This window comes from Ixodes scapularis, unplaced genomic scaffold, assembly GCF_016920785.2.
Source record: "Ixodes scapularis isolate PalLabHiFi unplaced genomic scaffold, ASM1692078v2 PGA_scaffold1__304_contigs__length_218370807, whole genome shotgun sequence".
In the NCBI taxonomy this organism is placed as follows: Eukaryota; Metazoa; Arthropoda; class Arachnida; order Ixodida; family Ixodidae; genus Ixodes; species Ixodes scapularis.
In genome coordinates, this window is record NW_024609846.1 from 20017930 (window position 1) to 20090018 (window position 72089).

At 45.4% G+C, this 72089-nt stretch overlaps 1 long non-coding RNA gene across 1 annotated transcript; it reads left to right on the forward strand.

Moving 5' to 3' along the window:
• The first annotated feature begins 10985 nt into the window (after positions 1-10985).
• Positions 10986-12611, forward strand: LOC121836027. Its single transcript, XR_006077756.1, has 3 exons — positions 10986-11072; positions 11150-11345; positions 12443-12611. It is a non-coding gene; the product is annotated as an uncharacterized LOC121836027 (long non-coding RNA).
• The last annotated feature ends 59478 nt before the right edge of the window (positions 12612-72089 follow it).

The window sequence follows — 72089 nt, forward strand, 5'->3', positions numbered from 1 at the left end:
ACGATTGCTCTCGGACACCGAAAAGCGCTACGCGCAGATTGAGAGAGGCTCTTGCCTTAGTCTGGGCATGCGGGAAGTTCGACGATTACCTGGTTGGAAAAACGTTCAAGCTGGAGACAGACAACAAGCCGCTCGTCCCCATCCTCTTGTCGAAAACTAACGACTTGACACTCAGACTCCAGCGGCTGAAGATGAGGATGATGCGCTACCAGTACAGCGTAGAATATGTACCAGGGAAGGACCTACTACCTGCTGACACACTTTCCCGAGCACCTCTACAACAGACAGGGGACACAGATCTTGAAATAGACGTCGAAGCTTCTGTCTGTTCCTTGAACAAAGCTATCCCAGTCAAGGACCATTGCCTACAATGGCTAAAAGAAAGCCAAAAATAGGACACAGTCTGTACCCACCTACGAAAACTAAGCTCAAAGGAGTGGCCATCCAGAAGAGACTTGCCACAAGACCTGAAACCTTTCTTTGAGCACCGACACCAGCTCACCGTAGAAGACGACTTGCTCCTCTATGCAGCCCGTGTCGTCGTTGCTGTCTCGTGCAGAAAAGAGATCATGCACCTCCTTCACGAAGGCCACTTCGGCATCACGAAAACACAAGCAAGAGCAAGGGACTGTGTCTGGTGGCCAACAATAGCAGCAGAGATAACTGCCACAGTAAAGCAATGCAACGAATGCATCAAAACCACGTGCAATCGCAAGATGCCGCTTCTAAACACGGAAGTTCCTGACCGACCATGGCAGCGCGTTGCAATGGATCTTTTCTACTTCAACAGCCACTGGTGGTTGATCATGACAGATTATTTCTCAAGGTACCCCGAGATAGCACGACTTGAGAAACTCCCATCGCTTACCGTCATTAACCACTGCAAATCAATCTTCGCTCGCCACGGCATTCCAGAGGTGGTAGTGTCCGACAATGGGCCTCACTTCTCGTCATAAGATTTCGCTACATTTGCTCGAGAATACGGGTTCAAGCATACCACCTCAAGCCCATATTTCCCCCAAAGTAATGGGCTTGCGGAAGCAGCCGTGAAACGCATCAAGAAATCAATGGAAAAAACGAAAGACCCATACTTGACCCTTCTCTCTTACAGGTCGACTCCGCTGAAGAACGGCTACAGCCCCGCTGAACTACTTATGGGTCGACGTTTACGAACCAAGCTCCCTATTGTTCCCGAGATGCTCATGCCTCACATGCCAGACATGAGAAAACTTCGCGACTTTGAAGAACTATACCGAGAAAACCAGAAGAAAGACTTCAATCGACGGCATGGCGTACGCACACTGCCTGAAGTCCTAAATGGAGATGAAGTTTGGATCACTGACATCAAGCTGAAAGGTACAGTGCAGAGACCAGCAGAGGAACCCAGGTCTTACTTCGTAGACACTGACAACGGTGTTGAGCGACGTAACCGAACTCATCTTGTTCCTTTTCCTGCAAATGTCCGGAAGGCGGAAGTCGTTGACAGCGAAGATGCTCAAGAGCCACGTACAGAATGTGAAGGCAATCTTCATTCACACACGAAAAGTGGCCGATGCGTCAAGGCTCCCCAAAGACTTTGACTCTACTGTATGGGGGAAATGTTGGATAGCGCTACACTGAGCAGCCGAGCAGATAGAGCTCCGCGGCCCGTGCGCATGAACTCGTGCCTTGCGCCCGTGGCTAGAACGTACCCGGCTCTGAGCCGATCGCCATATAAAACCTCTTGTTCTGCCTTTCTATCGTGTCAACGTTCCCTGGCGCAACTTGCAACACGACTTGCAACAGACGCCATGGCTCGCGCGTGGGGAGACCGAGCCGGCAGCCAGTCATCACATTACGAACCTCGTGAGTATGGTGAAATGCTTAGGACATTCAGGCTAGAGAGGCGGCCTACTACCGGTACCCCACCCCAACCTCACAAGGAAGGAGGCGTTGGTGTTTCGACATTTACAAACAAGATGCATGTTAACCCCAGTAATAGGGAAGCATATTCTCCCAGACCTATTCCAGGACGACGTGTGTAAGTTATGTAAAAGCGACAGGGCAACGCTCGCGCATATCGCGTGGGACTGCACCAAAAGATGACGGGAAGCAAGCCAAGAGGCGGACCTTCCATCGGAACTCAAAGACGCCACCGAAAGCGACAACTACGAGGTACAACTATAGGCCGTCCAGCAGACCGCGGCACTCCTAAAGAGGCAAAGTCCTCGGAGGGTGCTAGCGACGACGTGAGGCCGCGTCCGGTAGTCTAGGGCTACTGCTGCAGGTTCAATAAAAGTTTTACAAACACACACACAACCTGTAAACAGTACGGACGATAGTTCAGGCGATGCGCTTGATCGGGCTGCCGCCGCTGCCAATGTGGTCACGAACACAGCGGGTCTCCTTTTGTAGGCGTACGTGGATGGTAGGTGTCGTTGCAATCGCTGGGGGCGTTTCGAAGCGAAGACACGTGGTGGTGATGGGGCGTTTTGCAGCCAAAGCACAGGGTCGTGACGCCACGCTGTTACGGCTTGGTGATCCTTGCTTGTATGAGGCCGCAAGTTCTGTAAGTAGTACGGACGATAGTTTAGGCGCTGTGCTTGATCGGGCTGCCGCCGCTGCCAATCGAAATAAAAAAAAGAGTATTAACTGACCGACGCCGAGTTCAGTCCCACGACACTGAAGCCTGCGGGATGACGGCGTCCAGATGATGCTCGAATCTGTTCTTCACTCTGTTGCGCACAGCCACGACGGCTGTGCGGAACAGTGGCTGTGCGGAACAAAGTGAATAATAGATTCGAGCAGCGATGGCGCGAGAAGGTAACCGAGACGTAACATGCCTCGAGCTTCATATCGGAAGAGGAGCTTTCGAGGTAGTTACTGCAGTTACTCAAACTTCCTTTTTCCCCCTCCCGTTTCCAGAAGAACACGCCAGACGGTCTAACTTTTCATCTCGGGACCAGACCACTCTTCACAGACGGTTATAGTTGACAAGGAGGCTCACTTCGACCCAACTAGTCTCCGAGCTTTGCCGTTTACAAAAGAGAAAAACCTTCGGTACTATCGGGTCCCCGCAGAGAGAAATAGAGCACGACCCTTTTTGGGATAGGGCGCTCGAAGCTTCGGCAAACACGCGGTATCGTTTCACGCGTGCACGGTTGGCTGGTTTTGAAATTCGTTCACATCCCTAACGGAACCGGCCCATCTTCGCGTCTGCGTCTGCGGGATTGTTGTCATGTGCCGCCGGTTTTAGCGCGCACGCGGCGTTATTTTGGCCGGCACAGCTGCTCTTGACCGCCGATATTGTAAGGCCGTAGTGTCCTCGTCCTCCCAAGCAACACTTCCTTTGCTTCCCCTTCTGCAGTTCTCTGATTGACTGACCCCTTCTGGGTGGCCTTCATTGTTCCCCGCGTCAACGACACATTCGTACCATTTCACTCCTCGTGCCACAGGGTTCGCCGCTCGTTGAACTGTCACGGGCCGTCCTATCTGCACAACGAGCGCGAAAGGTCGTGGTCATCTGCTGGTTCGGAAAGGGCGGGACATTTATATGGGCCAATCAGGGCCCCGAATCAATACGACGTTTGCCGATTTCTACACGTTAAAAATTTACGACGCCTGTGGTCTGTTAAGAAGTGTTGCTTTCTTGTTTGAACCCCTCCAATGAAGCTTGCCGCCTATTATAAAATTTAAATGAGCAGTAAATATAACAGGATGGGGCTACTTTATTTTATGTAGGAACGTTGAAAAAACGCGAGAATATTTCAAAGTTGTGAAGACGCGAAATTCGCAAGCCACATTTTGAGCCGTAAAAACAAGTTTTTTACGATATTATTGCTTAAATATCGAATATACAAACAAAATACACACTTTTTCTACTTGATTTTCACAAAGACAACTATCGTATCTACATTGTAACAAAAAATAAAAAAAATAAAAAATTGGGTTTTCCGAGAAAATCCACCTCAATGTCGGTACTTTTTGGTTTTGGCATGACATTAACGTAAACGTACCGCAAAGAAAATTTTATACAACTGGATTTTTTTATAATATCTATAAAGAGCGTGTTTTGGGCTCTCCACAGACATAAGAAATATCAACGATTTTCTCAAAAACCCAAAATTGGGTTTTTGAGAAAATCGACCTCAAACTTTCATCTGTTATTTCTTACAACGTTTACGTGAAGGTAACGGAGCGGCTAGTCGACAGATCATAATCATATTATTATATCTATAATAGGCTTGCTTTGGGCTTTCTGTAGAGCCAAAGAAAGAACATTTACCTTAAGTACAGACAAAGTGATGACCTGTCAAATTTGACCGAAAAGCGACCGGAGTGACGAGTTTGACATGTTTTTTTAGAAAACAATCAGATTCTTAAAAAAATATTTGAATACAACAAGGTATCTTTATAATACCTATTAAATGAAGGGAAAATGTTAAAAGGGTGTAGAGAAAACAATAGCGCCGGCAGAGGGTGTCAAACACGCGACCTTCGACGGCAGGCAAAAACACTAGTTTCTGCCACTGCGGCTTCTACGGCTCGTAACTCGAGAACAAAAAATCTGGAGAACATACGGTTTGCGCCTTCCTTCATTTGAAAAATACCCCCAAAACATATATTTTTTTCCTGAAAATTATAAATTAGACCCTTTTAGCCTGCCCGATTTTAGATGAAAACACCCATATATATATAGGCCATCCGGTGGCTCTCACGTCACGCCGCTGCGGTGGCGCTGCTGTCCACAGAGCGCATGCGCGGACAATTTCACCCCGCAAGGCGGACGAGCGCCATGGCAGTACTCTTTTTTATCTGCTTCATCTCATCGTAGTGATGACCGCAGTCGGCATTCATATGAAACTGGTCTAGTGTTTTCGAGAACCAAAGTCCGAATACCCTTACACCCTACCAGCATCATGGTGTGTACACTTAGTACTTAAACCCCTTCATGCACCTTCCTAAAACCCTTCTTACACTCCTTCATGTTGGTGGAAAAAGGGTGTTTTAGTCGTGTCGGACACCGTTCGAACATCACTCATATTGAAAATGAGGGTGTCAGAAGGGTGTCTCGAATGCCATTGCACACTTAAGGCTTTAAAATGTTTTCTGTGCACCTTCTTTTAAGGGGGTTGCCGGAATGGCACCGGCCTTACCGTGGAGGTTTTAGCTACGATCTCTAATAATTGTCGCCTCTACTATTGCCTCTTACTTTCAGATACATTCATTGAACTTAGATAAACTATGTATTGCGTGAAATATTTACGAGAATAAATCAACATGCGTGTAATCTTTGCAATGGCACTGGACGTGCGGCTGTGAATGAGCGTCTTTGAATTGTTGAATTAAGGAAGTCACCAGGTCCAGGATTCCTCTCCCGTGCGTAATTCACTCCCTCTTTATTTCCCGATTCTGTGTATGTTTGTATTGTATATGGTGCTTATTTTCTTATAATCTTGCTTGTCGTAAAGATATATCCCTAGAAGTCTGATAAAATCGTCCGCAACCTATACTTAAGGAATTCACCAGCATCATGGGGTGTTGGTCTTACACCCGTTCAAGCTGACTTACACCCTCAACGGGGCACTGACACCGCAAATATCGTATTTGCTTTTGTTGTCAAAAACGATGCAATTTGTTGAGGGTATTTTTGCAAAAGTCGGGAGTCTCTATAGGTTCTGCGTTGCACCGGTCCTAAGTGATATTTCTCTTGCGGGGGTCGACCGCGCCATTAAGACGGCCATAGCGTCTATGCCAGTTCTTCACGTGTTTAGGTATGTAGATGATTTTCTGCTAGTGTACCGAAAGACATTGGACAATAATGTAATTTTGTCCTGAACAATAATGTTCAGGACTTATTTTTACCTGTGAAACTCCTAAGGAAGGTGTGTCGCAATTTCTAGACCTTTCCCTATCTTTGCAAACAAACCACCTGTGCTGGTCATTTTCACCCCGTTCTAAAAAAGGTTTACTGCACTATATGTCCTCGCACTCTAAACTCGTAAAGAGAGGCATAGCTCTTTCCTGCCTTACTTTAGCCCTAAAGAAGTCATGCCTCCACACCATCAAAAGCAGCTTTAATGCTCAAATTGAGAGGCTTACAGCGTCTGGGTTTCCAGCGCAGGTGCTAACTGAAGTGGTAGGAACTCTGATAAAAAAAAGTAAAAGGATGCGAAAAAGATGCACGTGATATCGACAAAAAAAGAGTGGTGGTGGTTCCGTATATACACAGAATATCTCACAATCTTAAACAGGTAGCAATAGGTACGGAGTCCCCTTAGTGATGTCAGCACCCCGAAAAAATGGGTCAAATTTGTTCTAAAGTTCGAGCAGAAATAGAAAATATTACAAAACACAGGTGCCGCACAAAACACGTCCGCCCTTACATGCCCTGTTCAACCAGAGTGGTTTATAGCATTCCCCTTTCCTGTGGCAGATCCTACGTAGGACAGACAGGACGGTGTATTAATGACCGGTTAAGGGAGCACAATCTTTCTCTAAATTGAACAGTGGGGGGTCACCTACCTCTGCATTGTCAAGCGTGTAAGTGTACACTTTCTTTACAAAAGACCTCGATAATTGGCAGATTCACCAAAAAAACACACTCGCGAAATTTTTGAAGCTTTGAGTATACTCCGCTTAGGCGAGTGTTGTGTCAGCCATCCTTCTGTGGCTTTAACCGACAAGGAAATAGCCTTTCTACAGTCGTTTGAATGTGGTTGCAGGTGTGTGTCCTCCGCGTGCTCGGGTGCCCCCGTGCGAGTGTGGCCTCGGCTCGAGCTGATACCGAGGGCTGTTCTTTTTAGAGCGCAGCTCTTAGGGGCCCGTTTCCAACCTGAGCGGCGTCGGCGTCGCAGTCGGCGTCGGCGTAACCGGGGGGGGGGGTCACGTGACCACCCCCGAGGTCACGTGACCCCCCGTCGTCACGTGCCCCCCCTTCCGAGGTCACGTGACCCCCCCACCCCCCGAGATCACGTGACCCCCCCCCCCGAAATCAGGTGACCCCCCCCCCCCCGAAATGACGTGACCCCCCCCCCCCCCCCCCCCCGAGGTCACGTGACTACCCGCAGGTGACGTGGCCCCCCTCAGTACCCTTCCCTACTCCTCCTCAAGAGCTGCGCTCCAATTCGGCGTTACAGGGATTTGTAAACGGCTTTCATTTTTCTTCCTTCAATACATCGAGTTGCGAGTTGCGCTTGTCTCTTCTCTCTTCCCTATTCTCTGTTCCTTTCTATTTGTGCGCAATTTTAACCATGTTCAATCATTACCAACTCGCCCAACTAACCACTTTACTATTGCTAGTCCTAGTTGAACAAATGGTTTAGGCTTGCGTTCTATAACTTAAGACTTGATCATGCCTTGCGGTATTCAAAGTAAAAATATGCATTCCACAATGTGTACATCTAGTCTAAACCGTGTAAAAAGGTAGAAGGAACACACAAGATATGTTATCTTGTGTAGCCCGGCTTAACTGTTTATCGCCGTACACAGCGCGAACGTGAAACCGACGCCTTTTTTTTAATGTGTCTCAAAAACAGTAAGAAAAGTCAGTCATTTTGTTTTACCTTACTTCCCATTTAACGAAACGCGTAGTTTGTCAGCATTAAGTTGTCCGTTAGAGGTTCCACCAGAAATATGGAAAATACAGAAAGCAGCGATCGACTGCAAAACAGAGAATTTAGAAAATAAAATATGTCATTAACAAGGGTATCTAACTTGTACAGGAATATTTACCGTCTTAGCTTATATCTTTCTGTGAAAAATATAGCACCAGCTCCACTAAACGCTCGCTCAAACCCTGGACGACACTGGTGGCGCTACCTCTGGATAAAGTTAAGAAACATGGTGGTAGATTGATCTCTTCCGGAAACTCGTCGCGCCGCCCTAGAAAATATCCTTTATTTTTAGAGCGCAGCTGTTAAGCGCCCGTTTCAGGGTTGGGCGGCGGCGCCGTCAGCGTCGGCGTCGGCGTAACCGCACTGAAAATCCGAGGGATCAAAAAATTCTGCGCGGTCTGTCCCAGTCTGCCCTTCCCATGTCGTCAAAGATGGCGATGATGAAAGCTAGGAACGTCACTAGATTACCTTAGTTGTGTAACTCACGCAGTTGGGGGGGGGGGGGGGGGGGGCGGGGGGGGGGGTACGCCCCCCTCCCTTTCCAGTCACTTCAGTCCGACTCCCGTCGTTTAAAGCGACATCTAGACTTTCGCTTCATAAGTGTGTGTTCCATAGAGCAGAGCTGAAACGACACCTAGACGCTGTGCTTCGAAACTTTTGTATTCCATAGAATACACTGCAGTTACCATAGCAGTCGTCCGGGGCGCCGTACGACGGGAGGCTAATCGTGGTGACTGAGGGGAGGGGGGGATTGCCACCCTTGCAAGCAGTGCCGATGAGCAGTTCCGTAACTGAGCTACTCTAATAATGCTGACAGCTAGAGAAGCGCGCCCCCTGTATTTCCCACACGCCGCCAATAGCAGACGACCTTTTTGAGTCAGAAACGATGCATTCTTATTCTGCGCCAATCGTAAATGCCTGATTTTTTTATCCTACCAATAAAGCGTAAATGAATGATGACTAAATGAGGAAATATCAAACAGATGCTGTAAAATAGATAGGTGGGCTAGTTGGTACATGTTTAACTTGTGCTTGCGCCAAGAAACACGCCGCGCCGTACATTGAATGGGCAAAGTCAGTTGTTTACGAAGTACTCATGACTCGCGGAAAAGCGTATATAGAGCAAACGGGGAGGTGCACGCGAGCACGCCCTATCTGTCAGAAGTTTCACCGTCGGGTTATCTAGCAATTCACTGTGATACGTGTCCATGTGCGCCTAATCTTGACAAAACAAAAATAGTTGGAAAACTAAAAAACAAAAATGAGGGAGAATAGCTTGAGGCCTACTGCATGAGAGTAAAGGGCAAGGATAGCTGCGTGAGTGCACCGTCAGTGCACTTAACTGAGAAATGGTTTTCCTTTTTGTGTCGGGAGCCTGAATTTGTGTACAAATGGTAAATGTTCTTCAATAAACGTTCAGTTGTAAGTTAGCGCTTGGTCCTGTCTCATCTTCCTCGGTTCCCCGAGACCTCGTTTTTTAGGCGCGTCGCAAGTTAAAAATATGGTTTGTCTCGTTTCTTGAACATAAACATTTTGGTGGACATCCATCTGGTTAGGAATAAAACACCTGCAGAGACAACGGCCGCTTTAAAGAAGCCAACAACACCGGGCAATTTGCAAGACGACGACAAGGACAAAAACAGTCACCCGGAACAAAGGGTTGAACTGGCCTTGAAACATCGGGCTCCGTATTATTTTTTGGTTGGAGTTTTCCTTTCTTTTATTCAGTCTACACTCTAAAAAAATCCGTTCTTGAAAGGTTCTTCGCCGCCCCAAGAACTCTTTTTCCTCGTGAAGAACTGTTTTCGCTCAAACAGTGTCGCCTCCTGGCGCAGCAGAAAGGCGACCGGGCGATGAAGAACGTTTGCCTGGAAAAAGGTTCTTCATAACGTTTTTTGTTTTTTTTTTCTTTCTTTTTTGTTTTCGAAGAAGCGGTTGCGCGCGAAGGAGTGCCGGTGGTGCCGCTGCGCCGGGCCGCTTGCCTGCGTGAGATTCTGTAAAGGCGAAAGTAACAGCGGCCAACAATTCGGGGTTCGCTGTTTACTGTTTCGACCTGGTTCTGTCAGCGGCATTCAATGGATGGGTTCACGGTGCGAGAACATACAGATGTGTGTAGATGGAAGCTCCAGGACGTGTCAGATTGGTTGACAAAGCAAAACCTTGCAGACTTCGCCCAGAGATTCGAAGGTAAGCAGAATGCTCCGTCCTCTTTGTTTGTGTTGGTTGGCGGCGTCGGTTTCGTCTCGCGTTTTCAGTTTCCAAGTTGAGGGTAACGCCGGTAACGGTGGCTGATCGGGGTCTCGATGGTGCTATCCTTCCATATTTCCATGTGCACGCGAATACTTTTTTTTATGAAACTTGTAGTGCAGTGTGGATATTTGGACATATTTTGTGAGCGACGAACTGCTTCCGGGTCTTTCGGCGATTGGTGAGATTTGTCGTCGTTTGTGCGATTTCAGCATGAGCGGATACGAGTGTTTAAAGTTTTCGCAGTGCTACCACATAGGGAGTCATCTGACAAATCATGTCCAGATAGCTCATGGTAACCCGGACTTTAATTCTGTTTGCAAGTTGGGTGAGTACTCTCCGTCTGGACGATATTTTATTGCATTTGAGAGCTTCAGGAAGCACATGAGACGTAAACATGTCGAGGGAGGATCTGGGGAACCAGAAAATGGAAGCAGTGGGGGGGTGATGCATTACACTGCTTTATGGTTGTCCCCCTCTCCCCCCCCCCCCCCCTCTTCACTCTCTTTATACTATATTTGTGTACACCATCGGAATAAAAGGGTAGAAAAATGTGGTATAACTTCTGTCATTAACATATATAACATATATGTATGATATAAACTGTATGTGCAATATTTTATCTCCTTTTATGCAGAAGAGGTTGATGGGAAGACGTTACTAAACTTGTCAGTGTGGATGATTGAGCAGTTGCTCCCTGCTATGAAACTGCGAGTCAAACTGCTAAAACTGATTGAACAGCTAAAAGGAGACATAAAAGAAAGGTGGGGCACATTACTCAATTCGAAATTTGCGTTCCATTTGTGAAATTCGAGATGCACTAATTACATTGTTATTTTTCAGCTTGCCTGGACCCTCCAATGTGCCTCGTGCTAGTAACACAGCAGCCTCAGTTTGGTCTACAGAGGTTGTAAGGATGTATGGCCTCAGATATATACTCTCCCATAACTTCCCTCGCTACTGTTACAGAGGCTGTGTGAAAAGAGTGAACTATTCCTTCAACCACAGCGAAATGAAGCACGAACAAAGTTGGTCGCTGCGTTGGCAGACGACATTCTGAGCAAAATTCCGAAAGCAGCAGCATTTGAAGTCCTCACTTATATATCTTAAAAGAGAGGCTAACATTTGTTGTCTTTTCTTTCCAGAACGCCAAGTCGGTCTTAGCTAGATGATGTCATGCGTGCCCTCCAAGCGGCATACCCCTTCCTGGCCGACTCCACTGGACGCTGCGTAAGATTTACAAGAACTTGTTTTCATTCTGACAATTGAAATGCTTGTATCGAAGTTCATTATCTGCATTGTAACAGGCTTGCTACTCGTCAGTCTCACTGTAGGATTCACTGCGGCACAGCCTTATTAACAAAATGAAAAAAGAAAGGTTGCTTCTTATGCATCTGCCAGAAGTTCAGCAAAACAAGGAAAACTATGGCAAAGGTGGTGGACGAAAGCGAAAGGAAAAACGCCAACGCAGTGACTGTATTCAAAAATAAAAAAAGGACCATGGTAAGTTTGTTATAATCTGGTTCAGACACAGTTAAAAGAAATAAAACTAACCTGGAAGCGGGAACTGTTGTTAAATAGTTATTCAGCTAAATGTAGTTATGTAACTGCTGCACCATATGCTTCAAAGTGCTTAGCCTGTTACATTTTGCCAAAATGAGAGGAATCTTTATACAGTTTTCATTTGCCCGTCCTGAAGAATGGTTAGAAGCTTGGGAATGACCTTACCAAATTCGGCTTGATTGTTTTTAAAAGGCATATTTATTGTTCGCATGCAGATTCTTGTTATGAAGTCTTAAATATACGACATTGATATTCACAATCAAATGATGAAATTTTTGTTTTATTATAATCTTTAGAACTGTAACAAAACATCACTTTGAGTACTCAAAATGTTTCTATTTTTACATTATTTTATTTTAGTGGTACGTACTGTTTGCTTTACTTTTGATTCCGTACCTAAAACCACTATTCACAGAAGTTTATACTATCCATCATCACTCAGACTGTTGTTGCCATGTCTGGTGCTTCTATGTGCAACTAGCAGATAGTGCTTTGTTCGAGAGAATCAAGCTTGTCAAGCAATTGATGTTAACAAAAAGGTTGCACAGGAGTGGGAGGGCAAAGTAGATAGTGTTTTAGTTGAGCATGCCAACACATTAACCGTATGATAATATTGACAGTGGTAAGAATAAAGACGAAGTTTTTGCTTACATTCCAATACATCTTTTAGCAGCTCCTAAACGTACTTTTGGCTACTCCTAAATGGACTTCTGACTACTGCAACAGGTGCTCCAAAGTGACTTGAACGAATCACATTGCTGTAAATGAAATCTGTAAAAGTCACAGTTGCATGGCTTGTCAGATATATCAAATACTCTCTGGTTGTCTCTCGGTTAAATATTTTTTGTTGCATTGAACTGCCTTATTATAGCTGAAATATAGAGTGCATATAACTTGATCTATTTGGACCCGTGCACCCACTGTTTAAATTACAATTTTTTACATAACATAAAATAAGGCTTGCTGGAGTTCGTCTGGTACACAACTTTGTTCTTCAAATCCCATATTCTGTGCATGGCACTGACTTTTTTTTTCAGGTTCCACATCATGACGTAGAAGGTACCGACAACTGTGCAGACCACATAGATATTATGGCTGCTGAATGCTCCAAGGCTGCAACAGATGTGAAGCTCTTACTTCAAATAATGGCACAGACGTAACAGGCAAGGAGGGTAGACATCGCTGGCAAGACCACCACTGATGTTATTTAGCTTTACCCGGCCCTCTGCATTCCCGAAGTGGTAATTTTAACACCTTTTCCACTAAACTTTCAAAGCAATAGACAGCCTGAATGGTGGATCAGTTTTGTCTGGTTTTGAGTTACTTCAAACCTAAAAAGGGTATACTAAGAGAGTTAGGCACTGTCTAAATTCAGCTAACAGCCTGGTTTGCAGCTGCCTACTTGTAGTGCCGTTGTGCTCTTTGTCTGGGTTTAAAACCTGTTTGTGCCATGCGCCCTCGCAGTGTGTGGTTGGAGAGGGGCATCATGAGAAGGAAGGAGCCAGAAGTCTTGTTTTGCCGCAATTTCCTTTTCCCTGCTTCCACACCTGAGTGGTCTCGTCCATCTCGTCTCCAAGATAGCATTTTTATCCATAAAGTATACCTCAACAAGAAAGGGTTTTGAAGTTTTTCCAAGTCAGTTTTTGTTTTCTTTTGTTAGTGGTCAAATAATAGATCTGAGCTCGCTAACGTGCCATATATGAAATCAGACATCTAGAACGTTGTCTCCATTTTCTCAAGGCCAAAATTTCAGTGTCTCATTTCAGTGTTCCACTAGGCCGTGTTATATTTGATCTATATTTTAGGCAGAGAAGCATTCTACTCATGTGCTAAGTTTCAATCTAGTCATGTTCAATAAACGTCAGTATGTTTTTTTTTTGTGAACCGCGGTATCTTGTCTTCATTTCACCATTGACAAGTTGGACATTGCAGAGCATCTCTTTTGTTCTCCTACCTTTATTCCCTATACCTCATACTTGGTCTTGACAAGAGTATCAACGATGAATGTGTACTTGAATACCCATCCAAGCCAGTGGTTCTGCAGTAGATGTAGTGCCCCAGAAAAGGAGCCTTGTCGTTCAAAGCCTGTTTTGCACGTCTGTTGACGTTTGCAAAACGTCTAGGTGATGTATATTGCCTCTTTGAACAGTTCGAGAGTGTCAATAGAGAGCGGTTTACAAAAAAAAGCTACTGTACACCTAAAATTGCTGCCCAAGTCGCTTTTTGCGAATAAGTTATTCAAGTTAACTCGAAAGTGGTCTTTGCAACAAAACTTTCATTGAAAAGGTTCATAATAGAAAGCTCTCTCGGTGAAAAGTAACTTAAAAGTTAGGGGTGAGCAAGTAGTGGTTAAAATAAAATCCTTGGTAGTTTTTTATAGTTCTCTCTCGGATGTAACGGTTTTTTATCAAATACCTTTGCAAGCTTCTTATAAGCTCTTTCAATTGACCAGTAAATCATGAAAAACCTTTATTGAGTTTTTTTAGGGTCTAAGGAAATAACAGTTCTAAATAAACTCTCAAGGGAACTTTACTGTTGGGGTGTGCGAATACCCCTCGGTTCAAATAGCGCAGCGATATTTCTAGATTCAAGAAGTCCACGATACACAATGACTTTCATTGCAGTGTTGAACCTAAAAATATCGCTCTTCTTTTCGAACCGAGGGGGTATTCGCACACCCAACATAAAAGTTCCCTTGAAAGGTAATTTAGAACTTATTTCCTTAGACCCTAAAATAACTCAATAAAGAATCTTCATAACTGGTTAATTAAAAAAGAGCTTATAAGAACCTTCCCAAGGCACTTGATGAAAAATTGCTTTATCCGAGAGAGAACTAAAAAGAACTGTTTCAGCGACAGAACAACTGGAAAGAACTTTTTAAACGTTCTGCACGAAGAACTGTTCGATTGAAAAGAGAACTTAAAAGAACTGTTAAACGGTTCTTCACCAAGAACTGTTTTAACGAGAGAAGGGCTGAAAAGAACTTTTTACAAGTTCCTCACGAAGAACTGTTTCATTGAAAAGGGAACTTAAAAGAACTCCTTAAAGGTTCTTCATGAAGAAATTTTTTATAAGGTGCTCAAAAGAACCTTTTAGGGTGCAAAATATGGACAAGCCGAAGAACTCCAAAAAGTTCTTTTTCGAACGGATTTTTTTTAGTGTGTAATTCCTTTTACCATTATTTTCGGCTGCATGTCGTCGTCTCTTTGGACTCTCAGGTCATAACCGCGTCTCTTTTCTTGTCTGCAACTTTGATCCATGCTGTTTTGAGGGTGCAAGTAATCGTCATATTGCGGTTAGCTCCCAACAAACGAGTGGAGATTGCTCTCTGGTACGAGGAGTGCCAGAGGACGAAAGTGGTTGCCGACATTTTCGGGTGGAGTTTCGGCGGCGACATCCAGTTTCCCCTACAATTCTACGCTGGGTAAGTAGCCCCAACGAGGGACCGACAACAGGAGTGTCATCACCGAAGCTGACGCTAAAAAATTCAGTAGTCGGTGCTTTCACGTCAGACCCCCCCCCCCCCCCCCCCCTTGTCGACGCGGAGAGCACATCCGACATTTATCGGTAGTTGCGCCAATCAGACGTCTTTGGTAAGCAGACGGCCGCCGTAGGTAGGAAGTTATTTTTTTTTATTTCTACCATTTTACTTATTCAAGTTTTTTCAGTGACATTGCATACCGTTTATGCACGTTTTTCAGCCACATATATATACAGAAGTATAGCTCAGTACGTTCAGAAACCAACTTATGTCGTCCTTTCAAACACCCACTTATCCCTTTGACTCACCCTGTATTCTAAGTGATTAGTTAAAGACATAATGACGCCTAACATGTATGAAAGCGAGATATATTTGAAAGGATGTAGGGAAGCTGTCTTAAAAATGAGTTCTGTAATTAAAGATATCCCATTCAAATCGAAAGAATGCGCTTTTTTGCCTTTCTAAATTCTCTGTTTGTTTAACCTCCTTCAAGGGCATCAGGAGAACCCACAGGAGCACGAAGGCTGTACGCCCTAACCTACCTGATTCCCAGTGGAATCAAACAAATATATATATTGTCTAATAACAAATAAATCTGTTATGTGGTATAGTGTATTTCAAAACGGAATGGCGGATGCGGTTTCAAAGTGATCGGTATAGTGAGGACGACTTCAACTTTAGAATCGCTCATGGCTCGCTTTTTTGTCGACAAATTGGTACAGAGGACGGAATGTTGAGCTTAATAAGAATATACGTTCGTGAAGAAAACTAAAAATAGCGTTCTCACTTAGCAAAGCATCGTCGCTAATGAACGGGCTGTTTATAATCAAGAGTCGCGAATGGACTTTCCTAGAGAGGGGAAATTCGGTCGATTATAGCGTTTTAAATTAAGAATGTAGCAAATAACGTAGTTAAAAGAGCAATTTGCCGCCAGATGACACCTACGTAGATGAAACTTTTGTGTGGGGACGCATTCTCTGCCCCATAAGTCACAAGGTATTTCCTGGCCATAACTGTGCTTGATAATTAAGGAGAACGCGAAGGCTTCGCTTATCAATCGTGGGTCCACTACTTTAGTGAATTCGGCGTGCTGTACAATTTATCTTGGACAAGACCAGTTGCAAGACAGCGCTTGGTCTTTCCAGTTCCTTTAACTCGTCCATTGTTTTTCTTTTTTTTAGCGCTGTTCTTACTTGAGATACATCCCCAAATAACCCAAGTGTGTACTATGTACAACTCAATTTATTTGCACAATTCACGTGCTATTTTGCCCCTTGATAAATTAAAAAATGTGGAAAAAATCATGGTAAGCTTTTACCTTTATTTTTCTTGAATTACTTGACCGAGAATACTGAAGGACAAGTTCACTGTAGTGTCGACGCATTTTGTATAAAACAATTTCTACGTTAAAATGTCAAATAAAAATCTTAGCTGTACAAGCGCGAGCAATAAACTCTAGGAATAATTATGCAATACTGTAGTCTTTCTAATAGAATTCCATTTTTTTGTGGTAGTGCTTGTTCACACAGAGATGTGATCAGATACAATTCGTGCCATTTCGCAACACGTATTGACACTCCTTTTTATAAGAGTGCATATGACACTCCCAGGAGCCCGTCCAATAATTTTGCACCGCAAAGCGATCAACACACTACTCTTATTTTTTATCAATGGGTTCGACCCCATAGAAAGAAGGGCATCGGTATCACGCGGTCTCGATGAAAGACGTACTAGATATATTTATGTCTCAGATACAGCGCTACCACTGGGTTTCCTTGCCGCTCACATTTATCATTAGCTAGTCTGATTTAGAAAAAAGACAATTACTGATATTCATACTAAATCGCCGAGCAGTAGTTTTGCAGGAGCTTTTAAGAGCGCAATACGGTCTCGTTTACACCGCTGCGTCGCCTGCGTTACGATGCATCCGTTGCTTCGTGCAGCACAGCGCCTCTCCATCGGCACGTATTAAGGGTCGCCATAGCAGCAGCTCGACGCAAACACTCTTAAGGCAATCAAATGCAGTGAAATGCAGGTGTCTGCACCGACCTCAAGGTCTGCGGGGCTACCCAAAGATATGCCCACTAAATAGGAGAGAACTAGCATAATTAAATGTCGGTTGTGAAGGTCTTGGTTCAAAAATCGTCACAAGCCTAAAGTCAATCTAATGTTGTTGTTTTCTTATCTTGAATAGTGTATGTCTTCTAATAAATCGCGTTTGGATATTCGTTTATTTGAAGCGACCTGTATATGATAAGAACTTTGACGTTTCTGGATTTTGTCCTTTCTTTCTGACAGGATTGTGCCCTCCCTTATGTTACCACTGTCCAAGTGGCCAAGCACGCAACTGCATACGGTTTGAAGATTACCGGTCGAAGAAGGTCTACGTTGAGGACAAAGCTTTACGAAAATAATCTAGTGGTGAGAAACTGCTCTTGCGTTTTTAACGTATTCAACAAGACTCCTGAGTCTCTGCGTTTATTACGGTTGACTTTAGGCTATCTCTTTTAATAAACGGGAAACAATTTGGTTTCCTCTAAAAATATAATTTTGGAGTTCGTCTTGTATTAATTTTTACGCCATTTAGAAGCATATCACCTGATTAGAGTGGACATATTATCCAAACCAAGCTGATCATAATGACGCCTTTTTTTCTCTCTTGGTCTGATAGGGAGTTCACAATGCTATAAAACTAGCCAAAAAGAAAAAAAAATAGGACGATGCTCGCTCATAAAAAGTTTAAATTTTGCCGTACGTGCACTGAAGTGGTAAGTTTTACCTGCTGAAAGTTCAAAACGGAACTAAGTTTCTGTACAGCGAGCAACAAACGTGCCAGGCTCAACGCCAGACTTGTTCGCAGACATTTTATTTCGCGATGGCTATAACTTGTGACTCCATGTCCCTATAGAAAAAGCGAGCAGACGGTAGAGTATGTCACCTGCTCACTCTGCCTGTGAGGTGCGTCGGCTTCCCCCCTCGCAGAGCCTCAGAAATCTTCGCAACTTATCACATGCCCTAAAGTGCATTCTGTTGGATTCTTAGTATTCGGCGATCCGGAATTCATTTTTCCCGTGGGAAGGGTATTTCTTTTTTCTTGGCCGTGTATCAACGGCACACAGATGAAATATTTGTACCTTAAGTAGCAATGCCAGAGAGAGGCCAAGTTGGACGCAAGCAACAGGTCAGCGTTTGGGTGGCGCTGCTGCTCTCGCTTTTTAGGTGTCAGCTGAAATAAGCACTCGCAGCCATGTCCCGCGCTCACCTTTTGTAGCTAACGTGGAAAATTAAGCACTATTGTCTTGCTGCCTATTGGCTTTTACCTGTATATATTTGATGCTTGGGGAAGAAAGTTACTGTGAATGCCCAAAACAGATTCTTCAGCCAGTACACAGAAAGGACCGCGACTATAACAAATGTATGATAATGTTTCCTTTTTTGTAATTTTGTCTTATATTTACAAAGCGACGCATGCAATATCCGCGCCACGGAAGTTCAAAGCATCCAATTAGTTTGTTGTTTTGATCAAACATTTGTATATATATTATTTATGTTAGATACTATAAACCCTCGGGGGCATTATACGGGTGGCAGGCGAACAAGTAAATGACACCAGATCGCATCGGAGAAATCATGCGCTGCATGCAGCGGACACGAAACCTGAAGAACATTGAACAGCACGTGCTTACGCGCTAAATAAAAATACACGAAATATAATATTCAAGGTGTTTGATTTTTAATTTGAACAGATGTATTTTTAATATCCCGTAAAATATAAACTAATGCGGGTTGTGCGGGTGAGCCTTACGGCCAGGGGGACATTAAATGGGCTGGTAACCTTCCATATAAGTCTGATAATTAAACGATATTTCTAAATTATTTTTCACATATTAAAATTAAACACTAGCTTTTAATGAGAAGCTTGCGGATAACCATCGAAAACAACTAAATCGGGCAATTTTAGAACGACTTGAAGCACGTGGAAACGCGGTGGTATACCAAAGTCGCCATTCGTGCAGCGGGCACAAGGCTAGCGGTAAGGAAACGCGAACGATAATCAAATTATCCAAGCTTCCACACCGCTAGCTTTTAAAGCATTCAAACTTTAACACCACCAGTAGAAACTTAATACAAACCTGGCGCGTCTGTTTTTAATATTTTCTATGCTGTTGATCAAGGGATGCTGGTAGGTATCCAAGATTTCAAAAGAATATTCAAGAATGGGTCTGATATTGCTGAGGTCTAGTGTATTTTTTCCCTCCCGAGGGAAATCTCCAAGTTTGCGCTTGACCAAGCCTAATTACCGTGTCAGACGACGTCCTAACGATCGTTTACTCTGGCTGTCCTATTCACAGAATGCCTGAATACTTGAAAGGATAAAACATCGAGGACGGGGACGGGAACAAAATTTCTTTCACTGAGCAACAACATAAAATGGAAACAATATAAAACCTTCCCCCCCCCCCCCCCCCCCCAGGGTTCCAACGTTCTCGAAGACGGAAAGGAGAATTTTTTTATAAAAGAAAGAACATTTACTATAAATAAAAAGTTTAAAAACGCTGGCGTCACAACGAGGTATCAGTAATCTAGTTATCTCTAGTGCTAGGAATTCGACCCCTTTCATTATCAGTGATCATGAAGTTGCAAAAATATTGTTGCTGACACTTCAAAAGGGAAATGTACTATAAATTTAGGAGTTTTAAAAGCACTACCGACACGACGAGATGTCAGTAATCGTGGCGCCAGTGCTTTTTATACTATTATTTTATAGTAGATTTCCCTTTGGGACAGTCAATAACAATATTTCTGCACCTTTATTATCACTGACAATGACAGACGTCTAATTCCCAGCACCAGAGATAACTAGATTACTGCTACCTCGTCGTGACGCCAGCACTTTTTAAACTATTGTATTTATAGTAAATTCCCTTTCCTTATTAACAATTTTCACCTTTCCTCCATCGAGAACGTTGGAACCATTGGGAGGCAATTTCATGTTTCGTGCCATTCTATGTGTTTGCACTATGAAAGGAGTCCTGTTTCCGTCCCTGTCCTTGGTGTCTTATCCTTTCAAGTATTTGAATTTGAATTTGAATTTATTCATCTCTCAACAGTACATTGTGAGATGGGACGCAAGGGAAAAAGCTGCGTGGTGCAGCTTGAGGGCCCCCTGCGCCCCTACACACGACAGCAGTGGGCAGGAACAGAAGAACATTTCCAATAAAAGTACACTGACACATTCAACGTAATAGGGCACTATGCATATTTCAGTGAAAGGAACAGTTACACAATTCTTGCACAAAATGTGGGTCTAACAGATGAAGGACATCGATCAATTTATTCTTGGGGGTTGTTTCTATAGAAATATTATTATGCAAAAGAATGTTGAGATAAAGGGGTAAGTTTTAACTTAATGATTGGGCGCGATAAGATGTGCGCATAATGGCAATGACCAATGCAATGTTGTGACGTATGTTATATGCGGGTGTGTGGCGATTGAGTTTAAACATACTTAACAGGACATCATTGTTAGTCGCGACAGCACTCTTATACAAACACAACAATTTGAAAGCATAAAGAGAGGCTGACTTAATAATACTGAACTTGAAAAAATATTGTTCTGTATGCGTACACGATGAGACATTCGCAATCAGCCTTACTGCCCTTTTTTGCGCAAGAAGCACTTTGAGTTTGTTTTGTTTTGTGGTTGTTCCCCAGATGATATGACAGTAAGTAATAATAGGTAGTAAAAAGGCATTATAAATGAGGATTTTAACACTTGTCGGAAGCGAGTATCTATGGCGACACAGTACACCAATTATTTTGTTCATTTTCATGCGTGTATGTTGGATCTGTGCATCCCAGTTAAGCGTCTCGGAAACCACAATGCCTAAGCATTTCATCGTTGGTACGATATGGATCCTGCTTTGTCCTAGTAGAATTTGGATATCTTCAGATATTACTTTATTGTTCGTTCGAAATATTATAGCTTTAGTTTTGTTAGTATTAACCTTCAAGTGATTTTTTCGGACCATTGGTGCAAGTATGAAAGGAATTCAGTGCCACATCCAGACAAGTCGCCAACCGTTTTTCCTGTTACAAGCATTGTAAGATCATCAGCATAGGCAATAATATTTACTGAAAGGGGAGCATAAAAAATATCATTAACATATATCAAAAATAACAGAGGGCCTAAAATACTACCTCGCAGTACACCAGATGACACTTTCTTTAGCTCTGATGAGAAGTAATTATGTGATAGCATCTGATTACGGTGCATTAGGTAGGAGTGAAGAAGTGATAAACTTACGCCCCTGATCACATAATGATTAAGCTTATATATTAGCACGTTATGATTGAGTAAGTCAAATGCTTTAGAGAAATCTACATATATTCCAAGCACTAAATGTTTTTCTTCAAACACGTTGATTATTATTTCTTTTTGCTGACCGAGTGCCATTTCCGCGGATCGATTTCGTCGGAAACCAAACTGGTTGTCTGACAAGACAGCATGTTTGGTTAAAAAAGAGTTAATTCTATGATATATGATTTTTTCTAATCCTTTTGACAACACTGGAAGAATCGAAATTGGCCTGTAATTTAACAAATCAGAAGTAGAAGTAGAAGGACCGCCTTTATGTATAACGACGACTTTTGCGACTTGCATTTGTTTTGGGAATACGCCACTGGAAAATAAAAGGTTGTATATATGAGTTAACACTGGGGCCAATAGACCGATGACATATATGAATGGCTTGATTTGAAACCCCTCTTTATCTTTTGCTTCATTTTACCTGAGACTTGTAAATGTGGCAATTACTTCGTTTTCTGACGTTGGGAATAGATATAGGGACTCTCGGACACCTGATGCCTGGCATGTGTAGTCACCAGGCGTGTCAGGTGGGCTACACAGTTTCTTTGTGACGTCAATAAAAAACTGGTTGAACTCATTACATAGCTCTTTTCCGGTAATTTCATAACCATCCTTTACTATTGACGTAACCGGTACCCTGAAGCTTAAATTCAAGACTTGGTTTAATTGGCTCCACTGATCACGTGCACTTTTACCTGAGGTAAAAGAAAAGAGATTGCAAAAGTATTCACGTTTTGCACTCTTCAGCTCTCGATTCAGCCGATTGCGGTATTTTTTGTATGTACATAATTTCGCAGAATCTCGAGATTTGATAAATTTCGCATATAGTTTATCCTTTCCTTTTATTTTTCTTGCGAGCTCAGGCATGATCCACGGTTTTTTTTATTTTTGCGTTTACGATAGCATATAATGGAAAAGCATTTTGCGTAAGCTGATTTAACTTTTAGCATTAGAGCATCATATGCACGGTCAGCGTCTTGTAGTGATGGCACGTCATCCCAACTGATGGCACGTGTCGCGGTTCGAAAGTGCTCGAGGGTATTAATATTAACGCGCTGATAAAACGTGGGACCTAATTCAGAACTATGATAAAATGGCGATACGGTGATGAAGGAAAACACGGGGAGGTGATCACTTCCGTCGGATAGAACCGTGCCTGCGTTTCAACCATATTTCGTCGCGTTAGTTATGACAAGATCTAGGCTTGTCGCTGTTGAAGGCGTGATACGAGTTGGTACTTCGATAAGATTAATAAACCCATAAGAATCCAGCAAAGTCATGAATTCTATTTGCGCTGCACTCACGCATTGCGTGTCGATGTTCATGCCTCCGGACAAGTAAAGGATTTGTTGATTGATTGACACATGATCCAAGAGAGCCTCAAGGGCGCCAAAAAATGTCTAAGTTTCCATCTGGAGGCCTGTACAATACGGTGAACAAATCGTTGTTACCCTCTACAGTCAACATTTTATAATCTGAAGAGATACAAGTAAGCCGTGACCGTGACAGTGCGTGAATTAAGGATTTGAATTGAAAAACCTCCCCTTCTTCGGTTGGTTCTGTTAATGTAAAAATGTGAGTAGTCATTGAAAACCAAATAGTTCGATTCATCATTATACCAGGTTTCACTGAACATGATAACATCAAAGCGAGTTTTGAAAGAATGATAGATTAATTGTATTTCGTCCACCTTGTTGTTTACCGAACGACAGTTTATGTGCAAAATGCTAAGAGCATTTTTATTAGCGAAGTCGCTAACGGCCGTTGGGGATAAATGTTCGTGACAGTTCATAATAATAAAAAAAAATGTTATGTCTTCAGGTCATTTTAGATAGGTCAGCGGCACTTGAGATCTTCAATATTGCATTGTTTTCAAACTTTTTAGCGTAAATTTGTCCACCGCGAACCCACACAAATCTCCAGTTAACCTCGCGTTTTTTGCTGATGGTCTCTGCGAGAAGACGTTTCCTTTCTGGGCAGAGGTGTCCATTGACATAAATAGGCGCCGATGTCGTGAAACCGAGTTGATCAGACGACAATATGTTTTTCCTAGATTTTGCAAGCACGGCGTCTCGTTTATGGCGATGAACAAACTGCACAATGGTGTTTTTGATCGTTGGACTACCTGGGACAGGTGCTCTGTGGCACACGCCAATATCAGAGGCTGAAATAGGTTCACCAACACTATCCCCAAGCTTTTCCATGATCTCCAGCAAGTTCTCCCCAGCGTTCACAGGAATCCCTTTGATCTCCAGGTTGGCATACCATGACTACTGTTCACAATCTACAAGTCGTGACTCATGCGCTTTCACCTGAGTGGACAAGGTATTGCACATTCCAATCAAGTTCGCATTTTCTGTTCGAAGATGCTTAATTTCGTCTTGCACAGCCTTCAGATCAACCTTCATTTTGTCATATATCTTGTCAATGAAGGTGAGAATAGACTTAATCTCTCTAAGTTCGCTTCGAATGTCACGCTCAAACGACTCTCTGAAACCTTTTAGTTCAGATTTAATTTCGTTTTTTAGCTCAAGAGCAACGGCGAACTCTTTGCCTATTTTCGCCATTGAAGAGTGAAGCACTGAACAAACAAAGCCCACCTATGACAACATGTATGGCAGCAGTGGCGAGGCAGACTTTCAAACGATTGCAAATAAGTGACCAAAAAAAACAATCGAGCACCAACCTGCACCAAAGAAGTGAACTGGTCAGTTGACGATCCAAAAGTGCAGCTTACACCACTGCCGCCGTATGAACAGAGTCGGCCGCAGCCTTGCTGTATTTGTAGCCAAGGCAGTAGTGACGTCAATGACGCTCAGTGAACCACCGGGCAGTAGATGGCGTGGGACCACGATGAGAACAGCGCAGTCGCACCCTGTCGGCGGTCTTGTCCGCACGTGACTGATTGTAGCAGGATGACGGTGCGAAGATCTGACGCGAAGCCTGCACCAAAGAAGTGAACTAGTCAGTTGACGATCCAAAAGTGCTGCTCACGCCATTGCCGCCGTATCGATTCACCAACACGCTCGTTTTAAGTTATTACCACTAAAGGTCCTTCCTCTAAAGGAGACTCTGCCACAAAAGTGGCAAAATAGCATTTACCAGTGATTTCCACTACTTTGTGGCTGAATCGCTCACGCTTTCCATAATTCCACGTGACTGGAAAATAGCTAACGTAATACCTGTTCACAAAACTGGTGATCGCCAACTAATAAGTAATTACCGTCCCATCTCTCTCACCAGTGTTCCATCTAAGCTCATGGAGCATATACTTTACTCAAATATAATAAACTTTCTTGACTCTCATAACCTTCTTTTTAAACATCAGCACGGATTTCGTAAATCTTACTCTTGTGAAACCCAGCTAACCGCCTTCCTTACTGATATTTACTCAAGCTTTGATTCGAATATTCAGACCGACGCCATTTTCATTGACTTCTCCAAAGCATTTGATAAAGTACCCCACCAACGTCTTTTAACAAAGCTTAACGATATTAATATTCATCCCTCTGTTGTTAAGTGGATTTCTGAATTCCTAATTAACCGTAAGCAATATTCCTCCGTTAACAACGTAAAATCTCCCACCTCTACCGTAACGTCAGGTGTCCCCCAGGGAACCGTACTGGGCCCCCTTCTGTTCCTAATCTATATTAATGATCTCCACCTTAATATCGCTTCTTCTGTGCGGCTGTTCGCCGACGATTGTGTCATTTACCGACCCATTCTTTCAAACCATGGTCATCATGCTCTCCAGGAAGACCTAGAGTCTGTAATCCATTGGTGTGAAAAATGGCAGATGACATTAAACTTCAATAAATGTAGATCCCTATCGATTTCCCGCAGTTCGCGTGCCACACCATTTTCGTATTACCTCGCTAGCACTCAAGTAATAGCATGCTCATCTTATAAGTACCTGGGTGTTCATCTCACCTCTGACCTATCATGGACTACTCACATAACTTCTGTTATTTCTGATACTAACCGTTCTCTCGGATACTTGCGCCGTAACCTTAAACTTGCTACACCCTCCGTAAAACGACTAGCGTATACTACTCTTATAAGATTGAAATTAGAATACGCCTCATCTATATGGTCCCCATGGCAGTCCTACCTTGCAAATAATCTAGAATCCGTCCAAAACAGAGCCCTTCGTTTTATTTATAACAACTACTCACCATATACCAGCATATCAGGATTACGCCAATCAGCTAACCTTCATTCACTTTCCCTTCGCCGCCGAGTATCACGCCTTTCTCTCCTCCATCGAATTTTCTATCACAATAGCCACCTTAAAGAATCACTGCTATCACCTCCCCATCGTATTTTCCCGCGTCTAGATCACCTATGTAAATTACGTCCAATTCGATCATCAACTGTTTCTCACCAGACTTCCACACTACCATTGGCCATCGAGGATTGGAATTCGCTACCTCATAACATCGTTTGTATTAATGATACTACTAAATTTGTTGAAGCCATTACCCTCTTTTTATCTAACCTACCTAGCTAGCTTACAGTGTTATAATTGTGTTTACTGTTCTATTTGTTTTTGTTCTATTGCCACCCCCTTGTATAATGCCCCACGGGCCCTCAAGGAAAATAAATGATGATGATGAATACAACAGATGAAGCCGAAAATGACAATATTATGAGAATATTTTTTTCCTTTTTCGTAAGCATTCGGTACTTTAAATTGTTATAACAAGTTTCTAAATAAATAAATTGTAAATACGAGCTTTCTATAAGAGGTTGTATTTTTATAACCAAAGTTACGATTGTATTTGGCAGAATGTTTACAGGAGCTTGCAACCACGCTGCCTCTCGTTCCTACCCTATTTTGTCTAGAATGCGTCTCCGACTGGTGTGTTTACTGGGTCCAAAAAATTGGTCCCTCGAGTTTCACTTGATGACATCATAGAAATGTCATACTTTCACCAGTGTACGTGGCAGACGCCTGTTCTGTTGCAGGTCGCTCTCCAGTGTGAAAGCCCACGTCGCGACGACAGCGACACTCGCGTTCGCTCGGGCTTTGCGCCAGCATTTCTACGACATACCGCCAGGACCGCGACATCCGACAGCGTGACGCTCCGGCCTTTGTGACGTCATTTGTTGCCACTTTGGGACCACTTTCTATGCATGAGCGGAATAGAACGCTAAACACACCGGCGGTAGAAGCGCTCCAGGCAGCATAGCTCTACTTCGGTACTGTGCTAGTGTTTCCTCGTTGCTCTAATTCGTTCCTTCTCCTAGATAGTTTCTTCCTGCGCTAGTGCCTAGGCTTCATTGATTTGTATGGAGTGAACAATCTTCGATGAACGTTTATTGTCTAGATACAATATGCCTCATGCAGGTGCGTTTGGGGCAATTTCTCGTAATGGAGATGGCGCTAGATTTTATGAGGAGGGAAAGCGACAGTCTGCAGGGGGCGCTCCTCTCCAATTCCTTCACGACAGAGCCGTATATACAGAGAGTTTGGCCATTCATTGGGAAGTATAGCAGTCAAATGAAGAGACGCCATCGGCAGAAAGCGTGCTGCGCGTTTTCCAGGAAGTCATCACAAATTCGAATGTTGCCAACTAGAAGCCGGAAGTAATACGCTGGCGGTGGTCGGGAGAAACGATAATAATAAGTACGTCGCAGTAACTCTAGGTAACTGAAAATATGTTGCACGTGATGTTTCAATCGCGCTCACCCAAAATCATGGAGGAAGAGCGCGACTAGCGGAAGATCGACATGATCCGTACGCCAGGCACCGAGGGCCGAGAATCTACCGTCCGAGCGGTCACACTCTTTTCGAGCAAACCAGAGTTCGGGCGGAACGTTTGTTTCTCATAACTTTTTGCAGCCTCATTATCAAAACATCTCGTGTACCCTATTTTCAACAATGAGGGTTACTCCATTTAAGTCTTACGCGCTTATTCAAACCACATATCTATGATTAAAATTGACTCTCGCCACCACTGATAGGGGATTCTTTTCGGCTTCTGGTCAGCTAACAGAGGCTGTCAAGCCCACTTTCTGCGTCTGGTCCACGCTCTGGTTCTACCCGCTACTCCCATTGACCAAACCCTTTCAATACACTGCTCTGCTTCACGGTGGCAACTCTTGCCGTAGAAGGCGTAGAGGAAATTGAGCGCGAGCTTTGGAGCCACGAGGGGGGCGAGAGGTGGTTCCAGACCGCCTCACAGAAACTTTAAGGCGAGCTTCCGCATGGGCAAGATTAGCAGACACACTGTAGTCCGGAGACCCGCCTGTGGAAGTAAACTCAAAGAAACAAAGCATTACTTTGGTCACCGTGAACACCATTGGAGATGTAAAAGTCACAGTGTCTCCTCACCGCTCCCTAAACACCATTCGTGGAGTCCTCTCTGAGGACGACCTCCTGAACAGCAGCGAAGAAGAGGTCCTTGAGGGCCTCCACTCTTCTGCAATAGTTGCCGTAAAAAGGATCATTTTCCAGAAAGATGGATCAGAAACTCCCACTAAATATCTCGTAGTAACCTTCGAGCGTCACTGTCTCCCTGCTTCTGTAAAGGCTGGCTACATAAACTGTCACGTCCGGCCGTACATTCCAAACCCCTAAAGGTGCTCTAGGTGCCAGCGGTTTGGGCACGGCTCGCGCAGCTGCCGTGGAAGAGATACATGCGCAAAATGAGGGAGCACGGAGCGTGCAGCTGATGTGCACGAAAGCTCACTGTGCTGTACAAACTGTAAAGGACCCCATCCAGCATACTCACGTGCATGCCCTCTGTGGAAGCAGGAGAAAGAGATCCTGACTATCAAAACAAAAGAAAACGTCAGCTACCAGAGGCCAAGAAACGCTACTCAGTTCAATCATTGCGATCCTATGCTGATGCCGTGCGCCGGGGACCTGCACGGCCAACAGCTACAACGGGAACACGGACGTCCTTGGACGGTTTGTGTGACCCTTTTTAGACGCGGAGCATCTCTTGCTCGGGCTATGTCCCGCGGCGTCGTAGTCCGCACTTACACTACGCATGCGCAACTCTCCTCGCTGCGCGTGCGTTCTCGTTCTCTCCAACAGCTGCGCGAAGTGCACGGAGCTACCAGCTGCGTCCCTCTCTCCAACAGCTGCGCGTGCGTTCTCTCTCTCTTCAACAGCTGCGCGAAGTGCACGCAGCTACCAGCTGCATGCACTTCGCGTGCGTTCGCTTCTACTCACACCGCGCGCGCAGGCGCAACTCTCCTCCTCTAGTTTCTTCTCCTTCAAGTTTAATATAAGCAGCGGTAGCGCGCTGCGCGCGTTCAAGGGGAGGAAGTGGCCGAGTGGGCTAACGCGTCTCAGCTCGGAGCGTGGAGCGAAAGCTTGCGCTGGGAACCTCCTGGGTTCGAGTCCCCGCCACCCCCGCCCGTTTCGATCTGGATGAGTTTCGTACCGGCACGCGTTCGTGTGATGACTACTGCGTGATGCACGTTAAGAATCCCAGGTTAGCGGTTGTACTGCACTGGCGAAATGTCTCATCTATAGCTAAGAGACCGATTACCCGTTGAGGCGCATCTCCATCAAGGCTGTATAAACATAAAGAGCAAACCAATTACTGCGCGCGTTCAGCTCACCGCTGTTGACTCCACTTCACTTCGTTCTTCCGATGAAGTGTGATGGAACGATGCTCCGCATCACCCCATGGTTCCCCTCGGGAAGATGGTGTAATTTTTTGTCCCCCTCAACCTCAGCAGGAGCGGTGCTAGCAGCTCCGCCCTCGAACCGAAAGGTGGATGCCGGTCCGTCGGGATCCACTAAAAACGAAGCACAGGGAATTGTGCCTTATGCACCCTCTGCAGCCCAGCCACCTAAAGGCCGTCGTATCTCTCGTGCCACTGGATGCTCCCGTATACCTGGCCAGCCGCCCGGGCTAGGGAACCCTAAGGGTCCTCCAGCAGCGGCTCCAGATGAACCGATAGACGAGAGCGGACCCCAGTCCCAGGAGGACAGCCCCCACTCTTGTTCAGAGTCCTTACCCTCAGCCACCTGTGACACTACAGGTAGGCCGAAAGATACGTCCAAAAAGAAAAATACACCTCGAATTGAAATTGACATCAAAGTTTAGCTAGACAGTTTCTGAAAAATACCACCTTACATACGAGGGAAGGAGTCCTCCTCCAATGGAACTATCGAGGATTGCTACATAACTATGATGATGTGTGCTATTTGTTAGACCATCATCACTCAATCATCTTTTTCCTTCAAGAAACCTATTTGAATCACAACCATTCCGGATTTTTAAGGTACTTTCATGTTTTTCGAAAAGACCGTCTCCGTTCTTCCCACATCTCAGGTGGGGTAGGAATACTATTTCAGCGATCTACTCCATGTATTGAGGAACCCTTTAATACTACATTGGAGGCTGTGGCAGTTCGTGTTTTGTCTGAACGCTCGATGACAGTTTGCTCAATTAACACACCTCCTAATTATCCTCTAACTCGGGAGGAACCTAAGGGTCTGCATGACCAACTCCCACGACCACTTTTAATCCTTAGAGATTTTAGCGCTCATAACCCCCCATGGGGTAGTGGAAGATGTGATATGCGAGGATCAATGATTGAACGATTTATTTCTTCTACGGGATTATGCTTGCTCAACAACTCGCAGGCTACATATTTCGCTGCTCCAACCCGCTGATCCTCCCTCCCCCATTGACCTGACACTTAGTGACCCAACATTGTTCCTTCTCTTCTCATGAAGGGCCAATCGTAACCCATTTGGAAGTGACCATTTTCCCATAATTTTAAATCGCATTGGGTGACCGGTTTGCACTTCTAATGCGAACTCCCCGTTGGAAGTTTGGCGAAGAAAACTGGTCAATTTTAAACAAGTCTCCCTTTTAGCGTGTACATCTATCCATGAGCTATCCATTGATCGCATAACTGAGCATATCACCAAGCACATTTTAGAAGCATCGATCATGGCTATACCCATGACATCCACTCATCTTCCAAAGAAACCGAAACCATGGTGGAATAACGACTGCCGCATAGTAGAAACGAAAGAAAACAAAGCCTGGGGAATTTTCCGCCGATACCCTACAGAAACTAATCTCATCACCTTTAAGATAATGAAATCTCGCGCTCGGTTCATTCGCAGGAAGTCTAAGCGAGAAAGTTTCAAGGGATACATATCTTCCATAAACAGCAGTGTTTTGTGCAAAGAGGTATGGAAGCGAGTGCATAAAATCAATGGCTGCTACCGTGCATATTCCATTCCTCTTTTGACTAGACCTGGAATCTGCCCCGAAAGTATTGAAGAGCAAGCTAATCTCCAAAAAGAGCAATTTAAGTCTACCTCAAGCTCTGATCATTATACGGCAGCTTTCATTCGGCATAAACTGCATGCCGAGAAAATACCTTTAAGTACCTCAGGAGGCAATCAAGTACCTTATAATGTGCCATTTACACTACATGAACTTGGGGCAGTAGTGCATATTCCTAAGCAGACTGCCCCTGGCCCTGATGGTATTCACTACACTATGCTATGCCACCTACATCCCCCAATGCTAGAACTGATTTTGTACTATTCAACCGTGCTTTGTCGGAAGGTCATTTCCCGTTGTCTTGTAAGTTGGCCACTGTCATTCCTTTGCTTAAGCCAGGCAAAGATGCTTCATGTGCTTCCAGTTGTCTCAAAAACACTGCAGAGAATGATAAGCAAAAGACTTATGTATTACTTAGAAAAAAGCAACCTTCTAAACAAATATCAGTGCGGCCTCCGTTCGTTTCGATCCACGCTCGATCACCCGGTTCGATTTGAGACCGCTGTGCGTAAGGCATTTGTAAATAACCAACACTGTGTTTCTGTCTTTTTTTATTTAGAGAAGGCATATGATACGGGCGTGTGTTTTGGAATTTCACAAGATTTATGTGGTCCTGGTGTCCGAGGTAGAAATCTAGGTGCTATTCAAAGTTACTTGCAATGTCGCACTTTTTATGTAAGATTGGGAACAACCCTTTCCAAGGAGTTTTTTCAAGAAAATGGAGTTCCCCAGGTAGGTGTCTTTAGCGTAGTCCTCTTCATTGTAAAGGTGAATTCTATTACCCGTGCAATACCTCCTTCCGTGCAATATTCTATATATGTGGATGATATTCAAATTTCTGTCTCATCCTGTAATCCTTTAATATGTGAACGTCGGGTCCAACTGGCAATTAACAAGTTACAAAAATGGGCTGACACAAACGGTTTTAAATTTTTGCTAGAAAGAAACTGCCTGTGTATGTTCTTTCTCGCCGGCGTGGAGTTCTGCAAGAGCCTTCTTTGCAAATGTGTGGCTACCAATAGCCACAAAAAGTGAACACGTGTGTCTGGGACTCGTATTTGATTCGGAATTGACTTTTGTTCCACATATTAGGAACTTAAAACTTAAAAAATCTCAAATCGCTGAATATACTTAAGGTTCTATCATATGTATCATGGGGCTCCGATAGACTGTCTGTTACGCATATACCGGGCGGTTGTTCGCTCCAGGCTTGATTAAGGGAGCATTGTGTATGGCTCCGCCCGAGCATCAGTCCTAAAGATCTTGGACCCCGTTCACCAGGGACTGCGATTGGCTACTGGAGCATTTCGCACCTCCCCGATATTCAGTTTGTATTCAGAAGCTAATGAGCCATCCCTTGAAAGTAGGAAGTTTTCTCTGGGGTTTATATATTCAATTCGAGTTCGCTCTGTCCCTCCGCACCCTACTCGTGATAACCTCGAAAACATCAGGTTCCAGAGAAAGTTTAAAATAAACCAGCCGTTGTTCCTCCTTTTGCAATTAGGAATATGAATTATGCTGTGTATGTAGAACTAGATCCCAAGCTTCCAGTAGTTCAATGCTTAACTCCTATAACTCCGTGGGATTATCATATCATTAATTGTGATCTTACACTGACTAAACATTCCAAAGAAGATAACCAAATGAAGTCATGAGGCAGGATTTCTTTCAGCTACAAAATCAATATGAATAGTACGTAGGTATACACAGATGGAACTAAAACAGACTCGGTGGTTGGCTGCGCTATGATAGGGCATTCTGTGAAACAGATCAAGAGAATCCAAAATGCAGCCACTATACTGACAGCTGAGCTCTATGGCCGGGTGTTAGCTGTTGATTATGCAACGAAAAAAAGGCTTCGCCACTCAATTGTTTACACAGTTTCCTTGAGCTTATTAAGAGCACTTACATCCCTGAAGCGCATTAGAAATTCACTTGTTGTAGAATCAGAGCATAAAGTTATCGCTGCCTCGTACAAGCAGATTGAGATAATGTTCTGCTGGATTCCAAGCCACGCCGGCATCCCAGGTAATGAAGAGGCCGATAGTGCTGCAAATTCTGCGAATGAGAGACATATAGACGTACATAAAATACCATACAAAAACTACCACATCCTTTGAAGTGTTGCATTCGAACTAACTGGCAACGTGAATGGAATAATGAAACGCATAACAAGCTTCACGCTGTAAAACCTTTTCTAAGTGGCTGGGAGAGCGCCCGGCATCGGGAAGGCTTTTATGAGGTGATATTGTGCCGGCTACGGATTGGTCATACGCGTCTCACCCATGGGCATTTCTTGCTTAGAGAGGATGCTCCAAGGTGTGAACTCTGCAACATTCCTTTATCAATATCTCACATCCTACTTGAGTGCCCCAAGTAGGACCAAGATCGTTTTAAAAAAAATTCGCAAATATATCAAGAACATACTCCACTGCACTTAGTTATTTTACTTGGTGAACAGCCGCTGATTCCGAATGCTCGTGTGTTTAATTCTTTTAAGGACGTCGGCCTTATACACCGACTATGATTTTAATTAGTAATCCGAACTCACCTTAATCCTGTATACACTTATACAATCTCATATACAAAGTTTTATTACATCATCAGCTACTATAGCTCTTTCTTCTTCCAAACCCTTACTTATACAATAGTTTCACTCTTGGCGGAATTCGGCCTTAGTAGCCCTTGCGCCATAAAACCCCAATCAATCAATCAATATCTACTCACGTTGACAGCCTGGGTGATTTTTCATAGCAGTGACCCTGGCGCGCGGACAGCTTCCTGTTTGCACAGACACGACTCACGCATTTCTCGTGTTTTCACAGGAACGATGCATATCGTGCATCCTTTCATATCGATCTGGTACATCTTTTGAAGTTGTCTCGAATATACAATATGCTTGGCATCAAGGTAACCGCTCTCGGAATATGTTTGTTGTATTTTTGCTTAGCCCTGTCTTGCAAGGTTAATCGCAGAGAAGGTGAGCATATCTAATACTACTACTACTACTACTACTACTTCTACTACTACTACTACTACTACTACTACTACTACTACTACTACTATACTACTACTACTACTACTAATAATAATAATGACCTTATTTCCGTCAAATGATGTGGGGCCTAAAGGAAAAAAGCTGCAGTAGACAGCTTGACTGGTCCTCGGGCCCCTTACACTGGTCAGCAGCAAGCATGCTGAAAAAACACAAAAAAGGCAAAGCATAATGTGAAACCGTTGCACGTCTACGGTTGACATTTCTAGAAACCAAGGTTCATCCAAGTACAAAACATAGAATCAAAACACAAATCACGTACAAAAATATAAGCGCAGGTCTTGAAAGTCAAACTATCAAAGTCAACATTATCAGTGCAAAGACTATCTAGTAAATGTGGCAAATTTAGTAAATACATATAAATGTAAAATTTTTAACATTTATGTTTCATTGCTGCAGATGGGAGGGCTCTCAGTTGAGGAGGATTACTGCAGTAAATAATTATTGACATTGACACAGCGCAAATCCGTTTAATGCTACTGATAGAAAACAACAGCGTAATTTAGGAAAAATTTAAATTAAAAAAAATATATATATTTGCATCTCTGGTATATAGTGCTCTTTGACTGTAGATAAATTGAGTTACACTAATAGTACAGTATACTCGATATGTTATAAAATGGTCCCACACGCACCACCCGGACATTTACAACTTTTCGTGAAGGGGAAAATTGTTTAAGCCCCTCGAATGGTATTGGCGAAGCTCAGATTGTTCGGTTTCCAACTGCCTCGGAAATTATCAGTCTTCTTACGGCTGAATTGTGATATTTCTGGCTTTTCGGGTAGTTTCCCCGGGATGTCGCCGCAACGAATGTTCGCTTTTCTTGCTCCTCAGCGGCACTGCAGGAGTTGAGTGAACATTTCATATTCCGACAATAAATGCTGGTTTTGCGACTGCTTAAAACCGGACAGGCCAGAAACCTGTCTTCAATCTATCCGTATGTAAACAACCGCAAGTGAGTGTACCAGCCTTATATAGGATGCAATCTTCTCGATAAGTCCTAAGTTCAGTCATATAAACTTACTTTTTGTTAAAACCTGGGTGTCTGAAAAACGATGTGTTCCTGCAAACCAAAAAAAAAAAAATATCTCCCCACGGTGCCTTTGCTCCCAGTTCAGGTTTTAATATCACTCCAAGTGGACAATTTCTCCATTCGCTTCAATTACATCATAGTCGATCTGGGTCAGCGTGCGCCTGACAAGGAAAAGGGGGACCGACCCGATGATGTCGACGTCTGTCGGGCGTCGGCGGAAGTCACTACATCCAAGTTAGTACCGCATGCCGACCAGCACTGGGCCTGGGTCGGCCGGTACCGGGAACTGGACGGCGGAGTGTCGCCGCCACTGGCCAGGCTCCGTCGTCAACTTTCCAGAACTGGCCGATGTAGGTTCATTTCTAGCCGACATGATGTGCTAGCTGGAATGTTTCAACTTTATCGTATTGTCACGAAGGAAGTCGACGGGAGGATGAACAGTGAACTAAAATAAAGGTTTAATCGGCGAACTTGTCTTAACCAATATAAAAAACGAGCGTCGAGGCAGAAGAAAAGCGGACGGTGATATAGGGGGCGCCGTAACATCAAGCGAGAACGAGAGTGACTCGACAACGTCCCGCGCAGCTCCTTATCTAGTACGCGTGACTTTCTCAAAAATTCGGCAAAAAGGCTTTGAGCGTCGTGCGCTCGGGGCGAGAATGGAGAGGCACTTTCGAGAACAAGAAACTAGGACGAAATGATAAAAGTTAGGCACCGAGTAAGAATAAATGCGAGTCTCCTAGAATTTCGTGACCGAGCGTTGCTTGCTCAGCCCTGCGCCCCGCGATATGCGGACAGAAACCAGGGAAGAGGAGCAGATGAGAACGCTAGCTGATGTCAGAACACCGAGCTTTGATCTGAATGATTGGTGGGTAGACGCGGAGTCTTAGTCTCCACTGTTCTCGTCGAACGTATAAGAATAAGGAAACCCCGCATTTGGTGTTTGCTGTTCGCGTTCGAACAGTTCAGTGGAGACAAAGCCAGCTGGCATTTGCGTCTAACCACTAATCATTCCAAACATAGCTCGGTGTTCTGACGTCCGAACTCTATGCTGCCAGTTGTAACATTTATGTATCTACGACCCGAAATCGGTGCCAATAACGAACCGTGCTCAACACTCCTAATATCCTAGTCGAGGATGTTGGAGAATATGTCCGTTGGCAAACTGTTTATGAATATGTCCAAAGAAGATAACGGTGGAGTCATCCACAATAAGAACGACATATTCGATGAGCTAGTTTATTCGCCAGTGTGAAGCAGACTTGTACACGTTACTGAAAAATAGTAAGGAATTAGATGTACAATTCCTCGAGGCTAAATTGTAATTAATTACAATTACAATTACCACATTAATCCGCTACATTTCTGGCGTTAATTCCAACATTATTGTCTTCAAGTAACAACCAAAGTGAAGAGAGTTATTCAAGTTCTTATTGTTGCCTCCTGTTTCATTTATTTACCTTGAGTATTTTGAGCAACAGCTGGCACACAAAAGTCTCGTCAGACATTTTGCGTTATTTCTTACTGAAGATGTCGACTGCGACGCTGAACTGAGGCACTGGATGGCAGTGTCATATTGGGCCTCATGAATGTTTCATGCTCTGCACTGAGCTTCTTCGGCGAAGCAACGAAAGTAATATTTCCCCTGAAGATAGAGAAAAGCTTCGTCCTTGCAACCGTCGCCTCTTATTCTAGACTTTTAGCAGATCATTCCGGTACCTCCGATAACCCGATGACGATATGATGCCCACGCAAAGGCGGCGTCGGAGAATGGGGTACAGTTATCGGAGGAAGCTCTAGAGGTCGTCATACCACTAGCCAAAACTGGAATAAGAATTGAGTAATGTACATCCTACTATACTGGCATATATTGCCAAATAGTCTGGTGATTTCAGATAAGATCAACCAAAAGGTGGCTAGTCGACACTCTTAAATCAACTGATGTTTTCATATGCTATTGTCTGGTGTCTGGTATGAACGAATCAAAGCTTAGTTTTGACCAGAAAAAAATATTTGGGGCCAGGAAAAATCGTAAGGATGAAGAGGTGGACAGTTGCATTAACACGCACTGATGGAGAAGGCACGTTTGAGAGTGAATAACTAAAACGATACCATTGGGAGAATTCTAATACTCTTTAGACGCAAACTGCGAGTACAGCTTGCTTGTATTGTAAAGTAATAATGTTTATTTAATATCTATTCATTTCTTTAAAAATTGCCAAACATGCCTGCTCGAACGACAAATGGCAAACGTTGGAGGTCTGTATTTCATGGAATAATGTAATCATTATTATATAATTTGCAGATAGTATTCTACTAATATATGCCTATTATTTAAAAAAATAAATAAGGTATATGAGTGGCACAATAGTTAGGGTATATTTAGGCAAACATGGGAAAAAATGACACAAAGAAAAATTCCGATGCGAATAAAAAAAGACACCACCTTCGAATTTTTTTTAAATTTGGGTACCCTGTTATACTCTATTTCGGCATTCATCTCTATTAAACACATGTTGCATCATTTCACTGAGAAAGAACAAACAACTCCCCAAAGTAGGGTCCATTTTCATGGCCTACACTTAGCGGTGTCCTATACAAGACGTGACTCTGAGTTCCAGTTTCATGAAACTAACACACATCTTTACTATATTTTTATTCAGATGAGGCCATTGATAACTATAGAAATCGTTCACACACTGAAATTAAGGAGAAACTACTGTGTACAAACAGGTATCATATTACGGACTAGTGATCCGAGAGAAGATCATGCAGCCATCCGCCACTAGAAACTTTGTTTACTTTATTCTTCTGCTACACTACATGCTCTTCTCTTTTCCCCTCTATCTCCATCTCTCTCTTTCTCTCTCTCATATATATCCCTGATTTATGTCCAGAACAAAACATATTCAAGCATTCTCTTTCTGTGTGATAGTGTTCTGTGGCTATCAAAAATCATTTCCTCGCTAAGCTCGCGATTATGGCACAATAGTTGCCGGAAACCGCAGAGAACACTTGTCGCTCGTTCGGGAAAAACGGCCGATAGAATCTTTTTTTCGCAATTCCCCGCTTGCTGTCAAAGACCAAGGGGGTTCGCTTCAACCAGCCAAATATGACCGCCGACGCTTGTTTACTGAGCAGTCATGTCTGTCGCCATCTCACTCGCTGTTGTCACTGGCGATAATATTAGGCACAAAGGGGCACACAAACCGACAGCAAAATCCCCAAATACTTGAGCCTCGCATAAATACGATAGAGTGTAAACGCTGTCGCAATGTTAACGCAGTAAACCCCCCCCCCCCCCCTTCCACACCGGGGGACTGCAGTACGCGACGGCGTACTAACACAACGACGACGATATCGACAATTGCCTCCCGTATTCGCACCGGATTAAAGGGTTGTCATGTGCTTAATAGTGACCAGTTGCGGATTCCGAATTTTCCCATAGTTCCGCTCTTCGGGCATTTCTCTTTACGCTTGCCGATATTGTGTAAGCCCGCCTGGAAGGAATTCAGGCGCGTAGTCAAGATAAGACGGTTCTCGGCGTCAAAAGAAAGCAATTTCACAAAAGCTAAAAGGCGGCGGCGACGAGTGTGCGGTGAACGCTTGTAGTTTCGGTGTAGACAGGGTGTGTGTGATTTCGTTGTTGACACCAGCCGGCGATAAGGCACTGCAGGCGCTAGCTCAGGACAGCAAGGGCTAATCCGAGTGACCATCAACGTAACCCCACCGCCAGGGGGGGGGAAGGAGGGAAAGGGAACGCGGCGCAAAGCGGAGGCTGCCATATTAAAACCGCTTACGTTGCCAGCAGAGGTTTTGCAGCGGAGAAGTTGCTGCCATATACGGCGGACTGAGTTTTACTTTCTTTTTCGTTTTGGAACGAGAATGTATTGTTGTGTTACATAAGTCCTCCTGCATACAGACAACGAAGTTGAATTATATTTGTCTTGTTTACTTGGTTTGAAATCCTAGAAACGGGTTTTTGACGACTTATTGCTTTCATGATTTTGGAGTACGCAAGGCAGTTATCTCGCTGTTCTGGTTTCGGTTACGAAAGCAAGGCAAAACGCTCGTAGTTCCCGCCCTCAATACACGTTGGACACCTTCCACACTTTGACACCGGATAACTGTATGAACAAGGATTTACCTTTACTTCAGGGGTAACTTTCGCCGCTTCCTCACCGTCGAGCAGCCGGATCAGCTGGCGGCAAGCCGCGGATGAAAGGCTTGAGCATCAACAGCCTAGAGCCACTACAACAGCCCAAGTGCACTCAGTGCCGATGCAGGCGACGCGGGCTTCTGTCAACCCAGCGGCGGACCCAAGAGGGAGGCGACAAGGACGGCCGCCGCCCCCCCCCCCCCCCCCCCCCCTGCCCCCTTCTCAGAAGGCGATTTGACATGGGTGGATCCCCCGAAATAACACCAACTACCGGCCTGCCAGGTGGTAAAAGGCTCGGTACTCAAGGACGAGGGTTCGAAATAGGGTAGCCGCACCCTAGCAGGCACACTTGTACTCTGAACTTGGAGAACCACTCCGTCGCTTCAACCGAGACTGAAGTCCGCGGCGGCGGCTTCAAAGCACGGCTTAGAACCAAAAGTCGGCGCAGCGGCGCACATCTAGGGGCCGTCGGTGCACTGTGGTTCTGCGGCGGTTAAAACAAAAGGCGCAACCCGAGTCCTGTCTATCTCGCTTTAGATTTTCCCTTCCCCCCTCAAAGAAAAAAAAAAAAAAAAAGAAACGGAGTTCTGGATCCGACTGTGTCAACCGGTAGCCCAGCACAATCCGTGAACGCTCCAGCTCTTCGCCACGACACGGTGTTGCAGAAAACAGGGTCAAATACAACTACACGGACCACCGAATCAAATGCACTGCTATCGTAAATATTGGCTTGTGATTGCGCCTTTGTAGATCATCTTATTCGTTTTTCTGGAGAGACGCAACCGACGGGCGTAACAAAATCGTTTGTGTATTCCGCATAAAAGCACTTACCCAGTCACCTTGCGAAAAGCGCGAAACACGGAGTCCGCACCGCCCCGACTTAGCAGTCTTTTACCTGCTTTACAGCAGTTTGTACCTGCTAGTAGGCATGTCTACTGAAACTGCAACATGAAACTAGAACAATGCCAGAGAGAAAAGAGACAAAGTTGGGAAAGCATGCTCGCTCTCTCCAATTTCTGAACTCTCAAGTGATTGTACCATATTAAATTCCCCAACACCTCTTTCCAAAATAAAGAAAAAACGCTATGTTCACTACGTAAAAAATGGTCTCAGTTCATGCATCCGCAAGCAGGTAGGAAACGTTGCCCTAATTTATTCACACCACATGACGAGCGCAACAAACTCACACGAGATTTACAAGAAAATATCGGTGGTGACTTAAGTTTCCCTGAAATTCTGTATGACCGGTCGTTTGCAGGACCGAATCATCTACTCGGGCGGTGTGCGTCGCTGTACAAACGCCAACAACACGAAGCATAAAAACGGCAGGTCTAGGACAACAATCCGGAGTCCATTGTTCAATTAAAACGACGTAATTTTGTTGAAAACGCCCGCAGCTTTTTACTCACGGTATGCGTCGAGAATCTTCCACATTTTGAAACGGAACGAAGGAAGATTTACTTATAAAAGCGCTCACTGCGTCCTCCCGGACCAGCTGGACCGGATCAGCTGACAACGACGGGACTGAAACCGCTGAATTTCAACCCCACAATAACCAATTTGCGCTTCGTGTTAGTATGGGCTTCTACCTCCAAGCACCGCACCACACACCACGAACGTTTCAACTCTTTGCCGCATCGCCGTGTTGCACCAAACCTATCTCTATGCACCAAACAAAACGAGATCGCCGAAGTCAACGGAGCGCTGTCGTGAACCTTGGCTTGTGGTTGCGCACTCGTGGACCCTGTGACTCCCTTCGCTTTCAAAGCACACACGACGATTACGAATGATGCTTTCCGTCTTCCGGAACCATCAAGGGGCACTTCTCCGGTCACGTCTTCGCTACATGTGCTCGAAAACCGCGTCAAACGTGGTCAAACCGAAGCTGCCGAAGCAATCCCGGCGCCATGTTGAACGTGCGTTGTTGCTAGATTTTCTCCGACCAAACAAAAACAACGAAAGCAAACCGGCTCTAGCTTCCAGCGTACATCGGCGTTGCGCCGTGGCCAGATTTTCTCTGTCAGCTCTAACTTAAAGATGACCTACAGATGCAGCAACACTGGTATCAAGTTTTAACATGGCGGCCCCCACGGAGCGCCGTAAATTCTGAGGAGGGTGCATTGGAAGCGGCGGCACCTTCCCCCCCCTGCCCACCGCCAACCCCTCGCGAACCGGTCGCCGACATGGCTCAGGCTGTGTCATGAACCACGTGGTAGAAGCTAGGGTGCGTTCATATTGCCGCGCGCCAAGCAGGCAGCGCGGCCGTGACCTAACGGCTGTCGCGCTTGCCTCCATCGTGAAAAGCCAGGGTTCGATTCCCGGGAGTTACGCGTGCTTTTGATATTCTTGCGGTTCAATGCTCTGGTGAATTCGAGAACTCTGTCGCCTGCTTGAGGTGCGAATGTTCTAGTCGCCGAACCTTCCAGGTCGATTGTTCCAGAAGCCAACGCGTGTACATAAGGGGCTCCACGTGGCGATCTGCAGTCAGTCTCACCCCAGCGTTCGACTCTGCTGTTACGCCGAATCCGACGCCCGCGACGCTCTGTTATTATCTTTCGTACCCTTTCATTTTGGCACAAGTTCGTTAAAATAAACGTTTATTTCTTCCTGTTTATTTATTGTTCTTTTTGGTCACTACCCGTGACAATATGAGCGCGTCGATAGGGACGACTGTGCAATACCGGAAAGTCTTTTTCGAAGGCCGCTGACAAGAATTTTTTGTCTGGAAACTTTCCCTTTCTTCCTTTGACGTGGATCAAGCTTTGCTGACTGCCTCAGTTGTGATCTTTCTTTTCAAATGTACGTTCGCAGTGAGTGAGCTCCTCGGCCTCGGATTTGTCACTTACGTACCCTCTTCAGTAGTTCTTTCACTTGGCATTTATATGCCATCAGTTTGGGTTTAATTTCTATTATTTATGCGTACGTTATGAAGACAACCTGGAGCTCCGAACGAGTGCTTTGTGCAGATTACATTTGCAAGCACAAAAAGACTATACCAAAGCAGCGGAATTTTCGATGTGTTGGCGAGTTGGACATAAACTCGCTGAAGCAAATTTTTCCACCTGACTGTTTCACCAAAGTGAGCGCGATGGACTACCTGTGCTACCATTGCTTCATGCACATCACTAAGGAGATCTCGATGCGAAACTCAGAGCTGTGTTTTGAGATGCTTGCGCAAGCTGAAGATCTAAATCGCAGCATACTACTTACAGATGCGTTGCCGCTAAGACAATCACGCGTCATAAGAAGTCGGGACAGGACTGCCTATGTCAAAAGAAAGCAGACAGAACTGGAGCAGGTTGCTGTCAAGAGCGTACGCTCAAGGCTACGTATTGCGTACGACAGAGACGTACCATCGGGGTCGTCCGAAAAACATGCTCCACATGCACTGAGTGGGTGGACAACTTTCGGCAGGCCTTTGAAGCCGCCATCTCTCTCCGGAAACGTTGTCAACTGCTTACGCTCCTGCCGTGAACACTGACAAAGAGTAATGTTCAAAAAGTGATTCCACAGGCGTCAATGTACCTCACCAGTAGATCCCGAAATCTCAAGGAAGATTATGGCGTGTGGTATGAGCCGGATCCTTACGCGAAATGCAAGGCGATCCCTGAGTACGTGTCTGTTGCCCTAGAGTACTTAACGAAAGACGAGCTACAATGTTCGCCCCAAAGTCCCAACGAGAAGGACGTCATCTCTGTCATGCTCAACGGAAAGAAAACGTTCGTGGAAAGCGCTTCATGACATGCTCAATCTGAGAGGCCGTCCGTATATACAAAGACAAGCATCCTGATTTCGGCGTTGGGCCAACGAAATTTAATTCGTTGCGCCTAGATGGGTCCCATGTATTCCACACCAGGAAGTGTGCGTTTGTGTGCGCTGCGGCAATTATTACCTTAGTATTGCCGCTATACAATACGTTACAGGCTCAACATTCAACACTGGTTAAATGAACTCGGCATTTGTGTGCGACCTAGCAACAGGAATGTGTCTTCAAAAAGACTGATCACTGCCCAAAAGGCCAGTCTCTTACACTCTCGGAACTTGATATCCCGGAGGATGAAGAGATTGTGCTTGCAACATGGAGTCCGGCGACCTTGTGAAAAAAACATTGGAACTTGAGACCTTCCTAAAAGTCATCGAAGTGACGGTTGGAAGTTGGGTACTTCTCAACCTTATCCGGCAAACGCAAGGTAAAGCGATCTACGATGAAAAACAGTGCATGCAACGCGGGAGCATTGTCTTTCATTTTGACTTTGCTGAAAACTGGACCATCGTGCTTCCTAACGAAGTCCAAGCATACCACTGAAAAAAAAAAGTTTCGATATTTACATGTGTAGTGACGTCAAGAAAATCTACAAACAGCTTTGCCATCATCAGTGAGGACCTGTGTAACGACTCCGCTCACTCTTGCTTGGCTCTAGAAAAAGTGAAGGAGTGGGTTAAAGACAACGCTGCGGTATACGTACGTGACGTACGTAAATGACGGGGCCACCAGCCATTTCAAGAATCGCTACCAGCTTCACCAGTTTGCAAAGGACGATTGCCCACAAGCCCAGTGGTTATTTTTTGCATCTGGACATGAGAAAAACGCATGTGACGGAGTTGGCGGACTCGTGAAGCACCAGGCCACGCTGAACGACCTAAGAGAACGTTCAATATGCGCAATTCGGACGGTCAAGACAATGGTGAGCGTTCTATCAATGAAACTGAAACGCGTGCATCTTGTGCATCCGGGCGAAAATGAGGTTGTTCGGTATCGTGAACAAAAGAAAGAAAAGTGGCTGACGGTGCGCGCCTTCCAGGCATTCAGTCTTGGCACGCGTGGCAGCTCAGCAAGTCATTAACAGAAGGAACCTGTGACGCAGCAGGGGCTGGAGCCTCGTCAGAAGAGAACTCGTCTTCTTTTGCCCCAGCCCCCCAGGCCCTTTTTTGTGTCTGAAATAAAAGATACATACATACATACATACATATGTAGCACGGACAGTCGGATCTGCTTGGAAGCAACTTTATTAAATGGGTACAAGGAGGAAAACCTTAGCGTAAAGTGCCGAATTCGATTTTCCGAGGACTGCTCATTTTGAATGCAGGGACATCTTATTTATCACACTTTTCTTCACGGGGTATTTAACCTACTGTTTTAGTTGGTGGTTGCTAATATGGTTGCTAATACGGAGAACGTCTACACCATTCTCCTGCGAAAGCTGAAATAAAAAATTCAAACTATTAGCGGGCGCGAAACTGCGTTCGCTCGTGAACTCTTAGATGAGAGAATGTGAAAACAATTAGGCGTGCTGAGTGGCCATTGTGAAGGAACGGCGTATTAATTATCTTTTTAGGCGTAATACGAAAATATCACACGCATGATTACGCTTACCTCCTTCCTGCAGGAGCCGCACCGGAAAGTTGGACGTGCGCCCTTCGGGTTTTCCCGAAAACGCATGATGACCGAACCACCGCAGTTCGGAGCCTTGGGGTTGAAGCCGAGCACTCCGCATGTGCCCCAAAGTTCATCAGTAGCGGCAGGTCTTCCGCGTCGACGGGGTGCGGAGTCCGGTGTGGGCTGAGGCGGCGGGACGGGGCTCAGGCCATACATTCGGCAAAAGTCGAGCAGCGCTCGGGGATCCGACAATATTGGAACCAGCGTAAAGACGCCGGGGTCCACTCGTCCGGTCGTCATGATCGAAGCGGTCGTCATGATCGAAGATCAGGGTAACGTGACATTTTACCAAACTATTTATTAAACCTCGTTAAATTAAAAAAAAAACGTTGCTATTAAAAATCAGTGTTTAACACTGAATTTTACAAATATCAACGACGTTGAGAATTAATCGCGCCGGTTGGCCGGTGCCGCCAGTGAATGCCTGATTGACTACTGCTCTGCGAAGAAAAAACAAAAAACACCAACCATCTTCTGAGATTTTAATATATTTTATCAGATCCTCAACTTAACGTCCGACGCGACACACCAACGGCCCCCCAAAAAAGAAAACCTCCTACCCCCTCACGCCTTAAACCTAGGCGGCCCCCGATTCAAAAGGCGTCTTGTCGCCCGGCCGCCCGGCTCGCCGACCCGCCGCTCTCCCCCTTCCTCCACCCGCACACACATACACCGGGGAAAACGGGTGGTTGCGCCACTGGTTAGCGTATGTCAACCTTCTAAATATGCGCTAGTGCAAGCGACAGTCATTCCTGTTCTTGCTCTTTACGAATTTCGATGGTCTAAACCGTGTCTGCGTTCGCGCCACACACTAAGTTTATCGAACGCTCGACGCCTTCAAACGCGCCAACATGTCCGCCAAGCCTTTGTCTAAGGAAGACGGAGGTCGCCTTCCCGGGCGGTCATAACCGACGCCAACTGCCGCCCGCGCAGAACATTTCCTTACCTGCATACGGTGCACACGACTTAGATCTTCGACTGAAGTCAATGCAGCGCTCTCAGTGACCTCGTAAGAAGAAACTGAGCCGAACAGAACAATAAAGAACGTTCGTGCGCTGGGACGCCTCCGTCGAACGTTCGAGAAGAAATACCGTTAGGCCGTTATGACCGGGAGCGTCCCGGTCGGCCGGGCGGGCGCTCTCCCACGCATGCGCGAAGAATGACGTGTCATACGAGGAGACCAATTAGCGATCTCGTTTGCGCCTTTCCACAGCCAATCGCAGCGCCCAGGCTTTGGCAGTGCTCAAACAAGTGCACCCTCTGGGAGGTTATACTTACCTCCTTGGTGCCCCTTCGAGGCGAACTTCACCATGTAGCACCACATTCCTAGTGTCTGCTGCGCCTGAGGAGGTAACAAGCGGAGCGCTTCCCCCCTGGCCGGGAGGAGGGTGGTAAAGAGGGTCGGTTACCTCCTTTTGGTCCCCTTTTTCCTAAGAGTGTAGGCCAAAGTTAGAGTATGCATCTCTAATTTGGAACCCGCCTTAAAATAATTTAAATGACCGGCTAAAATCTCTTCAAAACAGGGCAACTCGATTCAAACTAAAACAATACGCACCAGTAAGCGTCACAAAACTTAAAGCCTCAGTTGGCTCACAAACACTTCACCAGAGAAGACATCTTGCAAGGCTATCGTATTTCCATAAGCTCTTTCAGTCTTCAACTGAATTTCGCGAAAATAACGTCATCCCCCCGTATCTTTCCTCGTCATGATCACCCCAACATAGTTTACATTCCCTTCGCAAAAACTAACTTGTATAAATTTTCCCTGCTTCTGCAGGCCATAGACGACTGGAATGGGTTGGCAAGCGAAATCGCACAGTCAACAAACCATGACACGTTTGTCTCAATGTTACGTGGCTCTTTATCATGACATCTATTTTGTTTTTCTTTTCTAAGTTGCACGTGTACGTTTGGTACATTTATATTTCCATTTGTTAATTTCACCATCCCTGAGTAAGTCCTCTCTATGAGGTTTTCCATGTGCCCTGTTTTATTAGAACTTGTAAACTTCTCCTGTATTACTTTTTAATCATTTAGAAAGTATTAAATGTTGGTGTGCGTGACCATGCACCATGTTACGCATTATTGAGTTCTGTCAGCGCGGTTATGTTTCCTCTTATATTTTCATACAATTGCAACATAGTACGACTATGATGACATTCCATCTACTTCCTCTATGTAATGCCCCCTGTGGCCATTAGAGGTAATTAATAAATAAATAAAAATAAATACCTTACTTCTGTTTTTTGTAGAAGTACCCATTAGAATCTTTTGACATTGTTGCTAGGTTCTAAAAAGGCTTTGGAGAACTGAAGAGTGTCAAGCCTTCTTTTGCGCTGGTCAATGGGCGTGACAGTGTGACTGCGCTCGACTTCACCAAAATAAAAACAACATTTTGTTTTGGGGGGGGGGGGGGGGGGGGGGGAGAAGGGGGGTCGTGAAAATATTGCTAGGGATTACAACGAATCTGTTACGTAAATATGTGAGGAAATTACTTTAAATTTGTTTAAGAGATTTGTAATTATTATTATTGAAAAATGTAAGGGATTACAAATAATTTCGTTTTTTGTAACATATTACGTACAGGTCTGGTGTCATGCACACACTTTTGCCAGCGGCATCCATTATATCTTCTCCTCCTTCCCTTTTGTTTAGCTTTCATTATCATTGTATTAGAACAAGGTTTTAGTTCCTCAAGCCGAGCCATACAGCCAAAACGAATCCAGCAGAGACTCGTTGAACGGCCTCGTCAATTGGGACTGTCTTACAGCTAGAGACTGCATGCCTGGAAAACCGATTGAGCTGTGCGCTACTCTTCATCGTAGTCATCGCCTTATACATCTTTTTTTTCTCTTGTATAGGATGTTGGATTTCGCCAGCTAAATCTAATAGACGCCCTTATTTTTTTACATATCCTTATCTCTTAATCATACACCCCTTTTATCTTCAGTGTTGTTATGTGAGAATGACGAAGCAGTTTCAAAGTTGCAATCTACAAATTGCTAAAACTGCATCTTCATTTGCCTTTCAGCAATCTTTGTAGCCACTGACGTCGGTCGGGCAACCAGAGACACTATTAGGAACTGTTCTCACCTGTTACCATTCATAAAAACATTTTCAACGCCAAAACTCACGACTAAGGTAGGTTCCTAATTAGTTTGTTATTTACAAGCATTTTTCTTGTCCGGGTACAACTGGTCCACGACAATACTGGCCTATGCAGCTTCGCTTGTTCCTAAACAAATCACTGGTGCACCTTTCGCTAGAATTATATTTATCACTAAGTTCGAGGGTGTTATAGATAATCTTCATTGTTGTCAGGGCTCTTCTCTGTGCAAATTTGGGAGCTTCTTTTTTGGGACGGTGGGGGGGAGGGGCGGTTTTTCACACAGCTTCCGCAGCTTTCGGCAGGAACGACGCGCGAATTCAGTGTGGGCAAGACGAGCGAGCGGAAAAGAAATGGTATGCATGCATTCACAAAAATAAAAAGGAAGCGCAAAAAGAAACCTACTGTGTAAGACCACTCGATTAAGGGCTAGAAGAGCAAAGCAGAACTTTTTGTCACGTTCCTCAAAACCACTCCCCGCTAAGCTGCCACAAACCACCTTGGCTTGGGCCACGGGCTTTGGCGAGACGTTATCGTTCCTGGTGGATGCTTGGCCAAATATGCCTGGTGGTCTGTAGCCTTCATTTGCAGGAGCGTCGCCGGCCGCGGGTGGTTTTGCTTCGAAGCATTGCCGAAGATACGTCGACAAAGAGCCACTAAATGAGCTGCGCTTAGACTTAGAGTATCGGCACTCTGAACCCCGGTATTGTTGTGCGTGCCGCCATTTTTTTGCTTGTGCAGGGCAGACGCAACTGCCGGTCGTTATGATTCAAAAGGTAGACTTCCTCAGCATTCGATTTGGTGTTAGGAAGCTCATGTAATAATGCTTTGCTCTTTTTCAAACTGTTTAAAAATTTTTAGAGGACAGAAATGCGTTTCCTGGGATTTCAGATAAACCTTCAGATTACTGTCAAATGTGCTTTTAAGCCAAACTATAAGTGAGTGTCGTTACTCTGAAGCGTAGCTTATTTATACCCGATTTACACGGCAGCGTAACGGTACCTTTGGCACAGGTACCTGTAGTAAAGTGAGCTTAAGATCGTAATCACACGGCGCATAACGGTTCCTTTCGCTAAGGGAGATCCTGTGTTAAACGGAGCTCGCCAAGCTCCCTTTACAGCTATGGGGAGTAGCCTCGGACCTACAAACTCAAAATAAAAATCACAGATATATAAATATATCTTGTTTACTGCATTATAACCAATTGAATATATATAAGTAATAAATTATGAAATATTGTGAACAGCAATGTGATGGAATAATACATCAACGAGAAACGTTTACTCTAGCTATCAGGTAGCAGCGGCGGCACGTCGAAAACAACATCTGCTACGAACCTGAACGCGATGGACCACTGCGACCTCTTTTTTGAGGATGTAGACGAGTCGTACGACTCTCCCGCCTAGGACCTTTTATTCACAATGCTTCCGGGGTCCATTGGTCAGATGAACTTGGGCGCAAGCACTAGTGACGACAGCACTAGCGGCACCAGGAAGAAACGCGCTCGAGTTCACTGGTCAGAGTCTGAAACCTGGGCCCTTATCAGCCTGTGAGAAGATAACATCCGGAGCTGCGGCGGCTCTTCGTCGTCCATCCTTTCGATGGCGTGACTGGCTTGACCGTAAGGCCCCGGCGTGGTTCGTTTCTGCCAGGCACTATTTGCTACTTCAGTCAGAACTTTGCGAAAAAATGGAGCTGCTCAACAGAAAAAGGTCGCCCTTCCTGCGATGAAAACTCGCAAACGCAGATGATTTAGGGCCAGTGTGGCCAGACGGGTCGGACGTTTAAAAAAATACATATTTAGGACTCCTCTCGCGGTTTAGCAGGAATGCAATCGACATCAACTCAATGTGCTCCGTTTATTTGTCGTGGGATTCAGAACGCCGTTTACTACAGGTACCTTCAGGTAAGGGACCTAGGCTAAAGGTACCTTTAAGCTGCCGTGTGAATTGGGTATCAGTGGCGCTACGTCAACCCTTCTCGTAGAGCGAAAATATCTCGCGCATATCCGCAACCTCGGATCTCTCTCTCCTTGATTTATATTTCTTCTAGACTCTAGTTTTTGCTTCTCTGCCTCTACCCGAAGGTCCAGCACCATGACGGTAACGTACAAAAATAGGCATTTATCGGTGCTAATGTTGAAGAAAACAAAACCCAACCGCGAGATTTTCCTATCGAAAACGTGCAGGTCGCGACAGTAAAGACCAGAGGCCAGATTCACGAAGTGCTTCTTAGTTTGCGACAACTTAGCTAAGAAGTTCGTAAGTAAAGAACATCGTAAGAAGAGGAAAAATCGGTATTCACGAACGCGTTTTAAAATGAGAAAAGGAAGGAGACGTTCTCGTACGGAAAAACTAGAACTTAGCGGTGCTGTTGCTATGGCGATTGCGTCTTCTGCAGCACGAACAACCAATCGGAGAGCTCGGCATGGTTCGGAGCAGTGCGGAGCAGTTCGGAGCACGTGGATTTTTAATAACAAACAAAGGCGGCCTTTTCGTCACCGCTTGTCTGGGGTTCGTGTCCGTGCAGTGATATGGCGACGCTAACACGATTTAGACGCGACCGAATGCCGAAGCCGGGATGAGTAATTGCCTTCGTTGACTGCTAATGTACTCGATCGCTACTAAGTCAGCACAACTTTCATCGTTAGTAAGAGATTGCCCGTGCGAGTCGTTTGCAAAGCGAAACGTAGATGAAAACAAATCGCCACGGCGTTTTTCGCGGCCTCTGAGATGCAGGAGCGAGCCAACGTTAAAAAGGATACGTTCGAACTACTAGAGTGTCAGCAAGAGCCACGTAAATACCTGTCCACACTCGCAGCGGACGCGCGCGTTTCATCGAAGTGCTGGATTCACGCTGTTTGACCACGAATTGGTAAGCGCTTCGGAACCCATCTTTTACGATTGCAGCTCGATATTGACGTGACACTTGGCAAAGAAAGGTTGGACCGGCATTGCGTAACTCCACCGAACGTTTTTGGCTCAAAAGTGACGTACCGTTGTGTTAGAATAAGTATGACATACTAATAACAAAGTGTACATACCGTGTTGTGAAGGTAAATCATAAGGGGTTTATTTTAGGTTTTTATCACACAAAACAAAGGAGATAGGATCGATGAGAGTCCCTTTTCGACGACAGCGTGCGTCACCGCTGCCTCGGAAAAAAGGAGACGACAAGGGGTGTTTGTGGATCCAGCGTTCACGTTCGTCGTGGTCGGTTTCAAGTACTTCCTTTATTCATCATTTACTCATCATTGTCCTGCAGCGCCATCAGGCATTATCGCAGGGGGCGAATAAACTCTGAAAAAACATTTCTGAATTCGCGGCACACACAATCGCACTGGGCAAGGCATTCCACTCCTTAATTGTTTTAACAAAAAAAGAATTTTTGCCCAATTCCTTCCTGGTGCGGTATTCTCTAATTTTATGAATGTGGTCTTTTCTTTTTGAGATATAATTTGGTGGTATTAAGTAAAATGAGCTATTAATGCCAGTTTTATTGTTATAAATGTTGTATAAAAACTTCAAGCGCAAATTTCTTCGTCTTAATGCCAATGTAGACCATCCCAGTTCTTTTATCATGTCGGTTACACTCTCAAAGCGGCCGTACCTTTTTTCTTGCTGCTTGAAGTCGGGGCGCGCGAGAAGAGCACGTAGAAAAATAAATGTCCGTTGGTCGTCCAGACCAAGTAACTGAGGGACGCTGTCGGTCATGTCGATTTGATCGTAGAAAGCGCGTAACACAGCTCCGGATTTGTCGTACGATTCCGTCGTAAGTAACCTGCGCAAAATTTACGAGAATTTCGTTTCGTGTATACGAATTTGTTCTGGCGCTTTGTCGTATGCACAATTTCGCAAGATCGTTTCGTGAATCTGGCCTCAGCACATTTCGCACCGAAGGAATAATACACTGGTGTTTTATTCCTTTATTGTTCCTAAACTCAACCAACATGTTAAAATTGGTGTAATGTGAGATTCTGCGGATCCTATTTGACAGATTTACAGACTGCGGAACTTTCTTTCAAAGGAAGACATACGAAAGAGCTTCATTTTATTAAAAAAATAGAAAACATACAGAAGACATTTTGTTTCGTTTAGCAACCGGTCACAAACAATACGAAGAGAGAAATGCGGAGAAAAGTGAACAGCAGATTGTCGGATTCTATTTGGCGCTGAGACCCGCCTGTCAAATCTGCAGGGTGAAGGAAACTGGGACACTCGCGAAAAAAATCAAAACATCATATACAAAATGCAATCTCACAAAGTGCTTCCCCAGTTGTTTTTCTCTCTGATGTTGATAGAAGCTTACGCCTTTTTCGGTCGCGTATGATGCGCCACCGGTGACAGAGCAGCAGAGATGGCAGTAATGATATTATTCTACTGAAATTGCAGTAATTAAGTTAATTTTTGAGGTAATGAGTAATGTAACGAATTAAGTTTCCAGGCTGGTAATTGAGGAATGCAATTAATACCTTTCAGGCAGTAATTTCGATAAAATTACTCATTACTTTCGAAGTTACCTTTTCCCAAATAAGAAAGTTCACTTCGGAGCTTTAAGAAAAAATGAAAAATTATTTTGCTGGTTGAAATATGGGAGACATCGAAGCAAATGCACGACGGCCATCCGAACGCAAGGCCTTGTACGAAAAACAAGGCAGAGGTGTGAAGGCGGGCTGGAGATGGGGAGGAGACTGAGGAAAGCTTTCGTGTAAAAACATCGCTGGAAGACCGCTCTCACGAAGTTCAGGCAAGACAGATTCCTGGTACACGCCATCCTATGGTACGATGGCGTGTACCATATCTAGGCTGACAGCGCGGTGGGAGCTACGAGCTCATCGGAACCAATCAACCACCTTCCTTTGATCACCTGACCCTTTCTCTGAGCGTGGTTATGAACGAGAGCGTGGTTGCATGGCGAAAGATAAATGCGTGACTGACCCTGAGGTCCTGAGCCTGACTGACCGGTGAGATTGACACATTTTAAAACCTGAGACGACAGGACAGGAAGATCACCAGCCCTCTTGCTCTTTCGTCGAGCAAGGTCCAACCGTAAGCTCCACCTTCGTAAACAACCAACGACCGTAATAATAATATTAATATATTAATATTAATAATGATAATAATAATATTAATTACAACAATTATAATAATGTTTCTTGTGTGTTTAAGAACAGCGAGCAGACTTTTTGTTAAAACACGAGGAAAACACTGAGACAAAGACAGAACAAGGCGTAAAACGGCATAAAAAGTGATACGAAGACAATAAGATAAAATAAGTGCAGACGAACATTAATGTAGATAAATCCACATACAATCCGTCCACAAAAGTACAGAGCGCGACACTGTTAGCGCGAACAAGCGATCGCCGGTTTTTTTCAGTTTTTCTCTTTGAAACCAACGGATGTCATCCAAGTTATTATTGCTATGGAAAGGGCTCGTTTAGTTCTATATTGTAAGCAATGAAATTTCGTGCTCGATATTACAATTTAGAAGTAAATTGCGAGAATACGCCGATGTCGTGTTTGCGCTAACAGTGTAGCGATGTGTACATTCTCCAATTTGCTTTAGGAACAAATGTGGCAAAAATTAAAACCAAGAGCACCATCAATTGCGTTAGAATAACCTTAATGACGCGCGAAGACCTGAAATGCCCTCGTTGAATATGTCGGGTTTCTTGGCGAAGTCATTGCATTTCAGTTGCTTGCGGGTGACAGGGTTCAACGTATTTGCCGCAGAGCGATAACATGCGCTACTAGACACAGTGCTGTAGTGTGGCACACACATAGAAATAGATGATAGCATCTTAGAAGGGGAGTCAATATGGCCGTGTAAATAGTTGAAGAGAAATAAAATATCACCAGAGAGCCTGGCGTGATAGAAAGATTCGATGTTGTAGTAGTTACCGACACTAGAATAACTGTATGACTCGTTTTGCAAGAAGCGGTAGTTAAGAATGTAGGCGAACTTCTTTTGAACGCGTTCAAGTAACGCTTTACTTGATCTTGCCAACCTGTTCCAGACTACAGATGATATTCAAAGTGGGATCGGCGACGACTTTTAAAGAGTATGATAAATAAAAAAAAAAGGCTGCAAGAATTCCCTCGTTACGCGGCTTATCACTCCTAGCGTTCTCATAACAGTAACAAATGTCTCTACATAAGAGAGACTTTAGATTTGAGTCGAAGTAAGCATCCAGATCTCGAACTGTTTCAGTACGCGCAATCGTCACGGACTAATTTTTGTGGGAGAACATAATTTGTCCCATTTTGCGAGTGAAGGTGACAACCTTCGTTTGTGTTATAAAGATAATAGGATTAGCAACAACAATATACATAATAATAATACATTTATTTGCCACGTATATATGGTAGTAGCTGAAGGTAAAAAACATAGTCCGAGATGCTTGACTGGTCCTCAGCCCTTTCAAGTACAAAGCAGGGTAAGAAAAAAAAATAGAAAATAAGGATATAAACATTAATACTAAGTACTTAATTAATTATTGAAGATTAATTAATGAAGATATTCGTCATGTTTCAAACTTCTGTCGTGTGCACCAGCGAAACGAGTGTTCAGTATACTTTACTGTGAGGCTGTTACGGTGTAAACAGGAAAATAAGAGTTTGGGTACGTATTCTGTAAGTAACATTTGCCCAAATTATTGCCTCAAGGTTTTTAAAAGTAACGTCCGAGTAATGCCATCACTTAAAAGTAATTGTGATTGCATGTCAATATTGTTTTCTGCGGAATTTCGTAATGTCATTTATATATGTTTCTGCAGTCTTCTTATTTAAAGTAATTTTGCCATCCCCTGCAGAGCAATAACCACTGCGCCTCTTCCGAAAGCAAGCGATCATGCCATGGCACTATCACCTCCCCGATGTAAACAATCCTGGCATCCTCACATTCCGGGTATCACGTCACCTGCACGGGCTGCTCAGTGGCGCCCCCTAGCGTGGTTCTCGCCTCGAAAAAAAGAGATCTGCCTAATGCGGACTTTTTTCGCTGTTGGAAATTACGTTATACAATATGTTCTCAATATTTAATAATTCGTTTGTCTACCATCATGTCCGCTCTAATGGCCCTTGCAGCCTCGATTACTCTATTCCTTTTCAAACCTGGCGTGTCTTAATTTTACATTCAGTTCTTGCAGACACTTTGTGATTTCATGGACAAGTGCTCGGAGGGGAATACAACGAGGCCTCTTAAGGTAAGTAAACTAGAAAATACGTACGAATTCGTCACTTGCATAATATACTACGAGGGTGTATGACGCATACTTGACACGCATTCTGATTTTTTTCTCGTCGTCGACACCATTTTAGACGCGGCTAAACATTTTATTTAGTTGCCATATATATATATATATTGTGATAAATTAAAAGACGGCGAGATGATTGCAGTGATGTTAGATGCATTCAAAGTTTAGTAATTATATTTTAATTGTCATTTACAGACATAGGTAAATACGTCCCTTTCCAGAAGGGGGCCAGCGTTCAGCGATAGTAGGACACTGCTAGAGCATAAATACCTACGAAATACGCATCGCGTTGCACATATGCGTTTATTTTGCGGCTCTCTTCTGAGTCTTTAGTGTCTTCTTATTCCTTCTAAAACGTTAGTCCAAGCAAAAGTGTAGCGAGAGTGAAAACAATGTGGCGATCGAAGATTGAAAACGCTGCGTTGTTCACCAACTAGCCATGTTTCTTTTTATGGTCGCAGCGACCGATGTTGTTCGATCTCCTCGCAAATTGAAGGTCGGTAAGAAAAACATGCAATACTTTATCCCGACTCCCCTTACTATCTTTTCCCTCTCAAATCGGGGGAGAGGTTACTCAAATTGATGACATTTTGACAGGTTTATAATGCGACTTCAATGCACAGTTGACACGTGGTTCAGTTGCCCATTAAAAAAATGCATCCCGCAAACAAAAAAAAAAAAAAAACTCCTGTTCCATTTATTTTAAATTTTCCTGGGATTGGATTGTGTAGTGTTGTACCCGAATAAAACGCTATCAACGTACGCACTAAACGTTTTTTACACCTATGAGGCTGTACAATGGCCGTTCCCGAGACATAAACCCGGGTGAAAAAAATCATAGTTTTTAACTCAAATAAGTCAAACTTTATTTTAAATCAGATTTATTTGATTTTAGCCAAATTAATATGGTTTGAATCACTGTAGCTTGAACATTGTCATTCTTTATTAGTAAGTGTATTCTAAACGGAACAGATTAATTTATCAATCTGTCCGACAACTGAAAGGACCCGCGCGTATTAATTACTGTAAATTTATAGTTTAATAGACTCCGTAAGTGATAACGTCACAACGTGAAACTCCGGTCCAAGCAAACCGTCGCTAGGGCCGTTGTTAGGGGCAAATGCAAAGAAGCTCGACGAGAAGTTAGAAATTTTGTAATAAAAAAAGTAAATAATTTTCTTTAAGCATTGTGACTTCTTAATATCCAATCATAAAAACTTGTTTTATCATCTCAGTACTACAAAGCGAGAAAAAAAAAACGTAAAAAAGTTTCACAACCGTTGATTTTTCGGCTACCAGACGACATAATTGGCTTTGCGGGTTCAGGGGTTCTTTCTGAGGGAGTACACGACCGCGTTGAATGACGTTGGTGACAATCGACGAAACTCCTATTCTCGGGGTCAACTTTCTGTGGGACTTCGGAAGCGAAGAGTGCCCGTGCACAGCTTTGATCGACGTTTAAAGCGATACTGCAACGAAATCTGAAATATACACTTTGTATTCAGAAATAGTCTGAATATGATCTACAGTATCCATAAATGACAACCGCACGTTTTTATTTTGAGCTGGATGCGTGCATTTTTCGTTATAAAGGGCCCACTCTGGCAAGCGCCCGGAGAGCAGCCAGTGGAGAGCACGTCACATCCGACACAATCGTGACGTAGATTGTCTCGGGACGACTAAAGCTGCGGCGAGTCTGACGTTGACAGGATGTCCTAGCCTTTCCAGCGACCGAAGCGGCCAAAGTACGCCAGCGATCGGGCCACCGCAACTAACACCAAAGCTGCTTTTGTACGGATATTCAGTGATGGGTTAATCTTCTATTATTTGTAGAGGGACAATAGCGACGTCAAGGACACACAAAAAAGTCCAGGTGAAAGGAGGGTTCATCTCTCCCCTCTTTTTTGTTGTGGCCGGAGGAGAGACAAGCATCGTCCCTACCTGTCAAGGTTCCTAGACGGGCATAGCAAACGAGGCTTTGGCGACATCCACCCGGTGCTGTGTTCTAATTGCTTAATTCGGTTTAATAAAAATGTTCTTGTCTTTTTTAACATAAGATTGATGTGCCTGATGTGAGACTGCTCTCTTGAACACAAATAGACCAATGAATAAGCGCCGACATATCATTGTAGTATCGCTTTAAGGTAAGCGTGCGCGCGAACGACTTCCGGCGGAGCTCGCTTCCTCAATATTTGAGAAGGTGAAAACACTGTGAAGCCGAATAACATACAACGACGAGGACGTGAAGTGTATCAAGGTCGAAGAGCAGGCCACGTTTCAAGGATTTCTGACAGCACAGTTGCTCCAGTGCACATCTGTGCTATAAACCATCTGTCCGTAACAGATATATGTATAGCCGCCGATAGGAACGTATCGACAAGACAAAAATAATGGTTTAATTAGCGAACTTGCGCCTAGAAACAAAAGAAAGGGTGAGCGTCGACGGCGGCAGCAGCGAGCGACGATGCGTCGGCGTGACAGCTGGCTGCAAGTCGACAAATCCGCGTTCGGCACCTCAGCTGCTACACCTGGCATCTTGAGCATTTGACCTAAAATGTTTGTCATTGAGCTAGGGCGAGACTGACTAGGCAAGTTCAGTCTTACATCCTTTTCTTTTACACTCGGGGTAAGGAGCCAACTCGAATCTTCTTGAGGCAGGGAGAAGCGTTGCTTCTCAGTCATGCACGCTTGTAGTCCTACTTAAAACTGAATAGTTAGTAGGACGCTTTTATCAGTTTGATGATTACGAAACACATTGACATGCATATTGCGAGCCTGAAAAAAAAATTGGGGTCTCGAACCGCTTGTGGTAGTCAAAACATGTTCTCATTCACTGCAGTGAGCGTTAACTGCAGAAGCAGAAAGAGGGCTCGAAGCTGCTTTAATATCATTTTCTAAACAGATGCTTTTCTCGCTGTATTTTTAGCAGATATCCACGCGTGTGCTGATTTTTGTCAGACTGTATCCCGTATCGCACGCAAATGTAATTCGTTTTTGATCGATTAGTTTTCTTAGGCCTGCCATGTTACAAAAAAAAAAATACCAGAACGAAAAAAAAAAGCATTTTCGCACGCGTCCGCTGCTTTTTTTATTTTTGCCATTATTTACTCCCTCTCATCACCTCGTCGCTTCTTTTTTATTTGTGACATAGTTGATTACAGAATTTAGAAGCTTTGTAAGTGACATTTCTATAATATTTATAACGGCATTCGTAACGCATGTTTTTAACGCAATTGCGAACCCATTACTGCCCTTCTTTTTGAAATACCGGAAATCGGAGTCCGGAGTGTCGCCTCCCGGCTTTCGATCCTCCCTTGGAAAACATGGCGGCGGTAGCCGCATATAGCGCTGAGGATGATCGGTGAGTCGGGGAATCGGACGAAGTTCTCGTTTTTGGGTGCCCGACGACCTCTCAGACTTCGATGAGGAAATTTTAAAGCGGTAAAAAAACAACTGGGTTTGGTGTCTGTGTACCGTAGTTTCGGTTGTGACTCGGCCGGGACAGCCTTTCACGCAGAACCGGCGCGACGTGGCCCCTCGCGTCACTCACAAAAGTCCACCGCGCATTTTCTTAGACCCCACACCGTTTCAAAGAATTCGAGATCGCTGAAAGAGACCTAAAATAACTTCAAACTCTTAAATAAAGCGTCCTCTGCTCACATTGATAGGCGGCACGCACGGAGTTGTTGATCGGGGGACGCGGGCGAACAGGACACGGAGGTGTGAGAGAAACACGAATTGCACGACGAATCAATCTTTGAGATCACTGCACTGGCGCAGATAGCGCGGGATTCAAATTCGGCATCTGGAAAACGTTTTACTTCATAAATCTTGAGTTTCCAAGTTTCGAATTTCGAGATTATTGTCCTGGCATCGTTTTCAATCGTTTCGTTTAACCTGTCACTGCCTCTGTAAGCGTGTTATGCGTTTTCTGTGTGCGATAGGAAAACATCATCACTGCCTCTCTTTCAGTCCATAGATCCGTGTGTCCGCAAGAACATGTGGGATTACTGGGTAAGTGGTCGACACGTTCCTTGGCCAGATAGCAAAATGACCCAAAGGTTTGAGTAGGTTGGACTATGTTGCCAGTCCTAGATGAACAATTGGTTTCGGCTTGCTTTCTATAATTTAAGAATGGATCATGCCTTGCGGTATTGAGAACAAATATATGCATTCCATAAAGTGTACATTTAGTTTGAACCGTGTAAAAAGGTAGCAGGAAGATACAACATATGATATCTTGTGTAGCCCGGCCTAACTGTTTGATACTGCCGGACACAACGCAAACGTGACATCGACGCTTTTTTTTTTAATGTGTCTAAAAACAGTAAGAACCGTCACTCGTTTTGTTTTTGCTTACTTTCCGTTTGATCAAACTCGTAGTTTTTCAGCATTAAGTTATCCTTTAGAGGTTTCACCAGAAGTTTGTAGAACAGGAAAAAACAACGATCGTCTGCGAAACAGACAATGCAGAAAATAAAATATGTCGTTAACAAGGGTATTTAATTTGTACAGGAATATCTACCGTCTTCGCGTATATCTTTCTGTGAATAATATAGCCCCTGCTCCACCAAACGCTTGCTCAAACCCTGGTCGACACTGGTGTCGCTATCTCTGGATAATGTTAACACACATGGCGGTAGATCGATCTCTTTCGGACACCTGTCGCGTCGCTCTTGAAAATATAATTTATTTTAAGTGTGCAGCTTTTACGTGCCCTTTCCGGTTCAGTGACTTCGCCGTTACCGTCGCCGTCGGCGTCGGCGTCGGCGTAACTGCGCTAAATGTAGCGGGAAAATTAACGTAACATGACCTCAACACCAATTCGATTCCCCGCTAAATTCAGCAGGAAAATCGACGTCACGTGACCTCAACACCATTACAGTTTTTCCGCTAAATTAAGCGGGGAGCATGGCGTCACATGACTTCGTGTCACGCCCCCTACAGACGAATTTAGTTTCTCCGCTAGATTTAGGAGGAAAATTGAAGTCACTGGACCTCAACAGCGATTCAATTCGCCGTTAAATTTAGCGGGAATTGAATTGCTGTTGAAGTCACGTCGCGTCAATTTTTCAGCTAAATTTAGCGGGGAAACTGTGGGAGGAGGTGAGGGTATGAAGAAGGAGAATGGGAGGGTACGGAAGAGGAGGAGGGGATGGTGCGGAGGAGGAGGAGTGAAAGGAAGGGAGGAGGACTATGTAGAACTCAATTTATTTGCAGCTTCCACTTGCTACTGTACCCCTTGACAAAATGAAAAAAGTGGAAGAACTGGTGGTAAGCTTTTGCCTTTATTTTTTCTTTAATTACTTGACCGAGAATGCTGAAGTACAAGTGAATTGTAGTGTTGACGCTTTTTATATAAAGATGTTTCTACGCGAACATGTGACATAAAAATCTTACTTCAACAAGCACGCGGATATTAACACTAAGAACAAAAAAACAAAATGGGGTGTGAATATGTTAATACAGGCTTGCACTTATTCAGCCTCAACGGGTGATTTGTCTCCTAGTCGTAGATGGTAAACTTAGCCAGTGCAGTACAACTGCTAGCCTGGGTTCTTTAACGTGCACAACGCAATAGTGATACACGGCTGTACGCCGGTACGATGATCATCCAGATCAAAACAGAGAGGGTGGGGATTGAACAAATGATCCCTGTGGTCTGCAGCGCGAGCTTTCGCTCCACGTGCTCCAAGCCGGTGTGCGCTAGCCCACTCGGCCTCTGATCTTTTTTCTTTTTTATTTAGAATTGATTTTTATGTACATGTTTAAAATTCGTTCACACTTCCTCATGCAATCAAAGTGCAAAAAAACCACGAAAGAGCATAACACAGTGTGCAGAGTGCAAAGTAACACGAAGTTACACAAAAGTTCACGTGTCTAATCCGCAGTTCAAAGGACGCAAATGCAGAGGCAGTATTAACCCTGGAGACCACCGCAAGGCAAATGGCGTGCCGCACTTGGTGACGGCAGAGAACCCGCGCGCTCCGAGCCGAGCCTTCAGTTCTTCCCAACACTCAAGCCCCTCCTGCGCTGTAGTCGCTATCAGCGAACTGGCATACACAGAACCATCCAAAAAATGCCTCCACGCAGGTTTCCCTCTTTCGACAACATGAAGGTGATCCGTGCTTGACCTCCACAACACGTGCAAACCAAGGATGGTCAGAACCTCAAAGGCTTCACTATCTCTTCCCGTCCCACACTCAAGATACATTGCCCTTCGCCACGACACATATATACAGATCAACCTCTAGCGCCGCCCGCAGCTGTGCCCAAAAAAGTTCAGCATTTGTGCAAAATAGGATAACATGTTCCAGAGTCTCTGGAAAAGGACAAAGCGCGCAATTCGTGGACCGCGGTACAAAAAAACCCTTTTGCACCAACCACGTTTTTACCGGGAGAACTCTCTGATGCAGACGCAAGAAACAATTTTTTGTAGCCGTTCTTACGGGATAGCGTCGGAGCCGTTTGAAAACACCAGACTCCACTGCTGTTCCTCCCCACATCCTATACAGTGGGACATGAATTAGCATGTCGAGCGTGTACCAGTACAGAGTCTTTCGTTTCACCTTGTCAAGGTACTCATCAGGGGAGCGGTCCTTAAAAAAACTTCGTCGCTGCTTCAATTTCTTTGTAGAATTTTAAGATCCGTGAGCAAGAAGACCCAGCTTCACCTTCTAACCACTGTCCTAAAAAATTAACTCCGAGCACTCTGAAGGAGGATAAAACAATGTCGTTCCTCTGACTTCTGAAAAAAACATAAGACGGTGAACTTTTAACTTAAGTTCAACGTTTACTAACCCAAGGCCGCCTTTCTTTCGGCTCAAAAACAAGTTATCGCGTCTCATGCGTTCATACAGTGATTCTCACACAAAGGTGGCCCGTGCTGAGACGCTGAGGGTTCAAATTCACTCCTAAATAGTTCATCACAGAGCCCGCAAAACTTATGCCAAGAAATTGTTCCGGCTTGGAGTCCCATTTGCCGAGCCACGCTCGATCCCTTTGATTTCCCAGCGTTCATTTGGGCACCAGTGGCAGTGCAGAAGGCGCCGGTATGTTGTACCGCCGCCTGCACTTGACTTCTCGAAGAGCACAGCACTGTTAAATCATCAGCATACGCAAGCAAATTAACGGCGCCTCCCGGCAGAGTTAGTCCACGGACGTTTACGTCACCAACGATAGCTCTGCACAGAGGTTCGAGGTAGATCGCGAACAAAATAGGCGACATTGGGCACCCCTGTCGCACCTATGTGCTGATGGGGATGGAGGCAGTCCTGTTTCCCTTCACAGGCAGGCGAGTCGACATGTCCCGGTAGCACAGCTTCACGTACTTCAGAAGCCGCGATCCAACCCCACAGCTCTCGGGAATGCCGAAGATGAATGAGTGCGATACGTGATCGAAGGCCTTGATCACGTCCACTTGAAGTGCTGCGAGGGGCTGGCCGAGGACCTGCGTGCGCAGCTTCGCACGCAACTCGCATGGTGTGCAGATTTGTGGCGATGGTCCTGCCTTTCAGGGCATAGGTTTGGTGTCCGCCTACGACGTCATGCAGGCCACCGTCCAGCCGTCGGGCTATTACCTTGGCCAGCATATTGCAATCCGTGGTCAGAAGGCTGATTGGACGAAAGCTGTCCACACTGAGTTCTCCCCCACCATGCTTCTTCAGTATGAGAACTGTCAGAGCCTGTCGCATGGATGGCTGCATCAGGTTCTGTCGCCGAATATCTTCAAAGACGTCACAGAGGATCGGGGCAAGTTCGCTCAGGAACGTCTTGTAGAAAACGCCGCCTAGACCATCGATCCCCGGAGACTTCCGTGGGGTGAGTTCTTTGACGCCCACTCGATTTCTGTGACGGAAATCTTCTTGTTGAGTTCCTCTCGCAGCTCCTCCGACACTTTCGAAAGCGGCACTCCTAGTGCCCGGAGCGGCTGAAGGTGCTCTTTAGAGCGCAGCTCTTAGGCGCCCGTTTCCGGCTTGAGCGGCGTCGGCGTCGCCGTCGGCGTCGGTGTCGGCGTAACCGCACGGCGCATTATGACAAATGTCCTATAATGCACCGCGCGAGCCCCCCCTCCCCCGGGTCACGTGACCTCGTGGGAGGGGGGCACGTGACTCCCCTGAAGTAACGTGACCCCCTCCCCGAGGTCACGTGACCCCCCCGCCGACGTCACGCGACCCAACACCTCCTAGAAGAGAAGGCCATAGCGCTCCGAGTGGGCACGTCACTATGGCGGAGGAAGGAAGGCCTTGGCGCAACTACGTGAGAAAATGCGCTGTCGACGCGTATCGGCGCATTAATGTTTGTGCGCGTTTATCCGACATGAATACACGTTTTAAAAGCGCAGTCTTGTGCAATTTATTTTATATATAATAAAAACGTAATATACAACAAGTTACCAAGGTTAGAAGTACCAAATTTATCATTTTGCTTATCCCCGTAACCGCGGGATTAAGCGCAGTCCCGCAGCTCTCCACACTTTACGAATGAAGCGGCTCCGAATTTCCGATGCGATATCTTCCCTCGTACAGGGCTCTAATTCTGGTAAATTTACGTTGCATGTGAGCTGCTGACTGCATGCAAAGGTGCGCTGGGACATTTCAGAAGGGAAAGGAACCGAAAAAAAAAATGCATTGATCGCCGCTGGGAGGGAGCGCACACGAGGAAGAGATGGGTTGACAATGTTAAGCCTCTCGTCCCACACTGCTGGTGCTGCTCTCGCGCGTGTGTGTGTGTGTGGTATTGTCCTACCCATCATTTTTTTTTGTCGTCACCGCAGTCTTTGGTAGATTTATTTTTGTGTGTGTTCGCATGATACTACGGCATTTACGTGGATTCGCGAAACAAGTCCTGCTACGGTTTGACTGACGTGTGTGGCAACTGGTCAACGACGACACTGGCCGATGACCTTTCTCGACAGAGAGAGACTTCTTGAAGTTCGTGTTAAAATTTTTTTGTGATGGATCGTGTGGGACGTATGAATACGATCGACAGGTGAGGAACAACTTATTTACGGGCTTGGTCATGTAAGACGCAAGTAAAGTGCTGCAGTCGATTTTTGTTTTTTAATATCGTGATAGAATGGAGTTTTGTTCTTCGTCATTATCCGTTTGCTATTGCGTCGACATTTATAATTATGCTTGGTAATATTCTAGTTTTTACTGGAAGGTAAATAACAAGTTTGTGTGATTATTGAAAGTGCGTTGTTTGTGCTTATGTGTTTATTTATACTAATGTTATTGTGTTGCCTTTACCGCGTTTATACTAGAATCTTTACTGTAATAAGGTAATAGTATTATTGTATACAAAATAGGTTATATTTTGTTCTTAGACACCTCGAGCCCATAGGGAGAATTAAATTAGTTGACTGTAAATAGTAAGTTTAGTACCCCTGCTACACAGGAAAATTAATATATTTTGATTAAATAATTCGGCATTTAATCAGCTCGCTCTTTTGAGTGATTATATGAGCGTCGTAAGCTGATTTGTCGGCCCCATATTTTCATTCGATCGAAATTACATTACTTTTGCCATGTGGCCGGGGTATGATGTAAGAATTCAGTGACTGCACCCGATAACATCGCTTACATGGTCGTAAGTGACATTCCTCTAGCCGTGTCCGCGTTGACTACGGCTACCTGATTTTTCAATGTGACCTGTTTTGCTGTGTCCAATCACTGCGTGTCTTGCTATTTTGTCGAAGTATTTCTGTGTAAAATATGCATTCCTGTAGCAATAATTGCGTGAGTCAATGTTTTTTCTTATACGCCTTCCTCGTACCATTTCATACCGACACTTAGCGGTGTAATTTTTGCCCCTGTAATGAAATGTTTTCTGAAATGTTTTCGAGATCTGTTGCTATGTGAAGCTTTCAATTTAGCTAATAAGACACGCTTATGTGACTAAAAGCACGTTACGGCGATCGCTCCACGCGCGCTGCCTTCGCTTCGCCGCGCGCCCCCGATTGCCTTCCCTCGCGACGTCACGAGTAGAGCGCTACAGCCTTGTCTTCTAGGAGGTGTTGCGTGACCCCCCGTTCACGCAACCCCACTGACATCACTGATGATGTCATCAGTGACGTCACTGATGACATCATCGGCATTGTCATCGTCACGTGACCCCCCAGTACCCTTCCCTCCTCCTCCTCAAGAGCTGCGCTCTAATTGGGCGTTACAGGGAGTTGTAAGCGGCTTTCACTTTTTCCGTAAACAAATCCGTGTACGCTGAGACGAAAGCGTTTTCAATATCTTCTTGCTCTGTCAGAATGGTATCCAAAACTCGGAGTGACGTAACACGCTTCTGAGCAGAGCGCTGCCTTTCTTTCGTTTTATTAACTTTTCTTGGTTCTTCGTCTCGTTCCAACGCAAGCGTGCGACACCGGATCATTGCTCCCCGGTACAGCTTCTCAAGTATTTCGAGAAGTCGTCCCCAGCAGTCTTTGATGTCTTCAGTGAAGACGCCAGGAGTCTTGTTCTCCTCTTTGATCAGGGTTGAGAGGGTTTGCATGAGTTCGCGCTTTTAGGCACGTACTTGGGCAGCCTTTTCCTGCCCGTACCCCCGTACGAGGTCCACTTAACTTCTTCTTTAAAGGGGCACTCAAGTGGATTCTGAGACCGTCTATTTATTGTCATAACGCAATCCACGGGCTCTAAGCATCCTAAAAATCCTAAAATTACATTCAAGGGCGGCCGATTTCCCTATTAAAAATCCAATCAAAGATCGGTGTTCTGCGCCTAGGCGCACGCCGTCAGGGGCGCTGTCGGGCGGGAAGGCAGCAGGGAAGGGCGCGCGCCAGCCAATCACGAGTCCCGGCGGACTGATTTTAAAATGCGCGCGTATTCGGCGGACTGATTTTGAAATGTGCGCGTATATTCGACGGACTGATTTTTTCGAATGTGCGCGTATTGGACGGACTCATTTTAAAACGTTCATCGAATGTTGTGTCGTCGTATGGAAATTCTTCGGCGGACGGCGGATATCAGGTTCATTCCGTACGACGCCGCTTCTACGCGCGACGCCGACGCCTCGAACGCGCCGGAAACGTAGGCGACGGCATTTCACGGCGAAGCGTCTTCGACATCGACACCGGACTCCAGATACAAAAGAGAAGAACGCACTCGGCGCCGGAACCCAGCGACTCCCAACACAGACTGTTAGGTGATAAGCTCTTTATTGTAAAACTAACATGTATAGTTGATGCCAGTTTTCTGTTTTAAGGTGCCAATGCGGTTGCTGCATGCCAATGGAGATCGTCGTCGGGTTGTCTGCCGCCGGGTGTATCCTGCCGCCGTACGCAAGCAGCAGGGCCGGCGCGCTGCGTGACGAGCCACTTGGATTTCGACTCGCTGTGCCTCAGCCCGGGTGTGCTACGACTCGCTTTCCACAATAGACGCCACTATGGGCAGAAGAAAGTGCGGGGTGACGAGGAACAAGTGAGTACGACTTACCGATCGTGAAACTTGCGATCGGCGTCGACACCGTTTTTTTTGCCGCACGCCCGCAATAGGAAACACTTAGCGATCAATTGCTTTTTTTGATGTTCGCTTCACGTGTCTGTTTTTTGTTTTGTTTGCCGTGCTTTTTCGTTTTCTTGCCCATGCCTCCCAAGCTGCGAGCCGAGCTAGGATGAGGGCTCCTCCAGCGACACGGAGTCGGAGTCGGGCTCCAGTCCGTCGTCAGTTGAGATCCTGGCCCTGAAGGACCGTATGTGCACCACCGCCCTCGAGTTGGTGACGGAGCATTTAGCAGCCGTCACGGGCGGGACCGGCGGCCAGCGGCAGCGCGAGCCCGAGGGGTTCGACGACCGCAAGTTCGTCGCCGACTTCGTGGCGGTGCTGGGCGTCTACGCAAGAGCGTCCAGCGCTTCGGACGCGTAGCGCCTCGGATGCCTACGTGCTGAAGCGGATCTTGCCTTGCCGGCAAGTGCGAGACGATGGTGGGTGTTGCAGATTCTAATTGACTGCACCTCGACCGGAAAGGGCTATACGAACAACGCGAGACGTTTTGGTTCTCGTATAAAACTAACTGTCAAAACGAGATTTCCGAAGCTGTGAAGTAGCATAGTGGTAACGCGTCTGCTTCGTACGCAGCAGTCCAGGGTTCGACCCCCCTTGTGGGTTCATCCTTTTTTTTTGTTTTTTTGTTTCTCAAACATTGTTTTGTTGAGGGAATTGGTAATATTTACGTTTCTTTTTTATGATTAACAATGAAAAGAATGAATGCTTTCGACAAAACTTCGCTCAACTAAATGGTATGGTCCTCTCTTTCCGGAGGTGCATGGGGGAACAGCGGAGCTTTGGTTGCCGGCTGGACGCCGCCAGGGGGGGGGGGGGGGGGGGGGTTAGACCAAATGGCTAATACTGTATTTACTCGAGTAGTAGCCGCACTATTTATGAACAACGCCCTCCCGTCTACTTTCCCACAGAACACATATACAGCCAATCATTGCGTTGCACATAATGCAACGCAATGATTGGCTGTAACCAATCATCGCGTTTGTTACAGCCATCGCAATTCTCGAAAAACCAGACCGAGAACACGATTCTCCATACAAGTGCAATCTTCACAGATGGTATCTTCGCACGAAAACATTCTCTGTCTTGTAAACAGCTGGAATCAGGCTGTCGATTGCGGTGATTGGCAATCTGCGTGCTCTGTGGAAAAGCGAACCCTCAGGTTTTCTTCATAAACAGTGCGGCCATTACTCGGGTAAATACGGTAGGTAGTTTTGTAATTACCAGCCGCATACTGTCGCAGCGAAGCGACGTGAACATGGCGGGGGGGGGGGGGGGGGGGGGGGGGCGGGGGGGGGGGTTTAACAAGCTCCTAGTGATACACGCTCTGTCCAGCGTGAGCCCTCCGCGTCGTTCGTATAGCCACTTCCGGTCAAGGTGCACGATGTCGTGCGTATAGCTTTATAACCGTGGCACACGGGCAACTCGAATGCCATTTACAGCGAATGACATTTGAACGATCGGCCAATCAGCACGCGACACTCCGAGTGTGGGGCGTTCCACGCGCGACAGATCGCGAGCCGATTCGTAAATCACACGAATGTCATTCGTTCTAAATGGCGTTCGAGTTGCCCGTGTGGCACGGGTATTGGTCATTCTATTTCCATCTCTTGAGGTGTTCCGCCGCAGCTTCTGAGAGGAGTTCCTGGCACCGGGGTACAAGTCCCGATTCCAGCAGGAAATTTAGTTTAGCACACAGAACCCAGAAGAAGGCCTTGTGAAGTATATTGGAGTCATGCAGGAACTGCTCAACCAAGCAGTGCAAGCTGCTCTCGAGTCGCAGACGCTTACTCGCATTGTTCGTCAGTCACCCCTGTTACATGTGTCTTCATGGGTCCAACTACGACACCATTGAAGACCCCGTGTAGGAAACCATCGCGGCTTGCGTGGACTACAGGCCTCCCGCCCCCAGCTGCACAAGCCTCCGAGCCGTCCTGTGCGTGGGTACCCCCCGCATCGTCGACTAAGAATGAGCAACTCCGACTCGACACCTTCCTGAAAGGGTCTGTGCCAACCTCGCCTACTTGCCCGTCGCCCTGAACCCCCTTGACTGTCGGCGGGAGGTCCAATGTTTTTACGACAAGCTAGGTCATCAAGAGTCTAAATCCCTAATCCAGGGAAGCCCCAGGCAGCTGGGATTGCCCCCCTCCCCCCGAGGGCCCGCACCAGAGCGAAATTTTGCCGCAGGTACTGCAGACCTTCTCAAGCGGCCGGCAGCAGTCCCCCCACGGCGAAGGCCGGCTGCCTAAACGTCTTCAAAATCATTGAATGGCCAACAAATGCCCCAGCTTGGGCCGAGAGGTGGCTGGCAATGAGGGTATAAACCAGTGGAGTTGAGAGGCAGCGGCCAGTGTTGGAGAGACTGGGGTAACATGAGAAATAGAGCGGCAGAAGACCGTTGGCAGCCCAGTTCCTGCTACAACTAAGGACAGCGTGACCATTCTCGCAGCCCATGCCTACACTGGTGGTGCCGGGGCCAGAGGAACCAGGGAAACCAACAGAGCCCGGGACGCTGAACTTCAAGATCTCGCTGCCGCCGGCTTGGGCCGGCGGCAGCGAGTTCCAGCCTCGGGATAAGCAAGTCGCCAGAACTTCTCTCGTCTGTGGCGCTTACGATCTACAAATCAATGCATCGAGCCTCACATGACACTTTGTCTACTTGCTGTTCCCCTTGCCGCCCTCATTGATAACCGAGCAGAAAGTTTGCTTATTGGAGACTTTTTTGAGCTGTGCAAAACAAAAAGAGAACCGCTTTGTTCCTAAAATACTCTTCTGCAGTGCGCTGCAAGGCTCGACATTCTATTCGACAAAGAGGCACGCTAGCATTTTCCTTATCTGCCAGGATTGAACGTGCCAATTACCATTTGGTGGAGATTTTATTGCAGGCGAAAACCTTTTGCTTGACTTTGATGGTGGCGGCTATTGGCTGGATGGACATTCAGCTGGATGTGACCCCCTTCACCAGGCGAGAGGATTGCATTACCGGCGCAACTCTCCAAGCTCTCTGTACAACAAGGCTTGCTGCAGCCTTTCCGGCGGTGTCTGAGACGCCCTGCAGGTGCGTCCAACGTCGAGGAAACAAAAGCAACAGCTAGAGAGCATCTTGCAGCAATTTCCACCAATGTACTACACGGAAGTTCTGGGAAATACTGATGTGCTGCTGCATCGAATCGAGACTGGCGACGCTCGACCAACTGTGGTGCAACCTGAAGCCCCTCATCGTCCATGTAAGAGCTCTCCTGAATGCAGCACTACAGGAGTGGATCGACTCCAGAGCTGTTTGCAACTCCCAGAGTGGTTGAGCTTGTCCCGTCGCAGCCTAAACGCTGCAACGGTGAGAGATTCATACCAGTTTCCCTTGATCGACTCAATCACGCACGCGATCGACAACAGGAAAGTGTTCACAACGCTTGACTGCAGTCTAGGATAACCGAGATAGACCCAGAGGAGGTTTCGACAACCGCTTTTACCTATCAGAAGGAAGTGTTCGAGCCTTTCAAATTTGCCCAATACCTTTCAACATCGAATGGACATTGGTGTCGATGATACAAAGAGCAAGTTTGTGGTGGCGTACATGAATGATGTCATTTTCCCCAATCTTTCAAGAAATACCTCGAACATCTTAGGATTGCCCTCGAGCAAATGCAATCTGCCAACTTGACAGTTTACCCTGAAAAGAAAATGAACCTTCTTGGCTTTGCTGTTGTTAACCCGAGTTTTTCACCCCAATCGGGACAAGATATGCGCGATAACCGATTGCCCACAGCCGCAAGACGTCAAGAGCTCGCAATGCTTTCTAGAATTGATTGGATGTTATTGCCAACTCGACCCACACTGTGCCAAGATAGCTAGCCCTTTGCATTTGCTTTTGTGCAAAGGAGAAAATTGGCATTGGAGACGAAAGTAACAAGACGCTTTCCCTCGGCTCTCGAAGGCAATCATCAACTTCGCTTCTTTAGTTTCCGGGTCTCTTTAACCCTTTTGTTGTTCAGACTGACGCCAGCGACTCTGGCCTTGGTGCAGTCCTGCTTCAGGAACACAACGGTGTTTTTCGGCCAGTTGCCTTCACCAGCCGCATGCCGATAGCAGCCAAACACTACTATTACGGAATGGAAAAGAAGTGTCTCGCCATTATTTTTGCCCTAAAAATTTAACATGTATTTCAATGGCACATACTTTCAGATCCAGACCAATCAAGTGTTTTTCTGGCCGAATAATTTGCGGAATTCAGTCGGAAGTCTCGCACAATGAGCTCCGACATTACAGGCATACACTAAGCCACTACATACAAGAAGTGAGTTTTGTTGCGGCAGATGTGCTCTCGTGTGCTCCTTTGCAGGTCCTTCCCACTCACGACGAACATGAATTGGTGGGAATAACTGGCATTGTGGCCGACCTATCAGTCAGAATGGGGGACGTTGGTGATCAGAGAACTTCGCAAGGCACATTGGGAGGGAAATCTCCGTCTACGGGTGTGCGAGAAGCTTGCAGAACAAAGGGTAGGCCGCATCGAGAGCAACGGTAGGTACGGCTCATACTTGCTGAGAAAGAATGGACTTCTTCTCAGGTACTTTTTTCAAGCAGACGATGCCACCCATGGCTCGCCTTTTAGGATTGTGAAACTTAGAACGCCGTTCATCAGTCACTTCCATGATTCAGCCTCATCAGTGTTGTGTTCTGCTATTTCTTTTTCACTTCTTCTTCTATGTATTGCCCTACCTATCACGCAACGCAACCGGCTTCACATCATTGGCCTTTCTCCATCGCAGTTCTTGAAGAACCCATTTGAGGAGCTGCAGCGTCTGCGGTGCCGAGTGCAGCGGGGACAAGAGCACAGCAAGCGCTACACAGACAGACGGCGAGCTGCCAAAGTTCCGACATTCCAGGTCGGCGGATGGGTGCGCGTCAGGAAGCCAGGAAAGGTAAAGAAGGGAGACCAAGCTTTTGGTCCGGCAATGAAAATTGTGGAGCGTGTCGGTCGATGGACCTTCAAGCTTCAGGACGGTCGGATCTGGAACGCCTCCAAGCTTACAGCGGCAACGGCTCCACCTGGCCCAGATAACGTTGAGAAGTCGTCGCAAGCAACGACACAGTCTTTTGAGCGCCTTCGTACACAGGGAATTCTCAGAAAGACCTCTAGAAGCCAGCGTCCTCATCATGAGTGGCGGCCAAACAGATTAAAGCAGGCTACTCAGTGGCAGCAGCAGCAGCTAAGGCCACATACGCCTCCGCCTTTTCCACCTCCACGGGGACAAGATGAGGATGGAGACGAAGCGTGCCCAGGTAGTCCAACCGGTCTTTTTGACTCTCGACAGGGTGCCGTGACGGTGCCACCAAGTACACACCAAAGAGTGAGGTTGCCACCGGAAATTCCCGTTCCCTCAGTGGATGCTACAATTCCCCCAGTGCCAGTTTCCGTTCCCCCAGTGGAGGAGCTTCGGCGATCGACCCGAACTCGCCGACCACCGGTTCGGTTTAGAGATCTGAGTCTCTGACCCGCGGTGACAGACGTGACAGTTGACTATATTTGTCTTGGGGCGAAGAGAAGTTTACATATTTCTTTAACGCTTATTATCCGAAGTGCAATTTATTGCTGGAATTCTGTAAATAACTTGCCGTAGTTTTGTAAATAAGTTGCGGGAATTCTGTAAATAACTTGCCGTAGTTTCGTAAATAACTTGCTGGAATTCTGTAAAAAGAAACTTTCTGACAGTGTTATTTGAGAAATTGTGTACAAGAGTATGAGTGTTGAGTGCGAATGCTTTAAAAATAGCCTAGGCTAAGAGTCTGATAATGAATGCTTAACTTGAATTTCTTTTGAATTATGATTTGTGCATCTTTGCTTTGTATGTATAATATCTATGACTGGCTTTGTTATGTGCATTTTGTATAGTCGTTTTTTTTCCAAAAGGGGAGGGGGGAAAATGTTGTGTTCTGCTATTTCTCTTTCACTTCTTCTTCTATGTATTGCCCTACCTATCTCACTTTAAGAATCCTATCCTCTTT